Raw genomic sequence first — 71,082 nt, 5'->3', positions numbered from 1 at the left:
TCCTGCCCTCAGATCTTTGCCCTGAGGTCAGGCTTAGGAAGTTATAGTCTAAAAGTAATTTGGGGACAGTGTAAAAGGAAGGCACGATCATTAGAAGGACCTGTTATCTTAAAGTAACCTTAAAGCTGTTTACATTTTGCCACCCCCTATGCTAACTTTAGCAAACATAATATTCAGGGCACGGAGGTGATATTTGCATTACTAATTCAGAAGTGTTCGTGATTAAACACGGAATAACCGGTCCCTGGTGCCAGCTAGTAAGACATCCTGAATTAAAAGCAATAACTAAATGTCAGGCAGACACGGAAACACCTGTGGAACGGAATGGCGAGACCCTCTGATCTTTTTGTTTTGTAATGATTTTTATGTTCAAATTTTACAATCCTAAATTTCAAATAAGCACCCACATTTACTTATCTCACTGGAATTTTGACACATTAGACAGAAGGCCCATGACTGGGAACTGGGAATGGGATTAATGAGATAGAGTGGCCGCCTTTCACTTCGGTGACTTATGTGGTTACTAAACTGAAAGCCTCAGAAGTCAATACATCGTACTTTTTAAATCGTGCACCATTGTGGGCTGCACGATGCAATCTTTTGTGTCATTCCTCCCAACCCCAGCACGTGGCTTATCCCCTTGTCCTGAGCGCCCAGGCTGTAATATGCTCCCCACCTGCCATCACTTAGACGTCTAGCTTCTCAGCTCCGCTGTCTGGGTACTGCAGATTGCAGCACTGTGTGCGGACACGGAGCCGTCCAGCGGTTCCACGGCTTCCAGGTGGATAAGAAGGGATTCCTGTGATTCTTCTTTGTGGCCAGGTTAGACATGGGGAATGTACTCCTTTTCTATAAATTATGCTGTCAAGATTCTCTGATAGGCAGCATTTGCACACACCCCAGATGAATGACCCTTTAAATGGCCTCCGAGTCATCATAGACAGGGAAGTTCCGCTGCACCTGCTTCTACCGTCCAGCTGTTTCCTTGGGCTCACACTGTATACACAGTGCATGACCACGTCTAGTTTACACAGAGACTCAGTGTGGGACTTCCTAGAGCCTCTCCTCTGCGCGCAGCCATGACTCTCTGAGCCCTATGGCGCGGCAAGAGGCCCGTCACTGCATTCTAAGGGCCCCTTGTTCTCCCAGCGAGTGATCGCTTCTGACTTGATGCTTCTTCTTCTTGTACTGTGTGTGGGTTTGCTGAAGACAACTTGGCGATAGCAAAATTCAGTGATGTCTCCGGCCAGATGTCAGTTGATCTTATAGGGAGAAGGAAATGCCACACTGTCGTTGTGTTTTCAGAAAAGTGTGTGGAACTGCTTCCTTTGGGGGCTCCATTGTGCGCGAGTACCAGGTGTTCCTCTAGAGAGCAGTCATCAGACTGCAGACAAGGGAAAGGGAATTGCCATGGGGGAAGGCGGTAAGAACGCTAAATGGGTGGGTGGGTCACAGGTGGCACACACACACGCGTACACACACACACACACACACACACACACAGAGAGAGAGAGAGAGAGAGAGAGAGAGAGAGAGAGAGAGAGAGAGAGAGAGAGAGAGACTGGGCCTGGCATTGGCTTTTGAAACCCGCAGCCAGTGACAAGACTACACAATTCTTAATTCTTCGCTAACAGTTCTACTAAGTGGGGAGCGATCATTCAAGCATATGATTCTACGGAGACCATTCTCATTCAGACTACTACACCCTTGAAGGAAGCCGGTTTGCATTTGGATCTTTTTATTAACCATATAGAGGCATATGAAGGCTGTTTGGAAAAATCGGAGGGTAGCGGAGGAAAGCTAACTCACAAGATGAGAGTCAGGACTGACTCAGAGAGAACTTTCTGGAGTAGAATAACAACATAAAACCAAGGAAGCTACATTTAATGAGGATATGGGCCGAAATCCATTAACAGTTTGGTTTTTGTAATTACACGAACCGAGAATGGAAAAATGTGACTTAGTAATAGTTTGTAGGAAAGATGATTAATGGCATGACCCATGCAGGAGCTTGTGTTTCTCTTGGGATTACCGGGGGAGGGGGGGAACAAGGGGAGAAGTGGGAAAATTCCAGACCTTTTAGGCAGGATGAATCCACTGAAGAAGGGTCAGCGAATTCTACCTCTTCCATTCTGCTCTTTTTGTTCATTTTTATGGTTAAGGGAATGGTTTTTATTGTAGTTATGAGAGAGAGAGAGAGAGAAAATAGCCAGAGGCAGTTATATAACAGTCATGTGGAAGAGTCCAGAGCAGAGAGAGAAAGCAGTAGACTGAACATGGTCGGCAGACTGGACCAGGCCATGAGAGACAGCAGAGAAAGACACACACGCACATACCACACACACACACACACACACACACACACACACACATACCAGGCAGGGAGACATAGAGAGGAAGAGGAGCATAGAGAGAGGGAGAGCATGGGAGAGTGAGAGAGACAGAGAGACGGGGTGGCGTTGTTCATCATTGATCGGGGGAACTCGGGGCTCTGATAGCTTCAGATGAACTTTTTGCTCATGTGATGTAGGGCATTGGTCTCATCAAAGCAACATGTTGATACCAATCCACCCCAAGGACCATAGACCCCTCAGTCACTTAGCAACGACCCGAAGGGGATTTCCTTATGTGTGCAAGATGTGGTCACCTTTATTGGGACACGTTTTTAGAAACATTCCTCAGGGCTGGAGAGATGGCTCAGTGGTTAAGAGCATTGCCTGCTCTTCCAAAGGTCCTGAGTTCAATTACCAGCAACCACATGGTGACTCACAACCATCTGTGATGAGGTCTGGTGCCCTCTTCTGGACAGCAGGCATACACACAGACAGAATATTGTATACATAATAAAAATAAATATATAAAAAAAGGAAACATTCTTCAAAGGCTATGGCTGAGGTAGGCTTACGTCCAGTCAGTACGTCACCTTCCTCATGTGGGAGCGGGTGCTACATCTGCTGTTATTTCTCCTCTTCCCACAGATATGTGGAACTGACCACCTACTCTGATTATAAAGACTACAGGGAAACAATATTGAGCAAGCCCATGCTGTTCTTTGCTAACGTGCAGACCAAGAAGGACACCTCCAAAGGTAGGTGTATGTATAGTCTGCATTTGGTTCGGCCTTGCTGGGTGGCAGGCTAAGATAGGAGCGAGGCCCAAAGAAGGGAGGGTAGACGTCAGCCACGCCAAGGGCAACAGCGAGCAACCTGCTCTGCGCAGCCATTTGGAGCGGTGTACACAAGGCTGGCTCAGCGAACCTTGAATGATGGACACCCCCTCCACACACTTCTCACTTCCTGTTCAGGAAGGAAGTGACCTGACACGGAGCCTTCAGAGGTTTGACTTCCTTTCTAGACAGGAAATGATTTGACATTCTGGTCCTGGGGTTGGAGGGATGGTCGGAGTGGTGAAACCCTCATGTATCAAATATTATGTCTGAGGCGTGTTTTCTCATCACTAGTTGGACTAACAACCTGCAGGGCCTGTGGTCCAAATGGGGCTGCCTCGAGCATGAAAATAGGTACAGCTGATCATTTATCTTTGAGAAAGATTTAAGGTTCTTATTTTTCAATGTATTTTGTGTAGATGGGTGTGTGTTTTGTCTCCACTTGCCTGGTACCCTTAGAGGCCAGAATGGGGACTGGATCTCCTGGAACTGGGGTTACAGATGGTTGTGAGCTGCTGTGTGGGTTCAGAGAATAGAATGTAGGATCTCTGGAAAAACAACCAGTGCTCTTAACCTCCGAGCCATCTCTCCAGTCCTTAAATTTCATTTTAAATTATGTGTGTGTCCAGACTGGTACATGTACCTGTGTGTGTACAGTATCTTTGGGGACCAGGTGGGGGCATTGGATTTCGGGGAGCTGGAGTTACAGGAAGTTGTCACCCACCTGATGTGGGTGCTGGGAACCAAATCCAGGTCGTCTGTAAGAGCAGTTCGTGCTTTTAGCTCAGATTCACCCCTCTGCCCCACAGTTAATGATTTTCCTAGATAAAGGTATAAAGTTCACTGTGGTAGGATGCAGAGCCAGCATCCCTGTGGGATAAATATTCTGTCCTTGTTTTAAAGATGAGGGAAACTAATATATATGTACATATACATAATCTTGAGGGTAGTTGTAGGTACTTTAGGTTTTATGTTTTTGGGTGTTCTAGGACAGTTTCCAAAGCTCCAGAGAAACTTTGTTTTTATAAAAACAAACAAACAAATAAAGACAGGGTTTCACTGGTAGCCCTAGCTGTCCTGGAACTCACTCTGTAAACCAGGCTGGCCTCAAACTCACAGAGATCCACCTGCCTCTACTTCCTGAATGCTAGGGTTAAAAATGTGTGCCACCCACCTGGCCGAAGTAATATTCCTAAAGTGAGTTCAAGGTAATAACTAGTGATGGGCTCATTTCAGGCAGACTCCCTCAACCCCCTTCGGTAACAGGAGCACTCTCTGCCCCCTCGGTTACGGGAGCACTCTCTGCCCCCTCGGTTACGGGAGCACTCTCTGCCCCCTCGGTTACTGGAGCACTCTCTGCCCCCTAGGTGACTGGAGCACTCTCTGCCCTCTCGGTAATCGAGCACTCTCTGCCCCCTCGGTGGCTGGAGCACTCTCTGCCCCCTCGGTGACTGGAGCACTCTCTGCCCTCTCGGTAATCGAGCACTCTCTGCCCCCTCGGTTACTGGAGCACTCTCTGCCCCCTCAGTTACTGGAGCACTCTCTGCCCCCTCGGTTACTGGAGCACTCTCTGCCCCCTCGGTTACTGGAGCACTCTCTGCCCCCTCGGTTACTGGAGCACTCTCTGCCCCCTCGGTTACTGGAGCACTCTCTGCCCCCTCGGTTACTGGAGCACTCTCTGCCACCTAGGTGACTGGAGCACTCTCTGCCCCCTCGGTGACTGGAGCACTCTCTGCCCCCTCGGTTACGGGAGCACTCTCTGCCCCCTCGGTTACTGGAGCACTCTCTGCCCCCTCGGTTACTGGAGCACTCTCTGCCCCCTCGGTTACTGGAGCACTCTCTGCCCTCTCGGTTACTGGAGCACTCTCTGCCCCCTCGGTTACTGGAGCACTCTCTGTTCATCATCCCGACTCAAAGTGAGAATGTTTTGTTTGCTGGAGAGGCCAGAGCACAGCCAGTGGTGACCAGCCACATGTGACTAGCCACATCCTAGTACCGCGTGTGATCTGGTTTGGCGATGTCCTGGAAGCTGGCCAGGTTTCCAGGATTGTAACTCACAGATGTACAAGTGCACCCCCTGACTTGTCCCCCCTGAGAGGGATCTAAAGAAAGAATGAGAACTCTTACTTCAGCATTTTAATCACAGTTCCAAGAGTGGCACAAGAAGGAATCTGCGAGAGGTTCAGAGAGCGTGCGTAATTGCATGGTAACGTCTACGGGTAAAGACATAGGACCACAACAGCTGGCCAGCTGTGAGGAAAGCGAGGGCATGAAAAAGTTCTGTAATATCAAACCCAAAAGATGGCTAAGCTTGCACGAGGATGACTGTAACTAAGGCAACATGTCAGCCCTCCTGCTATTCTAGACCACAGTTTATGCAAATTAGGAGCTCCCTGTCCTCCAGACAAGCACTGCCGTCTTCTAGAAGCCTGTCGTGGTAAACACGCAGACCGACAGATCTGTGAATGTGCAGTGTGCCTCCTGCCTAGCTGCGGCATAGGCCAGACCTGGGCGTTTAATGAGCCTTTGTTCCGGCTTCCGAGTAGCTGTTCGCTTTATCCCTCGTCTCAAATAGCAGATAACGTGGTTTCTATCTAAAGCTCCTTTTAAAAATTCAGGAGGAGGGAAAACGTGGGTCAGAAAACTAAAAATGAGTAAGATTAGTATAAAATGCATTCAGGGCTGGAGAGATGGCTCAGCAGTTAGGAGCACTGGCTGCTCTTCCATGGGACCGGGGTTCTAGTCCCAGCACCCAGGTGGAGCTACCACCAGCTGCAACTCCAGTTCTAGGCATATGGCGTCCTCTTCTGGCCTCTGAGAGCACCAAGCATCCAAGCGGCACACAGATATACGTGCAGGCAAAACACCCATATATGTAAATAGAAAGAAATAAATCTTCAAAAAACGCATTCCTTAAAAATGTAAATGTTTGTCTTTGGCCCACAGAGTTTGCCTCTGAGATATCTCAAAGGCAATAGATATTCTCAAAACCATATAACAGCCGGTCCACGCCTGGAAGCAGAGACTGGCATGCATGCTTTGCCTTGCTTGATAAACTAATTTGGGCTTGGGGCTTGGGCTGGGAAAGAGATAATTGGTTAACAATATTTCAATTTTTTTAAATGAAGAAACAGTCTTCCCTTTGTTTATATTGTGTGTGTTGGGAAAGACTCAGAGACCAGACTCCACCTCCAATACCTTGGTGCTTGGGACTCTAGCCTAGAGCAATGGAGATATCTTAAGCAGTGGTTCTCAAACTTCCTAATGCTGCAACCCTTTAGTGCAATTCCACACATTGTTGTGAGTCTCCAATCATAAAATTATGGCTGCTACTTCATAACTGTAGTTTTGCTACTGTTATGAATCATGATGTAACTATTTGATATGCAGGATATCTGATATCCGACCCCTGTGGGGGTCGTACCCCACAGGTTGAGAACTACTGGCTTACCAGCTTAGGGAGCCTAAATTCCATCCTGGAGACCACAATGTGGAGGCGAGAACCCACTGGAGCAAGCTGTCCCTTGCCTTCTGTGTGTGCGTGCGCATAAACACACACACACAATCAATAAACGAATGTAAAAAAAAATTGCAGAAAGAACCTTTTCCACACTGGAGACACACCGTGGAGGGGAAGTTCTCATAGAAGGAGCTTTCGATTTCCAAGGTAGCTGAAGCCCAAGCCTGCGTTCACAGTAGCCCAGAGCGTGGTTCACATTCATAAGGTTCTGGGGAACATTGCTAGAAGTCTAGCTGGACACCCAAGGAAGCTGTGGGAAAAGAGAACAGATGCATACAATCTTCCGAAGTAGCTCCGGGCGTGCTTCTGCTAACTGGAAGAAGCATGTTCGGGTCACAGAGATGCTTTTTCTGACTTCTGCTTGCCTCTTCTAGAAAGGACCTATGCATTTCTTGTGAACACAAGGCACCCCAAGATAAGGAGGCAGATAGAGCAAGGGATGGACATGGCCATTTCCTCAGTGATCGGAGAAAGCTACCGACTTCAGGTGAGCTGGGCTTTCGGCAGGAGGTCTGCCTCTCCACAAAGCGACCAGCGGCCCTTGCTGGTGGACTGCCTTCTCAGAGCGCAAGGCTGCAGACATTCTGTAATGTCCATGTGGGTTTTTTTGCTTTTTTAAAAAAAATATTTATTTATTTGTTTATTTATTTATTTATTATGTATACAATGTTCTGTCTGTGTGTATCCCTGCAGGCCAGGAGAGGGCACCAGATCTCATTACAGATGGTTGTGAGCCACCATGTGGTTGCTGGGAATTGAACTCAGGACCTTTGGAAGAGCAGGCAATGCTCTTAACCACTGAGCCACCTCTCCAGCCCTGTCCATGTGGTTTTGTACGCATGTCATTTAACTCTTCTCTCTCTCTCTCTCTCTCTCTCTCTCTCTCTCTCTCAGTTTGATTTCCAGGAAGTCGTGCAGAATTTTTTTCCTCCAGGTACTGAAGTGCTGAATGGGCAGAACTTGAACTTCGCCTACGAATTCAAGGCGGATGCCCTGTTTGATTTCCTTTACTGGTTTGGGCTCAGCAATTCGACCGTAAAAGTGCGCGGGAAGGTTCTGAACTTGACGAGCATGAACCCCGAAAAGAAAGAAACAATTAAGTTATTTCTGGAAAAAATGAGCGAACCTCTAATCCGAAGGAGTAGTTTCTCTGACCGGAAGTTCAGTGTCACGTCTAGAGGTATGTCATACACTCTCAGGGGGTGGGAAAGGTGGCTAGTTCAAAGGGTGGAGCCCGGATCGAGAGCCAAGTGGCCACTAACGGAAATGCCAGAGGTCTGCCTCCATCCAAAGAGAACGATGATACCTGGGCACACAGCTTTAATCCCAGCGCTCTGGGAGCTCAGTGCCAGCCTGGACTACATAGCTGGACCAGATCAGCACCTGCTACCTGCAACTTGGGGAGGAAGGAATAAGAGGTGCTTGTTAGCCTAAATGAGAAGCAGGGCACAGTGGTGTGTACCTGTCTACCAGCTCGATATGATGGTGAGACAGGAGGATGACTTGAGCCCAGGAGTTTGAGGCTAGCCTAGGCAACATGGGGGGAAGGGATCCTGCTTCAGACAAAAAGAAAAGAGGAGAAATGGACAAAGAAAGCAAAAGGGAAGAAAGACGCAGCGCGTTTTCTGACATCGGTTATCTGATGCAGCAAGTGCAGAATGCTAATTTAAATGAAAAACTGTTGATTTAAGTATCGGTGCTCACTTCAGCACAGGGTTCAACTATTTTGGAAAGAGTGCTGCCTCCCCCATTTCATCTGTGTGCACTCCCGGTAACAGAGCCATCGGCCAGCTTGCAGGCTCCATGGCCGTGGTCTCTGTCTCAACGGTGTGTTCCGAAGGGCTCTCAGATACTACAAGAATAACTCCTGGGAAGGTTTCCTTTACCAACCCAACATGACATATGGCGGGCTCTTGGTTTTGAAATGCGCCTAGCTCAGGCAGATGGCTCCTTCCTCTGTGAGACACTCTCTGAGGGATAGCTAGCCTGGGCCCCAGAGCGCTTCCAGAATCAGGCAGGTGTTTGCAGCAACCTCAGTGCTCTGCAATGCAGACGTCAACGGTCTAGATTGATTGTATTTAACGGCAGTTCTTTCTTCCTCTGTGTACAGCGGAAGTCCTTACTCAGGGGCTGTTTATCCTGGAAATTGTCTGTCTCTCTCCCTCTTCCCTCTCTCCCCCTCCCTCCCGCCCTCTGTCTCCATCCATGTCCCACTCTTTCCCTCTTTCTCTTGTCTTTCTTTCTCTCCATCTCTGTTCCGCCCCATTTCAGCTTCTGTCTGTTTCATACCCCATCTCCATCCCCAATCCATCTTGTCTTAGCTCTATCTCTCTGCCTGTGCTTTCACGTTACAATCCAAAGCTTTGTGGGTGGTCTCGCCTTGCTTTGGCTGTGCCACCTTTGCCTGGGCCGTAGTCTCGCCCACTGGCCCCAGCATCCTGGGCAGCATTCCTGCGTCATGTGACTCAGCCTCTGGCCCTGTGTAGGGTTTCCACTAGGGCACATGGGGGATGAAAGTGTCGCGCTTCCTAGAAAGTTTCCCCCGAGCCAGGCCTAGGGCCTCCTCAGCCCGAGAGCAATGGAGAGGACTTGCCTGGGAGTTGGCACTGCTCATGGCACAGCTACGGCACACCTGTCGCACTGGCAGGCTGCCGAGCCTGGCACCCAGCTCTCAGACTGACTGGCAGCCCACCAAGGTTGGCAGTCTGTTCTGTTGGTATCAGAAGCTGACCTCTAGCTGGGAATGCGACTCAGTAGTAGAGGGCTTGTTTTCATCTTCCACCAGAATCTGACCCCTGGCCTCTGACCTCTGACCTCTGTCCTAAGCATCTGTTTCCCAGCACCTGCTGTTTACTCCCAAATCTCCAGCCCTCTGGAAAGCAAGCAGTAGTCATAGCAATGGTGTCAATTAACATTTTTTTTTCTTTCTGATGAAGCCTCACTATGTAGCCTTGGCTAGCCTGAAACTCGCTCTGTAGACCAGGCTGGTCATGAACTCACAGAGATCCACCAGCTTCAGCCTCCTGAGTGCTGGGATTAAAGGCACGTGCCATCACACCCAGCCAGCAGAACTAGCACTGATGAGAGAAAATCAGCACATTTTTGTTTAGCTCTTTGAGTGCCCCCGCGGAAGCCAGGACTCATTACTGAAGTGGCTATTTTGGATGGGTTTTGACGGCCCTTTCCTTCCTGTAGTGATGTCATAATGCACACCTTCTTTACTGTGTTTTAGGTTCAATCGATGATGTTTTTAACTGCAACCTGTCACCCAGATCATCGGTTACAGAGCCACTTTTGGCAGGATTATCATTTCCAAGTGTTCTGGAATCTGAAGAGACATCCAGCCAGTTCATCTGATTGGTCTGAAGATTCTAGCTGCCGCCCTTTGACGGCGGCCCTGAAGCAAACAGTGGGTTGAAGGGGTAAGAGGAGAGAGGAAGTGGGCACTTCCATCCCTTTGCCAGCCCCTGGGTCCTCCAAGATCCTGTAAAGGCCCTTTCCCCCATTTCCCTGGGCATGGTGCCCTGGCTGGCCCAGTGCACATGCCTTCCCTCAGGGTTATGATTATGGGATGGAAGGGTTCTGTCCCTATGGCACATGGTGCCATTGACGTTGAACATCTGAAGACTCTGAGGGATTCTCAGGGGACTGCCACCCTGAACTCTCTGGGAGGCACCTGACTGGGACCTTAACCCTGGTGCTTCAGTGGATCACGGATGCCTTCTGCTTGGAACTCACTTTTAGGCTTAGTGCCCAGCAGGCCTGGGGTAAGCTCTTCTCTTGCAAGTGTGTTAGGCAAGGCTGGTACCATATTTCACTTGGAGACAAGCATGGTTTTTATTCCGCCCATGGGAAACCTCGAGGACATTCAAGATCCTGGCTGCTGGTGGATCTGCAGGGTGCCAGGATGAACCCTGCCAGGATGTAAAGCCAGGTGGCATAGCAATCCACCCGTGACAAGACCGTGTCCCCCTCCCTGCAGGCACACCATGCGAGTTGGCGTTTGAAATACACTTTTAGCAGTCTTAACGCGAAAAGGAAAGTAAGCCATTACCAAAGTGGATGGAACAGCAGTGCACGTCCCGCCTTACAGCTAAAACGGGGTTCACTGAGAGGAAAGATATTATCCAGTCTATGTGTAAACGCTTATATGAGTGGCCAGGCCTGGGACACACCTGCAATCCCAGCACTTGGGAGCTGGAGGCAGGAGAATCAGGAGTTCGATCATCCTCGCTGCACAGGCAGCTCCAGGCCTATCTGGGCTATCTATACAGACAATTCTGTCCCATGAAAACAACAAAAGCTTTGCAAATAGTCGCAGGAAGCCAGATGTGTGGACCCCGAGTATCGTTTTTCTCTACCCGTTAATAACATTCCCGTGCTCCGTATTTTGATAACACTACTTGCTGATGGCCTGATGTTTGTAACTGAAATGCTATCTAGTGCATACGCACAATTAAAACTTTCCTTGGCGCTCAACCTGCAAGTGATTAAATTTGTGGCCGAAAGGGTATGGGGTGGGCCCCTTGAGGTCTGTAGGTGGTGGATTTTCTTTGTAGCGCACTAGACGTCAGCACAGGTATGGTTTTCAGAGTTACTTCCTCAAGGAGACACTTCAAGAGTGAGGCCGGGAGTATTTAGAGAGAGAAGATGAAGTTTGTATGGAGAGAAGAGGAGCGAAGTGCTTCATGGGAGGATAAATACGCTATTAGATTCAGGAAAAAGAAAAATAATAAAGAGTTGGAACCAGCTCTCCACCCGTGGAAACAAACCACTGGTGCATGGTGAGAATCAAACTCTCCCCTGAGGAAATAAAAGCTCCATTCATAAGACTGACAATTTGCTTTTGAAACTGAGCTGAGAAAATAGTAACATCCGCAGAAAGGGACTGGAGATCTGGGACTTTAATCTCGTAGTTCAGATTTCTCGGTTGACTCTGAAGTCGCTAACTCCATTGTTCACCCAACTGAGTTTTATCAGTTGCCTGTCCCAAAATGCACAGTGATAGTGTATTTTATTGGCAATTATTTCAGAGAAGTAAGATTGGCAAATCTATAACTTGGTGGTAGCTCCTCCTGGCTGAAGGAAGCCTCGAACCGGGCACACGTGCGGCCTGATGTGGACCAATAGCATGGAAGACTAGGAAAAATCTGAGGCCTGCTCCCACCAAAGCTCATGCTGAAATGGGATCCTCAGAGTCCTCTGTTCCTGCATTTATATCAGCACTTGCTGGCTACACATAACAATGTGTTTTACGATAATTTCATGCATGTCCATAATGTGTTTTGATCACGTTCAAATACCCCAACTTGCTCTTCGGCTAATTTCCTCCCCAGCTTCCACTCCTACTTCCATGACTGTTTTCTGGAAATTTCTGTCTTAGGACAGTGATTAGTCTAGGGCTCCTTAGCTGCCACAGCCTCAGGAAGTTTCAAGGCTCGTGATGGTCAGTCAGTTCCACGTGTCAGCTTGACTGGACCAAGGAGCCTAGATTTGGTGAGGCATCATTCTGGATGTTTCCGTGAGAGATGAAGTTAACCTTAAATTAATGACCTCTGAGTAAGGCCGGAAGTCCTCTCTAATGTGGATGGATCTCAATTAATCAAAGATTCCTCCCCTGCAAGAGGGACTCTGCCAGTGCTGACGGTCTTTGGATGGCAGTGCAGACGCTTTGCTGAGTCTCCACCTACTGGTCCACCCTAGATGGTGCATCTAAGGATGCCCAACCCTTAAGTTCAAGGCTAGCCTGGGATAGATGAGTCTTGTCTAAAACAAGAAAATACCCAAGAGACGGGGGAGAGGCACACACACACACACACACACAGAGAGACAGAGAGACAGAGACAGAGAGACAGAGACAGAGAGACAGACAGAGACAGAGACAGAGAGGGAGAAGAACATAGAGGGGGAGCATGGGAGAGTGTGAGAGAGGGACAGAGGGATGGGGGGACTCGTCTTCATTATTAATCCAGGGGGATTTAGGGCTTTGATAGCTTCAGATGAACTTTTTGCCCACGTGAGAAACAGAGAGAAAGAGAGAGAGAGAGAATGAAAATGAATATGAGTTTTCCTGCTTATTAGTTTCTAGACTCCTAACACAGAATGAATCCACAAATCAAGACAATGTCTTAGTTCACCAATCAGCTAAAAAGAACACAGTGTGCTTTTCACACACTCCTTGATGCAAATAACACACGCTCCATGGTAGTAGTGTCTTGCCTACATCAAAAATCAAAGGCAGAGTAGCTCACTCAGTTTCTGTCGTGGTTAATATAGATTGTCAGTCTCATAGGGTCTAGAGTCACCTAGGAGACACCTTTCCTCTTGCTTGGGAAAGTTTAGCTAGTTAATCAATCTAGTTCATTAAGACAGGAAGCCTCACCCCCCCACCCCCCATGGTTTGGGACCCTGGACTACACAGAAGGAAGAAGGTTAGCTAAGTACAGACACTCATTGCCTCAGCTTGCGACTTCAGATGCAAATGGACCCAGCAGCTGTCTCGTGATTTCCCTGCCATGATGGACAATCAGTCAAAGTAGACTCCACCACCCACTTCCTTCAGCTGCATTTGTCAGGGGCTTCCATACAGAAATAGGAAAAGTAGCTCAGATGATACCTTTGTGCTTAGAGTGGCAGGGGCATGACTGTGAACCGGCTTGACCGGCTCTGCTCTCTTCTGGGCTGCTGGAGAAGCCACCCTGGGGCTCTTCTTCACCCTTGACTAATTCTCTCTGAACTTTCCCACCACTTCTTTCTTCCTCCTAGTCAGGAAGTGAACTCACAGTCTGCTCTGTATTTCTAGAGTGTGGGTCGGTGTGTGTGTGTGCATGCGTGCGTGTGTGTGTGTGCGTGCATGCGTGTGTGAACTTGACACAGGCTATGGTCATTTGGGAAGAGGGAACTTCAACTGAGGAAATTTCTCCATCAGATTGGCCTAGGGGCATTCTACTGATTAATGATTGGTGTGGGAAGGTCCAGCCCACCGTGGGCGGTACCAACCCTGAGCAGGTGGGCCTGGGTTATACAATGAAGCAGGCTGAGTAAGCCCTGGGGAATGGCGTTCTTTTACAGTCCCTTCCTCTAGGTTCCTGCCCTGGTGGGCTGTGATGTGGAAGTGTAAGATGAACTAAACCTTTTCCTCTCCAGATTGCTTTTGGTAATGCTGACAGAAAACAGACTAAACAGACTAGGACCCTGTGAAACTCAGACTCAGAGGCCTCTCGCCAGCAGGCCCCTGTCTCTTTCTGGGCTCCTCTGCTCTCCAGAGGCTCCGAGCTCACGCCCTGATCCTTACTTTTGACCTACAAACTTGGCCAGGTCTCTCTCCTCTTAAGTAATAGTGTCACCTGACTACCATTGGCCTGCGGAGCCGGTTCACAGCTTTCAATAATGCTATCGGTTAACAATAAAGTCACAAGCTATGTAAAGTTTTATTTTTTTACTGGTATATATCAAAAAGTTCTGATTTCCTTTGCTGGCCAGCTCTTGGCAATCACCAGTTCTTTTATTCTGATCTTAATAACTAACATTAACTCAGATTATACATAACACTTCACACAATATATGAAGGCTATAGAATATGTGTGTATGAGTATACATGTATGTGTATATACTGTGTATATATACTGTGTGAGAATATATTGTGTGAGAGAGTATACATGTAAGTGTAGTTATAGAATATGTGTGTGAGAGAGAGTATACATGTAAGTATAGTTATAGAATATATGTGTGTGAGAGAGAGTATACATGTAAGTATAGTTATAGAATATGTGTGTGTGAGTGTATACACATATATGTAGGTATATAGAAAGATATGAGAGATCACAGACTTCAAAGAGCCCTTACTGGAAGTAGAGGCAAAGCCAGTAGAAAGGTAGAGAAAGCCACTGCAGACCATTAGACACTTATGAACTCAGCTAGAGGTGTATGAAGGTGATCAGAGTAGAGCCACAAGATCACGGAGTCCAGCAGAATCAAGGTCACTGGATGGACAGAGCAATGGACAGAGGACCATGATTTCGGTGGCCCGGGGAGGCAGGTAGTGGGACTCGGTGACGTCCTGAAGCCCTGAGGACAATCAGGAGTTTGGTATGCATTGGGGGATGAGATGTGTGCACTGGGGGATGAGATGACAGGCTAGTGGGACCACTGTCATCCATTGCCGGGCATCCTTCTTTATCTGTGGCTCAGGTGAGAGCATTTTATCCTTTGTTGGCCTAGTCTGTTTGATGCGCTCTTCAGCCTGGTTTTTCTGATGTGGTTTTAGTGGGTCCCTGTCCCCACTCTACTTGGTAAGTCTGTAGCGGGCACGTTTAGGTGTGAGTCATTCATCAGTACCTCCTGGGGAGTGCTGCACAGCTCCTGGGGTTCACAGCAGGAATGAGGTGCACACTCATTCTGCCTCGGGATCTGTGCCTTCAGGGAAGCTAAATGCTGCTTGTAAAATGGGGAAAGCGCAGCCTGAAGGTTTCCTACTGTAGGAAGTCATCTAGAGCCAGGAGCAGCCTGCCGCTCCTTTAACCTTCTCCCTCCCTCCCTCCCCACTGGAGATTTACAGCTTGACAGCTGTGATTGCTGTCTGCTCACTTTTACCACCCATTGTCTTTACCGCTTCATACTGTGTGTGCAGAGAGATTTATTACAGTGACGTTTGTTGGAAACAATGGATTAACTATTTTTTTTCAATGTAATTTCTTTACCGATTCTTTGGGAGTTTCACATCATGCACCCCAATTTTGCTCACCTCCTGGTTCTCCCTCCCCTCACCCCTGCTGTGCCCTTCCCCCCACGAAATAAAATTTTTAGGAAAACTCAAAGCAAAGCAAACAAGCAAGCAAAAACAAGAATAAAATAAACCAGAAAAGAAACTCTTTGTTTCTCCCTCTCTCCCGCCTTTCCAACACTCTTCATCTGTCCTGGTGGCGCTGGAATCCTCGGTGCCATATCGTAGACTCTCTTGTCCAATCAGCTTTCCTAGCAAATGTTCACTGCAGTGAGTCACTGCTCTGGTCCAAGGCCTCTGGTTTCTGGCACACTGTCATCCCTGGGTCCTCACCGGAACTTCTCTGGGGTATCCTGAGGAGGCCCAGAGTCATAGAAATCCTGCGGGCATTGTTCCCCAGGACCAATCCCTTCACAAGCGCCGGCAGGTCCTAGATGGGGTAGATGTGAGGGTGGGCCAACCCAAGGCCTGGCTGTGGGCCTGAGTGGTAGCTGAGCAGGTCAGTCTGGGTCCCTGGGGCCACCCGCCTCAGGTGAGGGGGCTGGAGTCAGCTCCCCTATGCCCATACCCTCAGGGTCGGCTCACCCTTGCCTGTGGGGTGGGTTGGGGCCATCTCTCCCAAGTACAGAGGCCCACTCTCCCATAAGAGTCAGCTCTCTTGCTAGAATGTTTAGTGAGAGACAAGGCTAGCTTTTCTTGGACAGAAGAAGCATGGAGCCAGCTCAGCATGGTTCCTATGGGCCCGAGGTGACACAGTCCTCAAACATCAACACAGACACCAGCTACAGCTTGACCATGGACCCAGACATGGCCCTTGGCAGCAATGTGGGCCTGGACAACATCCTGACTTTGGGTGGAAGCGCAAACAGACCATCCTGACTCGGGTTGGGATGATTTTGATAGTAACATGGTCCCTGGACACTATCGAGGCCTCACGTTGTGGCCCTAACCCTGGGCTTCTATGTGACCTTTGGTGGCAATACGGGACTTGACTTAGTGCAGATCCTCCAGGTGGATGCCCCGCCCACCCATTTCAGGATGGCTCTGGCCACAGCATGGGCCCTGGACACCATCAAGGCTATAGTTTGTGGGCCAGACCCACAGGTCCATGTGGCTTTTGATGGCAACTTGGGCCATGGACTTCAACACAGACCTCAAATACAGTAGGATCCTGAACCTAGACATGGTCCTCAGTAGCAGCCCGGGTCTGGTTATCACCATGGACCCAAGTGGTGGCAAAGGTCACCCAGCATTGTCCCTGGACACCAACAGACTCTGGCTGCAGTAGGACTGTAAACCCAAAAGTGGTCCAAGGTGTCTGATCAGACCCCTGGGCAACCACACAGTCTTTGACAACTGGTTAACTTTTAACCTACTGAATCCACATCTCCGTTGCTTGAGATCTATGCAAAACTACCGAGGCAAGTCAGTGACCTAGATGTTTTGTTTCCTGAGTGGCAGTTCTGAGTTCTCCTAAAGTTCAGCTTGGTACCTTCACTCGACTGAACACTGAGCAAGCCACTAATTGAGCCACCGCCTCACTCAGGTGACCTGTAGCTCCGCTGTTGGTCTTGCAGAACCCAGTCCTGTTGCCACAAGCTCTGTGCCCGCACCCTCCCCCATCACTCTTCGCAGCACAGCACCGAGAAAGTGTTCAGCATCTCCGGACTCCACTTCTCTTCTAGGTGTTGCTCCCTCCCCCTTTGCTTGGCTGGCTCCACGCATCCGGACGTCTTGTCTTTGCGCAGGCTGTCTGCAAGCCCCTGTCATATCTAGGGTGCTGCTTTCAGTGTCACCACGCAGCTCATATTCAATACACAAGCAGTGTTTGTTGAGAGGAGAGAGAAGAAAGGAAAGCACACCACAGAACTAACCAAACAGGCAATGGCTTAATCAGTTATAGGCTTGCCTCAGGCAAACAAACTTCAAAGTCAGGAACCTGGCCATGCCACTCACAGTAATGTAGACCCAGACCAAAATATATATGCTGAGTAGAGATGAGGAACTATAATAAGAATGGAGACATAGAGTAGAAATGAGGAAAAAGAAATACCTACGCTTGTGTGGGTTACCGCTGATAAACTGTGGTCAGGGTTATGCCTTTGTAAGCCCAGTGTTTACAGACAAGAGACCTGGAGCTCAGAAAAGGATCCACTTTCCCCCAGAGGGAAAGTGACAAAGATGGCTTCTGGATTAGCATTCAGTGCACACCCCAATTTTAGCTCGCCTAAGAGGAGACAAATCTAAGATATTAATAAGAACTCACTTTAAAAATTCTATATGCTCATTGCTCTGCTTTAAAAATATATTTATCTTAAATTATGCTATGCTAATCAGCCCTACCATTTCCAGACAGCTAATCTGTTATTGGGTGTCACTTTCTTAATTTAGATGCCACTACTAAACCCTAATTTAGACTCATTCCTTTTTAAATACCATTGACAGACGTCTGTGCCTCTTAACTTCTTCTGCTGTTTACTGCATTAAAATGTGCTACATTCCTGACATTGTGTGTATGAGGCTCCCCTAACAGAACGTTCTGAATTAGTTCTTAATTTTAAAGATGATGCTCTGTGGTTTTTGCAGAGGACCAGAGTCCAGTTCCCAGCACCTACATCCAGACGCCCCCATCCACATCCAGTGACTCATAGCTTCCTGTAACTCCAGTTCCAAGGGATCTAATGTCCTCTTCAGCTCTCCTCGGGTACCTGCCCACCTCTCTCTCTCTCTCTCTCTCTCTCTCTCTCTCTCTCTCTCTCTCTCTCTCTCTCACACACACACACACACACACACCTAAAAATGATAAAAATAAATCATAAAAATGTCGCTTGCAGACAGCAGACACATTTGTGATCTTTGATGCCTACTCAATGTTTCTTAATAAAATAAAGTCCTCTTTGGGAGGCCTTATTTTCCTCTAAGATCTTATGTTACAATTATTCCTTTTAGGGTAAATTTGTTATTTTTATTTCCTTTTTAAAAAAAACAGGATTTCCTTACCCAGCCCTGGGTGGGCTAGACTCATTATGTTGACCAGGTTTGTCTCAGATTCTCAGAGTGCTGGGATGAAAGGCCAGACTGTCAATCACCTACTAAACATGTTTCCAGAAATCTCCATTGCGTATTTCCTGAGCCCTCTTCCCAAGAGTGAATGGTAGCTGTCTTCTTTTCTGGAACCGTTCAGTAGTTACTAAGCACCTACTATGTGACTTATAATCAGCAGTTGCCAGGAATATGAACACAAGATATTGTCTTCACCCAGTGATGAACACGCAGCTTCTTGTGCTATGAGGGAATGATATGCCCAGATCACAGAGTCCCCCCAAAACCAACTAGGAGACCGAGTTCTGTATGTAAAAGCAAAGAGCCTTTATTCCTACACAAGTTCGCAAACTCAGACTCTCCATGTATCCATAGTATTGGAGTGATCAGAGAGTCCTGAGCTCAGTTAGGGTTGGCTTTTATGGTAGCAAAGGTGGGGCTGGCTGACATTTGTCTAGGGGTGTCCTGGTGAAAAGGATGGGTGAGTGCTGGCAGGTGATCCTTTCTACACCGGTTGGAATTTTAGGAATTTCCTTTGGATTTTCTGTTCCTGGCTGGTGCCTAGGTGGTCTCAGTTTGTGATCTTTCTTGGAACCAGGTAAACTACTGAGAGTCAGGCCTCTATTGAGCGTGCCATGGCTGGTCCTACAGAGGGGTCCTTTGAGTGAACGAGGGGCTGCAAACAGCACTAAGTTTCCTGCGTGTACAGTGTTAAATGTTAGTTCAAAATCAATCATGTAACCCCAGGACCCTGGAAGCTTAGGGTGTTTATCATATAGAGTTGAATAGAGAGCTGGGTTATTACATAGATCTGAGCAAGGAGACCAGGTTATTACATGGTGATAAACAGGGAGTCAGGGTTTATGGTATCCATGGAGACAGTTATAGATCGTAATGATCTCTGGGAAGAAGTTATGATGCACATTTTCTGCACACGCTGTACACACCCACACTCAGACCACCGAGGAAGGTTTTGCTATTTTCCTCTAAGCCTCAATCAGGAATGCTCCATTTTAAAAAAGGGCTATTTGATTTGCTGACTTGAGTTTCATAAAGATCTGGTAATGAGTTTTGGCTTAGGGGTTGGGGCAGAACTTCCGTTTTTGAAATGGGACTAAGCATACTTCTGGCACTTTGTACTTGGTATTTATGCAAAATGGTCTTCCGGTGTTGGTGATTACAGAAACCAAAGTACTGGCCAACGCTGAGAAGAGCTGAAGACAGTGAACCCGGTAGCATCTAATATTCAGCCAAGATTTAATTCTTTATATAAAACAAACAAGCAAAACCATCTCATTAGTATGAAAATTTGCTTTTATCTTTCATAGATGGTAAAATTATATGCACAGCAATGAATTGTTTTAAAATAAAGTTCCCTGTGGTTATTAATAAATGTTTGACCTGTGTATCTGTTTTGTAAACCTTATACACCTAGCTTGCATAAAAATTTCTCTGGCACAGAGTGGTCACAAATGGAGAATAAAAAGTCAGACTCTAGCATGCATACACAGGTGGGCAGGTGGGTGGGCCAGCATATAGTGAGTATTGGCCCTCACTGCATCCGATGGTTGGTACTGGAAATGAAGTTTTTACATTTTTATACTTTTTAAAAACAGGGTCAGGAGCAGAAGGAGAGAGAGCATGAGCAAAGAACTCAGGACCGCGAGGGGTGCACCCACACACTGAGACAATGGGGATGTTCTATCAGGAACTCACCAAGGCCAGCTGGTCTGGGTCTGAAAAAGCCTGGGATAAAACAGGACTTGCTGAACATAGCTGACAATGAGGACTACTGAGAACTCAAGAACAATGGCACTGGGTTTTTGATTCTACTGCACATACTGGCTTTGTGGGAGCCTAGGAAGTTGGGATGCTCATCTTACTAGACCTGGATGGAGGTGGGAGGTCCTTGGACTTCCCACAGGTCAGGGAACCCTGATTGCTATTTGGGCTGATGAGGGAGGGGGACTTGATTGGGGGAGAGGGAGGGAAATGGGAGGCGGTGGCGGGGAGGAGGCAGAAATCTTTAATAAATAAATAAATTTAAAAAATGTAAAAAAAAAAACAAAATAAATAAATGTTTAAAAAAAAACAGGGTTTCCTGTAACCCAGGCTGCCCTTGAACACACTATGTAGTAGAGGGTGATTTTGAACTCTTGGTCTGCTGCCTCTGTAATGGAAAAATAAAAATTGCTGCGGATCCCTGAGTAGCTTGCTGTGGGCTCCCCAGCAGGGGCAGGCAGTGGGCAGGGGGTCCCAAGAGCAGTCAGTCCTAGGCAGAGACTGCACATGAGACCATGCTGCAGGTCTCCGAGGTGAGCCATGTGGCAGTGGCGGCGGGTGAGAGACAGATAGGCATACCATGCAGAGTGAGGTTGGATATTTATTCAGGGGGTTATGGAGGGGAAGCGAGAAGGGGAGAAGAGCAGAGAGGCAGAGGGGGGGGAGGTTGAAGCTGCCTCTCCGAGAGGAAGATGGAAAAGAGAGAGAACTCAGGCTGGAAGCTGAAGATCAGCTTGCCTCAGAATGGGGGAGGGAGTGGGCATGGCTTGTTTGTTAAAGAGACAGATCATTATATTCCCATCTCTTTTTTATAATAAAAAGGCAGGAGGTTAGGCACCACAGGTTAAAGGAATTGGGACGGTAGATTCTTCAGACTTCTTCCTGCTTATTTGTGGGCGTTGTCTTTGGGGGGGGAGGGGGACCTTTGCTGGGTACTGGTCACATCCTGGCATAGTTGGGCTCTTTGCTCCTGTCTGGTGTTTGTGGTGTGGAAATGTCTGGTGTCTCTTACACCTGTTTAAGGTATCGGCAGAACAGAGGACAAAGTTAAGGAAAAACAATTTTAGGACCAGGGAATTGAGGGGGATGTATCTGACCTGTTTAAGGTGGCTCCTTCATTTCATCTCCCTGGAGCTCACAAGAATTGTTTGGGTTTGTGAAAACAGAAGTTTTAGACATATACATTGTATAAACAGTAGCATATTTATGTCAGAATGATTGTGACAGATATTTTTGCACAATGAAAAGTATTTTTAAAACTATGGAAAGCAGCATGAGAGAGAAGTTTGATAACTTGTATTTGTCCTCATACCTTTATAACTTGCAGGTCTTGTATTTTACTGAAATTTGTTTGGTGAGGTTGTCCTTTTAAACTGACAAAACCTCTCAGCTGTCAAACTGCATCAGAGATCTTTGAGAAAGATAAAATTTTACTTGAGTTACTGATTAAAAAGTAACAGAGAACTTACTTGGTCAATACCTAGAGCTACTCCTCAGGGTCCTCCATGGTTGCTGAAGGTCACATTTGCCTTTTGCTGTTTAGTGCAGGGCCTGCCAGACTCCAGAAGATCCTGTGGGCTAAGAAATCTGTAGGAAGACAAGCCTACCTTGACCTGAGTAGCTAGGCTGTCGATTCCAGCGATTCTGTCCACATCTGGAGATCTTTAATTTAAATGAAAGGCAGTTTGCCCAGTGATCAGCACTTGGCAGTTGCAGCGAATTGCAGATGGACGTTGTTATGTGCCCATTTGTCTTCTGTCTTCTTTGGAGGAAGTAGAGTGTTGCTACTAGGAGCCAAACTGTCCCTTTGTTATGAAAAGCTTTTTAATAATTAAATATTTAAATGTCATATTCCCCAGATCTCTGAGCAGTTGAGGGCTGTTTATTAGGTGTAACTACAGTATAGAATCTGCCTGGAAAGCTAGGTCTGAGCTTGACTGTACTGACTCTCAACTTAACAGGTAAGACTCACATTCATAGAAAGAAGAAAAAACTGCTTGCAATAGGTTAACGGCAGAACTGACAACAGTAGAGAACATCTTAATATATTTTAAATGAGGAATGGATTAAATATAAAGTATTTTTGTAAGGAACTTAAAAGTACATACCAGTTTAAAACATGAGACTTACTGTTTTTGTAGTCTGGAATGAGATGCAATAAACAGACAATTATAACATATAACAGTAAACATGGGTGTATTTAAGTTGAACACACATACATAGAATAAACAGGAATTGGGCGAAGTGGATGCTCTTGGTGGGCCCTACCAAAGGCATGCCACTTCTCAAAACACACATGTAACAGAGTCAGCAAGAAGAATTTAGAGACAAAAACATAAGTAAAGCAGGGGACAAGGCAGGGTATACCTCAGTAAAGATGGGAGAACTTGGTCACCTGACCTGGCTCTCGGTTAGTCTGAAATCAACACAGTATTTTTAATGTTTTAGTATCTCTACTAAACCACACAGATCACCAAACTTGCAGAAGAGATTAAAAACAGCTAACCTGCCAATCACACACACACACACACACACACTTCCAAAACTAAGCTATTGTATAAGCATATCCAGTATTTTTGGGCTACTCTTAGTTAAAACCTTCCCTCCTGTCTCAGAGATATTTACATCAGATTAAGACATTTACAAATAGTTCATAGTGAATAACAGCTGAACTAGGATTTATCTGTCCTGTGCAAGGAACTCAAGCATTTGAAAGCTTCTAAGAAACCCAGTGCATTCTCCAACATGAAACAGACAACTACTCTAAATGGTTTATATTTCCTTCAGTGCATATTTCTAAACGTATTAAATGGAATGAAATTATGTTATTCCATGGCTATATCAACAATATTTGAACATCTATGGAATCTACATCACAATTCAATTGTGTTAACACTATAAACCACTCTAAGGAAACAACAGGCACACACAAAATAGAGAACAAAATGCATGTTTTCTTTAAAATAAATTTAAGGTATACCATCTACTTTAAACCATACTAAAAGATATACTTTAACAGAACAGCCAATTCCCAAAACCTGTTATCTAAGTGCAGCGTAAGGAAAACTCAATCCATCCGAATCTTCTGGTTTGTCATCCTGTAAATGATGCTATCATATCCAGGACCCATATTCCAAATGTTGTAAGAGGTGATGATCACAGCCAAGGCCAAGCCGATCATAATCCACAGTACCAAGTTGAAAACCACTGAATACTCCAATTTATACTTATATGCAAGGTTATAGGGATTTGGGGCGGTCTCTTGTTTTGCCTCAAGGATGGTCCTTGACTTCCTCACAAGCGATGTGTCAAATGATTTGACAGTCACTAACTCTACCACTGCGTTCCCATCGTAGAGACTGGACATGTCATCTGCAAACTTCTGGAGAGCATCCACAAGGATCCTAGAGGCATCTCTGAATTGTTCAGAGTCTTCCCCATAGCGCCTCCCAAGTTCATCCAATCCCGCCAGCTCCAATGAATACAAGTCGGGAGAATGATCCTTGGCTAGATGCTTATGACGAGCCAACAAGCTCGAAATATCATGCAGCGCTTGCAGTTCAGAAAGGAAGAGCAGGTCAGCTTCATTATTCCTGCTCAGAGAACTGAGGGGAAGAGAGTTGAGGACCGAGTTTTCTTGAAACAGACGATTACGTAGTTGCCGTAATGTGACGGAAAGGTCTTCAAAAACAGAGTTTGCTTTCCCCACCATATCTACTCTTTCCTCACTGGGAGCCCACTGCAAAACCACAGGAGTTTCTTCAGAAAATAAGGAGCGGATGGAATTCGCAACACTGTCGAGACTGAAAGGAAATGCATTCTCCAAAGGGTAGGAGAGGACACTGCCCGCGGGGAGAGCCAGTTTGTCCACTCCCTTCACCACCACCATAATGGTAGCCAGTGGCCGGTGGAACAGGTTACCCACTGCAAGCCCTGGCCAAGATAGGTCTTCTTTTACTGAGAAGCCCATGGACAATGCAGCCACGTCTGGGATTCGATCTCCTGGTATGGGCCAGTTTCCATTTCGGAAAACAACAGACCCTGGCGACCTTAATATGCTAAATTCATTCCCTAAGGCTAAATTCATCACCTGCAAGGCCAGGAGAGCAACGACAAACACAGCCATGATGACACCGGGCAGTAGCGGAGACAGGCTACACGAAAAAGGACGCTTGGACTCGAGGGAGCACCGCAGCCCGACCGAGCGATGAGAGAGAGGAGAGAAGAGGGAGCTGGAAACTGCCTCTCAGAGAGGGAGCTAGAAAAAAGAGAGAACTCAGGCAGGAAGCTGAAGATCAGCTTGCCTCAGCGGATGGGGGAGGAAGTGGGCGTGGCTTGTCTCTTAAAGAGACAGAGACCATTACAGCCTCCACCTCCCAAATGCTGGAAATGCAGTCCTGTGCCACCATGCCTGAACACCCCTTTGGACTTGTACACCCCCCCCCAAAAAAAAACCCCTCAAGGCAAAATAAGCTTTTCTTTGTAATTAGCCCGTCCCTAGTGTTTCCTGGCTTAGGCTCTGGGTTGACCCTAGCAGGGACCTGTTAGAGAACCTCTGAGCGCCTTTCCACTCATACTAGATCCTGCGCCTGCAAATTTCCAGGCCCTCCTTGCCTACAATTGCTTGCACTGAAATTTATGAGTGGACACAAATGTGTCGTTGGGAATCTGGCAGTCCACTTTGGTGTTTTTAATATTTGGGGTATTCAATATTTTGAGGCAAGGCATCTCTTTCCGGGTCTGGCCTCCTTTCTACCTTAGCCTTCTAATTCTGGGGTCACACTCACACGTGTGCACCAGTACACAAGGTCTGAAACTAGCTTTCAGTTTGCTCCTGTTTGCCAGTACACAAAACAATGGCGTGGAAAGTATTGCTAGGACTAGAGAAGCCGGTGAAGGCCAGGGATACAACCCCAACCCACCCCTGTGAAGTATCTACCCTCTGGGCCCTGGGGCCGGAGCCTCATTGGAAAGGAAGGCTGCCGGGTATTTCCATAGCGACGCGTCACAAAGGCTCAGCTCAGAGGGTGGGGCTCCGAGCGGAGTATTTCTTCTGCCTTGTCGGGGCGGGCGGGAGACGGCCTTTTGGGACAAGATGGCCCAATGTAGTGACAAGGCTCCGTGCCCCACTGAATGTGACCCCAAGCTCCAGTCAAGTAAGACTGCCCACGCTGCGGGACTGCGGGGCAGGGTGTGCCGTGTGTGCGGTGGGGGTGTCTGAAGTAGGTGGGGGTGTCTGAAGTGCTCTTTAGGGGCGTTGCCTCGCTTTTAGAGGCGAGTCTAACCCAAGGAGGCACAAGTGAGTCAAAAGGACCAGTAAAAAACAAAACAGTGTCCTTGCAGAGATAACAGGGTCGAAGACCAGTGAACAGAACCAGGGAAGCTTGGGAGGGAGAGAAGGAGCCAAGCTGGTTCTTCAGTCATGGTCTGGCAAACAGCAACTACAGTGGGCCGGGGAGGGGAGAGGGAGGGCGAGGGGCGGAGTCTGTGGGCGGGGCGGCGGGAGGGGTGGGGGTCAGCGGCTCGGGGCTACTCTGGCTGCAGACAGCGCTGCGAGCGAGCTGGGCCTGTTTCAAAGGCGCTCTGCCAGGTGACAGATGGAGAGCTTTTCTCTGCGGTTCTTGCTTGCGGAGGCAGCGGGAGTTTACCAGCTCAGCGTTTTGCGTTCGCGGAAAGACAACCTCCCCGACTGTTAGCTGTGACACCAGCATCATGATTACTAACTGCACCGTCAGCTCCTCCACCCCTTCCGAGCCATAAAGGCCAGCTTCTGCCGTCTAGCCTAGTTGGTTATAGGGCTGTGCAGATTCTTTAGAATTATGCTTCTAAGAGAACAATGAAGTGTGTGTTTACATTCCAGTCTTGTTCTCTGTAAAACTAAGAATGGAAAGTGAAAGCCAAAAAAAAAAAAAAAACAGTTCAAAAACATCAAATGTTCTCAGATTCTATGGGAGAGATGAGAGATGGAGGGGGGAAATCTCCCAGGATTCCCAAGGGGACTCCTTAATTCCCCTTTCCCTTTCTAAGTGCTCCATCAGGGTTCACTGCCCGTATCTGCCCTCCTTGTCTGGAATAGGTGAAATTAGGAGTCCCCCTCTTACCTGGGTGATCATCCTCCACAGGACTTCCCCTGCTGCACACACTGCCAGGGACGCTCCTCTTTGTCCCCAGCTCCAGATGTTCAGATGGAACTATCCAGCTGTTGACCAGGCCGTTTCATGTGTGTCCCAGAAGGGCCTCTACCTCAGCCTGAACAAAATCCCGTTCCTGTTCTCCTCGGAACCTTCCAGACACTGAGGGTGTAATGCCGAGGGCCCAGGCTGTTAGAGAAGGCGGCTTCGTTGGTACCTTAATTTGTTTACAGAGCTCTTTGGTTCAGCCTCCACTTTTTTCTCCCGGGTCATCTTGACTCTGACCCTTCAGTCTGTCACAGCCCCCACCAGCCCCATCTTCTGTTGCTTATAAAGTCACGCTCCTAAAGGAGTCACCATGAGCCACTCTTTAGTCTTTGGTCCCCAAATAGATAGATGGTGCCTGTTTTTTAGTCACTCCCGTGACTGAGTGAGCAATTCTGGGGGTACTGTACTCTTTTTCCATGGTTGCTATGCAAAACCACAGACTTAAAATAAACTTCAATTTAGGAGCCCGCTGGCCAGATATAGATTCTAAGTGCAGGCAGGGCCTTGTGCCTCTGGAATCTCCCGGGCAGGAATCTTCCTTCTCTCCTTCAGTTTCTGCTGGCTGTCAGTAGTTGTTTTGTTTTTATCTATTTATTTTTGAGAAGAGTCTCACTAACTAGTCCAGCCTGTCCTTGAACTCATGATCCTCCCTCGTCTGCCTCTGAAGTGCTCTGAACACTGGCACGTGCCACCACCTCTGCTCCTGTGAGCATTCATAACCGTGCACATGTCATTAAGTCTCGCTGCTGAGGTCCCAGGGTCTGTCACAGGGATACTCGCCTTGGCATTTAAGGTCCCCGAGAACAATCAGGATGATCTCCCCGTTTCCAGATTCGTGACTGCATGCTTAAGGATGTCCTCGTCTGAACACCGTCAGTTTCCAGGTTCCAGGATTTCGGACATAGGCCTCATCAGCACATGGGAAGTACTTATTACTTAGTGCGTTTGGCCATCTGTCGAAAACCGTGCCATGTTGGGCTGCCGTATGTCAAAAGCCAACTTCAACATAACTCACATGTTCCAGGGTAGGAGCATAAGGATTGGAAATGTTAGGAACAGAGATATAGAAGAACTAAGACAGAAACATAGAACAGCATTGGGACATTCAGCGAATATTAAATTCCTCTCGTTTATTCTTCCATATGCTTAAATACTTCACTCCAAAAGGGGAGGGGGGGCAACAGACTTCATTAGCATGACACAAGGAATAGACTTGAATTCTCCAACCTTTGGTCCAGGTAGAGCAGATCTCCTTCAACACTCAAAATACTAATTAACCACACCCTAGGCCAGACTCTCTCATTTATTTACTTTGAAAGAGCAAAAGTAATCTCAAACTCTCTGATCTTCAGACAAGGTGGAATAGGCTCATATTTCCAGGTCTCTACAGTCATCAAACAGAGTGAGAACTGACAGGTGCAGGGCTGGAGGAATAGTTGAGCAGCTAAGAGCACTGACTGCTCCTACAGAGGACCTGGGTTCAGGTCTCAGCACCCGTGTGATGGCTCACAACCAACTACTGCTTTGATTCCAGGGAATGCAACAGCCTCCTGGCCTCTGTGGGCCCCTGCAGGCACCTGGTGCACACAAACTCACACAGGCACACATATACACATAACAAAAGAATCATCTGTTAAAAAGAACTATTAGATGTTGTTAGTACCTGTGTAGTCAGACTTTGGGCTGCCCCTCCCAAATAATGACACAGAGACTTCTTATTAATTATGAAAGCTTGACATTAGCTTAGGCTTGTTCCCAACTAGCTCTTATAACTTAAATTAACCCAATTATTAATTATATAATTTCCAGATGATTACATATATATTATAGAGTATGTATAATCTATAGATTATTTATATAATCTACATTCTGCCGTGTGGCTCATTACCTCTCCTTCATACTGTGTGTCTGACTTGCTGTGCTCACTGGCAAATCTCACATGCCTCAGATTCTTCCCAGAGTTCCTATCTCTGTCTGGAAGTCCCATCTACCCTCTTCTGACTAGCTATTGGTCGTTCAGCTCTTTATTAAGCCAATCAGAAGGTGCCTTGGCAGAGACACATCTTCACAGTGTACAAAAATATCATTCTACAACATACCTGCCTTATAAGCCTATATAAACATACTAGGCAGTTTCATGGGTGTCCCAGAAGAGCCTCTACCTCAGCATATGCAAAAACTTATATCAACATATCAGATTGTTGTGAAAACAAAATAGTATACACAGAAAACTTTGTATGGTCTAGTACAATACACACATTAGTCACTATTTAATAATATAATAATAACATATCATTTATCTCACTGTGTAACCTGGGCTAGCCTAGAACTCTTTGTATAGATTAGGAAGCTTTCAAATTCAATAGAGATAAGGGTGTCTCTGCCTCCTGAGGGCTAGGATGCAAGGCCTCTGCCTCTGCACTCTGACTAACACTATTAACACAACCATGAACACCTTGGGTAAGTCACCATGGTCACCAGTCAGGGTAAGGCTTTCTGAGATAGGCAATCAGCAGCTGGACTGTTTCTCCTCAGTTTCACTCACAATGGGCCTTTCAGTGCTTCAAATTCTAGCTCCTTCTACACATCAGAGAAATGCCTTCTTCACATCTGTTTCCCTGTCAGAGCCCTATCAAACTAAACCACAACTCAAATAGTCTCCCTCCCCCATTTGATAAAATCCCTCTGGGATCTGACCTTGCCCCTCCTCCACATCTGAGCAAAAGGATGGCAACCTTCTCAGGGTGCCAGGGGAGCCTAGGATGTCAGCCCCCTGATGAATCTGTGCTCCTGTGACTCAACACATCTCCACCATGTGCTTTTCCAAGCTGGGAAGGGGCTCTGTGTCCCAGTGTTGAGCACCACGTTGTCCCACACGGGGGGGCGGGGGGGGGTTGGATGAACTAGAACTAGAGAAGAAAGAACCAACCAGGAGGACAAGGGCACCACAGGAGAGATGGGCTTGGGGCCACTGAGAAAGCCTTGGGGATTCCACCGACCTCTGAGAGTGCAGAAGAAACCAGTGACCTGCAAAGATTTCCCCGGAAACCAGTTTGTGGATGTTGTCACTATGGATCATAGGATTCTCAAGTGAGGTAGAGGAGTAGCACCGTTTCCAGAACCTTTGTCAATGCGGATCAAGGCATACATGTACAAAACTGACAGACAGGATTGCAGTAAGAAGAGCATTGAACAGGAAACGGAGGTACGCTGGGAATCAGATGGTATCCAAGAGCGCTGGGCTGTGCTCAGTTGGCACGGAAAGGAGACCTTCTTGGCCTCGGGCCCTCGAGGCAGCCAGGCATGATGTTCCCATCCCTCTCGACTCCTAGAGCCAGGCGTTCAGTAATCCATGTTGCCAGCTGCCGGTCCCCAGCTGTCCTCGGCAGAGGAAAGACCCCTGTAACAGGAACATGTGTCTGTGCGATTGACTGGAAGGCACTGCCTGGAGCGGTTTCCCTGGGGTGTTCAAGGCGTATCTGGGTCTGATGAAAGCAGTCTTGCCTCTATACGAATGGACACACACATACACAAGAAATTCCAAGCCATATTCTTACGAAGTAAAAAAAAAAAAAGCAACCAATAATAACCCAGAACTGCAAAATGAGACCATGACTGAATTTTGACTTTACAGTGAACACCTCTGGAGGCACTATGCTTTGACATCATGTTTGGTACTGGCCCTACATACAACCCATTGTGAACTGCCAGAAAGGGGCTGGGTTACTACTGGGCAGGCAGTGTATGCAGTGTGGATACGATGGACCGCGAGTGGTACGCAGCCAAAGCTGGAGGGATCTGGATGGCCCGAGATTTTTATCACTGAACTCAAAATGGCATGCGGTTTTAAACTTACAAGTCAATTTCTAGAATTTTGCCTTCGAAGTTTTGGATGGTGGTTGACTAAAATACCCTTCATTAAAATTGTACATCAGGAAGACTGCTGTATTCTTAACAAATTTTGGGGCACTCTGCTGATGTAGGGAGCTGGTCCGATGACACAGAGAGCTGGTCTGTTGATGGAGAGGGCAGGTCTGATGATGTGGAGAGCTGGTCTGTGGATTTCCAGAGGGTTAGGGTCCAAGACTACCATGTCATGGACCACGGCAGCAGTTTCTCTGCTGACACAGGAAGTTGGGCAGGTAAGCTCTGCTACTGCAGATGCTCAGTGATAGGTCTCAGCATCCTTCAGGAGTCATTGGCTGATACAGGAAGTTGGGCAGGTAAGCTCTGCTACTGCGGATGCTCACTGATAGGTCTCAGCATCCTTCTGGAGTCATTGGCTGATACAGGAAGTTGGGCAGGTAAGCTCTGCTACTGCGGATGCTCACTGATAGGTCTCAGCATCCTTCAGGAGTCATTGGCTGACACAGGAAGTTGGGCAGGTAGCTCTGCTACTGCGGATGCTCACTGATAGGTCTCAGCATCCTTCAGGAGTCATTGGCTGATACAGGAAGTTGGGCAGGTAAGCTCTGCTACTGCGGATGCTCACTGATAGGTCTCAGCATCCTTCTGGAGTCATTGGCTGATACAGGAAGTTGGGCAGGTAAGCTCTGCTACTGCGGATGCTCAGTGATAGGTCTCAGCATCCTTCTGGAGTCATTGGCTGATACAGGAAGTTGGGCAGGTAAGCTCTGCTACTGCGGATGCTCACTGACAATCTCAGCATCCTTCTGGTATCATTGGCACTGTTTCCTGTTGTTTAAGGTGGTTCTGTGTGTGTAGACTTAGGGATGGGTGAGGAGATCTCATACGGTAAACTTCTGGCCCTAAGCTCTTGTTGTCTTTAACACCCTTGTTTGAAATCGCTTTGGTAAACCATGCCTGTTCTCTGCAGGCAAAAGTCCCTGTTTCCTCTTAATTTTCTTTGTACTCGGCCTCATACAGATGTGGAACACAGTAGGTAGGACTGCTAACATGGGCTGGCAGGAAGGAAGACTGGGGAGAGGGTGGCTGTGGACATGAGATGAAGAAGCAAGAGGAGATGCCAACTTGTGTCCGTATTTTCCTAACATGGCAAAGTTGGTCACTAAAATGTAATAGGGGCCACTTGAAGGTAGAACTCACGTCAACTTCCTTCACACTGTTGAACACCTTAGAGTTGTTAAGATAGCGTGTATGTGGGGATGGAGGCCCCCTCAGTGGTTAAGAACACTGACAGCTCTCACTGTCAGAGGACCCAAGCTCTGTTCCTCATTGGGTTGGTAGAACTCACGTCAACTTCCTTCACACTGTTGAACACCTTAGAGTTGTTAAGATAGCGTGTATGTGGGGATGGAGGCCCCCTCAGTGGTTAAGAACACTGACAGCTCTCACTGTCAGAGGACCCAAGCTCGGTTCCTCATTGGGTTGTTCAGAATCATCTGGCCCTCTTCTGGCCTCTTCAGTCACTAGCGCATGTGACATATGTTCACACGTGCGTGCATTCACACACACCTAAATTGAGAAATAGTACATACGAATGCTTAGGAGAAGCGACTAGCCTGTTATAATGTCGGCACAAACCCGATAAATAAGTCCACCTTCCCCTTCCTACTGAGACCATCAATTGACCCTTACGGTTCATTGGACCCTAAGATGGAATTACTGTACAGATTTTCTTTTTTTGCTGTCTAATTTTAGTTATGAAAACAACATCTGGTTGAGGTATTCTGCTTTGCCACATTTCAAATCACCCTGGTGTCCTTTTAGCAGGTGACACCAACTGGGATTCCTATGCTACCACCATGAAGACAGCATTCACACCTAAAGCAAGAGCAGTGGCCAATTTAATACGGTAAGTGTCCGCTTGTGTCACATCCACAGACCCTTTGCAGCTTGACTTTGTCTTTTATTAATCAGAACCCAAAACGAGTAGAAATAGCAACTGGAGACACAGGTAGAGTAGGGCCTACCATCCACTCTGCGGTCATCTGCTTATCTTGAGAATCCACCTTTTAAAATTCAGCCAGACTTTTTTTTTAAGAAAGCCAGAAAAATCCTCCACTTGTTCTTCCCAATGTCGCTGAACACTGTGGGCTGCTGTAGACCCGTGTTGACAGACATTAGAAATGACTGGAGCACCTCCCATAGACTACAATGGCAGGCAATGCCGTGGCTGCTGAGTGCATGGATGAGTGCATGGGAGGACATTTGTCACCGCTATCACCTGTGCTGTCTTCTGCCTCCGCTCTCCCAGTTACTGCAGTGTGGGCTTGCAGAGCTTCTCCTCTAGATGCATGTGAGCTGACGGCTGTGGGTGTTTTTGACCACTTCTGAGTTCAACGGTGTGTGTGCGTGTGTGCGTGCATGTGCGTGCATGTGTGCATGCGTGTGTGTGCATGTTTGTATGTGCCTGTGTGTGTGTTACTTTTCTGTAGCCATGATGGAAGTAAGAGCTTAGTTAGGCGGATGGTTCCAGAATGTTAAGGAGGTGAGAGCAGGCAGCAGGAGCAGGAAGCTGAGAGAGCATGTCTTCACCGCAAACCAGATAGAGAGCAGTCTGCAAGTGGCTAAGCGATGAGCCCACCTTCCCACCGAAGTGCATTTCCTCCAGCAAGCATGTGCCACCTAAGGGTTCCATAACCTACCCAAACAGTGCCACCGAGTGCTGAAATACCCTGAAATACCCGAGCTTATGGAAGACATTTCTCATTTAAACCACCACGGTGACTGAGCGGGAGGGGGGCAGTCCTGTCTTTCACTGCATGACCCTCGATGGGTCTCCATGGCCTGTGCTCACTCTGGGAACCGATTCTATGAACAAGAATCAGCCCTTTAGAGTTGATCCTGGGAAGTCAGGTGGATTATGAGCAAACTTCCGGCTTGCACTTCTTATCTCTGCCGTCCAGGAAGGCATCACACTACTCATGCCTCCGTTTACCTGTCTGTACAAAGGGTACGATGATCCTCCTCGCCCAGCGATGGAGGGAATTCTCAAGCTACTCACAGAGCAATTAATTCAAAGATGTTAGTCATTTTCATTTATAGACAAATAAAATAACGGGTAGATCTGCAGCAGCCCAAGACTGCAGGACTCCTAAGGTCTGAGCTGCCGGATGTCCCGCTGAGCTGGGGAAGTCATCGCTGTCCTCTCCTGAGGAGTATGCCAGGTCCACGGGCTCTGACGGTTGTCTAAAGAGGGAGCGTTTGGGATGAAAGCCAGAACCAGAGGCATCTGGTGATTTTTCAAATTCACATATTTTTAAAGTTTTCATAGCTGCAAAGGATGATACTTCCAGCCCGATCGAAACATTGATATTTCAAAATAAGCTTTTAACCATCCTCAGTGGGTACTTCAAATGCCTTAGCACACTAATATTAACTGGAGCTATCTAAATAGCTCAGGTTACCCTCAGGTCCACCCCCCTTTCTTTATCTCTCAAGGGTTGCCTTTTTCCTTCTTAAGTGCTCTACTTTTCCACGATGCTCCTCCTGTTGTGACATGTTTATTTCTCTCTTATTGTTTCCCCTCTTCCTTTCCTCCCCACAACCCTTTCCATGTAACGTCCCCCTGTGCTCTCTCTCAAATTTATGGCCCCTATTTATTTAATTATTGTTGCATATATATGTGTGTGTACATGTATATATATTTCTAAATATGTAACTACAACCTGCTTAGTCCATATAATATTGCTTGTGTGGACATGATTTCATGGTTGACCACCAGACGTTGGGTAACCAACTGGTGTGTGCTTCCCTGGAGAAGACTATTTCTCCCGTTCTCAGAGTTCTGTAGCTGTCTGTAGCCCTTTGTCTAGGGTTGAGGCCCTGTCGGGTTTCTCTTCCACGTTGGCATATCTATTGGTGTCATCCTTGTTCCGGTCTTGTTTAGGCAGCCATGTTGGTGAGACTTCACAACTGTAGCTTCGCTGATGTTTTTAGGAGACGCAGACTCACAGCGAACGTACCGTTCCTCTGGCTCTTCCAATCGTTCCATTCCCTCTTCCACAGTTACTCCTGAGCCTCAGGTGCAGGGGTTGCGGTGAGGATGCGTCAGCTGGGGCAGTTACCCCTGAGCCTCAGGTGCAGGGGTTGCATTGCAGATAGGTCAGCTGGGACAGTTACCCCTGAGCCTCAGGTGCAGGGGTTGCATTGCAGATGCATCAGCTGGGACGGTTACCCCTGAGCCTCAGGTGCAGGGGTTGCATTGCAGATGGGTCAGCTGGAACGGTTATCCCTGAGCCTCAGGTGCAGGGGTTGCATTGCAGATGGATCAGCTGGGACGGTTATCCCTGAGCCTTAGGTGCAGGGGTTGAGGTGAAGATGCCTCAGCTGGGGCGGGGCACCACACAGCTACTTGCTCTTTGCATTTTGATAGGCTATAGTTTTATGTAATGGTCTCTGTCCATTGCAAATGTTTTCTCTCATGAGAAGTGAGACATATACTTGTATATGAAAATTTGGAGTTAGGAACCACAGAAAGAGAGAGAGAGAAACAGGCAATGTTTGTCTTTTGGGGTTGGAGTCACCTCACCCAATACAATCTTTTCTATTTCCACCCATTTACTTGCAAAGTTCATGATCTCATTTTTCTTTACACGCTGAATAGTATTCCACAGTGTATATATACCACATTTTCCTCTATCCATTCTCCAGCGGAAGGACATTTAGGTTGGGGAAGCAATTTATCGATCACCCTATTATACTTCTTTGTAACTGAGTATATTAATTGGAAATGTTTTAAACATTATCTATGACCTAAAGATTTGAGTTACCACAGTTATTTTAAGCACATAATTGCTCAAAGCAATACATATGAAGCTTATAATAAATATATTATTTATAAGACAATTTATGTATTATATATGAAGTTAATAATTAATAAATTAAAAGTACTTTTAGAGGAACTGTGTGCCGAGATAATTGAGCTTATGCATCCAGCCTCCTGTGTCGATTTTAGGGTGATAGGGCACCTGGCGTCCGCGTCTTTCCAACGTACAGATGCTAGTGCCCAGAAAAATGGTCCATCTATAAATGAACAGATTGTGTGTGTGTGTGTGTGTGTGTGTGTGTGTGTGTGTGAGAGAGAGAGAGAGAGAGAGAGAGAGAGAGAGAGAGAGAGAGAGAGAGATCCAGTGCCAGAGTGTCATCTAGATGCCCGAAGTCCCAAGGAGACTGATACTGACTGATCTTTTGATGACTTGGCGGGGAACACCTCCCATTTTACTGAAAGCCAATGACATGGCCTCTCATCCATTCACTGAGATAGCCCTGTTGTCAAAGTCTGGGAAACAAACAGTTCCCCCGAATCAAAGAGCGACTGAATTATGCCTATTCTTCTACTCTGATGTAACTTTAAAAATGTTATCTAATGCAAGACGGACTTGGAAAACAGAAGCAGGAGTTTTGACAAATGTGTTTGGGTAGATTTAAATTTTTTTAATTCATTTTTATTTTATGTGTATGGATGTTTTGCCTGTGTTTATGTCTGTGCCCCATGTGCTTGCCTGATGCCTGAGGAGGCCAGAAGGGGGCTCTGGAGCCCCCGGAACTGGAGTTACGGGTGGATGTTAGTGTCATGCAGGTACTGGGAACTGAACCCAGGTCCTCTGCAAGAGCAGCCAGTACTCTAGCTATCTCTCCAGCCTTTGGCAGAATTTTTACAAGAGAGGCTTACAACTATCTCCTACTTTAAATATATTTTTGTCTAAATCTTGGAACCAAAACTTTAGCTTGTGTGGGTTATGCAATCTTTGTGTACCTGGTCCAATCAGTTTTTATTGCCAAAGATACAAAACTATATTATTTCCTGTTAAGACAAGATCTACCTACACTTATTATTCACATCAATGCTAATATGTATCTTAAGGAATATTAAGAGTAGTATTAAAAAATAAATTATGGAATAAATTTGTGTAGACAAGAGAAGTATAAAACAATATAAGTTTCACATGATTAACTATAGTTAAGTAACCAAAAGAAAGAACCAAACCATGTAAGTTTCCCTTAAACTGAGGAGTATTGGAGAAAACAATGCTGGCTGGATGTGGTGTCACGCGCCTTTTAATCTCTGTGAGTTCAAGGCCAGCCTGGTCTACAGCGCGAGTTCCAGTCTGTACAGGGCTGTGTAATGGGACCCTGTCTCAAAACAAACAAACAAACAGGTGATAGTCCCTAGTTAAGTGTGTTGGTGTATAGAACACCATGCTAAACTTCTGAGAATAAATAACAAAGTCAGAGTAAGCCAGGCAAAGTGTCCAGTGCCTGGAATCCCAGCACTCAGGAGGCTGAGAAAGATGGCTGGTTTGAGGACCAGGCTGTCTGTCTGTCTCTGTATCAGAAACAACTTCACTGATTTATAACACAAAAGAATTGACTACAGCACAGTGAATATTTCAAACTGTGATTAGATTAAAAATAAGGTGAAAATACCTTGCTGAGCGATGAGCACAAAACCTGAAAGATATCAAATAACATGAGATTCTGAAGAACCAGTTTTGTGTGGTAATCTTGAGAAGTACCATGGCCCAGAAAAGTCTAGTTCTATTTAAAGTCGGCAGCAGCAGCTTGTGCAGCTTCCTGCCTTCAGTCTCGTCTTCCTCTCCAGCTAATGACATTTCCCAGGGATTTTTTTGGTGCAGTTGAAAAACAAATCTGCTTATCTTTAAATATGTGAGGGGGAGAGCCATTTAAAGTACCCTGTATGCGCTGTCGTCTTCGCAGAAGCCCTCCTCCCCCTCAAGACTGATGGACATTTTATAGCCGTTAGAACACGAGGATCCAGATGTCGTTCAGCCAGGCTGCCTCTCGTTTGAAAATCTGTAGCATCCGGTTCTGCCTGTGGTACCCAGGCCCCAGCGCCACCCTTTACTCTATAGAAACACCTGCCACAGAGGATGAGTTCTGGCCAAGCGTGGAGGCCGAGTGATAAGCAGACTTCCTTGAAAGCTCTCTGACCAGGATTCTCCTAGTGACTGCCTTTCTCTCCCTTTCATGTATTTCCTGTAATTCCATAACTAAAGGTTTCAGCTGATTATTATTTTGTATTCTGGCAAAAAAGAAAAAAATACTTTATGGGTGGTGGTATAAAATGTCCAGGAGCACACAGTATCTGGCGGTGATATCTCATGATAATATCACGTGGGGGTGATTCCTGGAGATGGTGCCATGGGTGGTACCAGCTGATGATGATATTTGGTGTCCTCTCTTTGAGCTGAGTTACAGTGCTGGCAGCATGCATTTCACTGGGGACTTGCACATGGAAGAATATCCAGCCTGGAGGGATGGCTCAGCAGTTATAGCACTGGCTGCTCTTCCAGGGCACCTGTGTTTAGTGCCCAGCACCCACATGTGGCCTCACAACCATCTGTCACTCCAGTTCTAGGGGATCGATGCCCTCTGCTGGTCTCCTTAGGTGCCATGTGTGCCATACAGGCAGGCCAAACACCCATGCACATAAATGAACAGGAATATTTAAAAAATAGCAACATCCCAATTCCTACATCTTTCCCTTTAGCCTGTAAGAATATTTCTCTAGAGAGATGTTTCTCTTTACCAGTTATCCAGATGCATCAATAATCTTTGTACACAAGTACCTGGGACTCTTTTAAAACACTAAGATAGATTTTAGACTTATTCTTCATTTCCTTTTATGTCACTCTCTTTTTTTGTTGTTGTTTAGTATCAGCCCAACTTAGAGAATTGATTTTATTAAGGGACTCTGAATAATATTAAATAATATCTGGCAAGTCTTAAGCCAGCGAATCTTTAAGAAAATTGTAAAATGCATACAATAATTTGACATGCGTGTCACTGTAGGATGTGGTACTTAGTCTCTTTGATGGTTAATGTTGTCATCTTGATAAAACCTAGCATCACCTGGGAAACAGGTTTCGGGGGAATGCCTGAAGGGGATGACGCTGGTTGCACTGACTGAGGTGGGAAGGCTCACCACTGTGGGCGGCACCATTGCTACGTGGCTGGCTGCTTCCAGCCCCTGCCACCTTGACCACCCTGCCATGGTGGACTGTGCTCTCGGACTGTGGGGCAGAAGAGATTCTTTCCCCCCGGGGTTTTTGTCACCACAACAAAAAAGGACACCAAGACAGTCCCTTACTCTAATCTCTACTTCTTGTTTTTATAGTCCAAAGAGCACCCGAAGATTGGGATACACCTACTCACTTAGTGATCCTATTCTGAATCAGACACTTTACAATGATGAATATTCTTGGAAAACATATGAGAAAGAAAAAATGATAAAAAGTGGGACTTCAAGAGGAATAAGGACCCACAAAGCGCATCTTGGTCAAGTAAGACACCAGCTACTCATCTGTTGGGTTTAACACTGTCTTAAACCTGTAAGAGCCCTCCAAAGACTGTCTGTCTGTCTGCAGTGGTGAGCGCCATGCTTCTCTTTGGACTGCCTTTACAGTCTCACGTCCCCCCTATTTCTAGTCCCTAGAGTTCAGAGATCTAAAAACTGAAGTGCTATATTCATGTAACATGAAATTAGCCACGACAATGGACAGTGAGTACATTCATGTCGCGGTGTACCTAGCATGGCTATCTTATAAAGCGTCTTCTTCATCCCAGAAGGAAACTCCATGCCCATTAAACAACCACTTTCGTTCCCTATTCCCTTACCCTGGCACCCTCCAATATGCCCCAAGAGAGACTTACCATTTTATGTGTATGTGTTTTCTTCATGTATTGCCTTCATGTATGTGTACCACGTGCATGCCTGGTACCTGCAGGGGTCAGAAGAGGACACCACATGCTCTGGAAAGTGGAGTCACAAATGATTGTGAGCCTCCGTGTATGAATAGGGAATTAAACCGCAAGAACAACAAGTGCCTCTAACTACTGAGCCATCTTCCCAGCCCCTCTCCCATCCACTCTGAGCCCTATGTGTTACCTATTCCTGGATAATTTTTAGGAGCGATCATGTAGCGTGGGTTTTGTTTCTGGTTTCTTCAACTTAGTATCTCTTTCTGGGGCTCCCCGTGTGAGAGCAGCATCAGGAGCATCCATGTTTGACTAATATGCTGTGTGTGTGCCGTGGTTTTCCCATCTGTCTATCCGGCGATCTATCTTTGGATTGGTTTCCCCTCTTGGTTATCATGGCGTAGCACTGTATGAACAGGTATGCACCGGAGTGCCTGTGGTCCAAGTTATGTTCTGAACACTCAGTCCATCCTGCCCTTTATCACTGCTGCTTCTCTTTAGAATCCCCTCTTCTGTCCAAAGGGAGCCTCCCTTCCATCTCTTCCTGGCTCAGCCCAAAAATCTACCCCTCACTTCCCCACCAGACAGAGGTCACTGATCCTCCGGCTGTGTTTCCTTGGCACCACCCATTCTCCCATCACAAAAGGCTCTGTTGTAAACGGTTTCATTACCCGGACGGCTGCCTGGGTTGGAGCTATCTGTGGGTGTCCGGCAGATGACAAGGTGGGAGAACGGATGATGCTGATGGCTAAGAGGGAGGAGAGGAAGGCCCCGTTCCCATTCCTGACTTGTCTAATGCTGAAGCAGCAGACTGGACTGGATGGACTCCGTGCGGTGGTTAAAGAACAGGAGATGGGAAGACACACTGGTCCGAGGTCTGTCCGGCAGGTAGATGAGCTGAAAATGTAGACTTGAGGCTCAGAAGAACAGGCATCATGCCACATTTGATTTGTCTTCTCTCGGCTTCCATTGACTCAGCCATTAAGAGCACTTGATGCTCTTGCAGAAGGTCCAGACTCAGTTCCCAGAACCCACATGACAGTTCATAACCATAATTCATAATTCCAGTTCCAGGAGACCTGGCACTCTCTTCCGGTCTCTAAAGTACCAGGTGTGTACATATATACATATAGACAGACACTCATGCACAGAAAATAGAAGTAAATAAACATTTTTTTCCAAGCAGATTTTCTCTGTGTAGTCCTGGTGGTCCTGAAACTTGCTATATACACCAGGCTGGCCTCAAACTCAGTGATCTGCCCACCTCTGCCTCCTGAGTGCTGGGATTAAAGATGTATGCCACTCTGCATAGCCTTAATAAATCTTAAAAATTAAAAACAATGCAAAATAATTTGTTATATTTACTTAAAATGTATATACATACACAGTCATAAATCTTTAAAGTACTACTAAAGACTTCAGATATTTTTTTTGTGTGTATAGGTATTTGCTTGGATGTCCATCTGTGCACCATGGTGTATTTGGTGCCCAGGGAGCCCAGAAGAAGGCATTAGATCCCTGGAAACTGGATTTTCAGATGTTTGTGAGCTTCCATGTGAGTGCTGGGAATTGAACCTGGGTCCTCTTAATTGCTGAGTCACCTCTCTCGCTCCCTATTAAAGACCTTTAGTGAGAGTTATTGTGGCGTTCCTGAGAGCTCTCAGCCAACAACAAGAGCTAGCATGTTAGATGCGTGTGTGCTTCCAGACAGTGAGAGTTGGTGTGTCAAACGTCCTCTGTGCTCTCAACCAACGAGGGTTAGTGCCAGATTCTGGACACTATTAATCACTGAGTCCCAACAGCTGCTGCCATGACACATAGAGAAACAGCATCTATCATGCGGCTCATTCTGCCTTGCCCAGACATCGCTGACAGTCTGTGCTAAGGACTCTGCCTTCAGTCTATGACCTGGGGACAGACACTCGCTAAATAACACTCTGAGTATGCAATCAACAAAATCCAGACAGAGGACCTGTGCACCCAGTGGCGTCTTGAATACATACATTATGTTTGTAATTGTTCTCTACAGAGGACAAATAACAAAGGGACGAACGGGTACTGCAAAGCACAGGTGCCCATAACTATCTTGCAGAATTTTGATGCAATTCTGAAAAACACTTTCCTCGCTGCAGGGGGAAGGGAGATGGAGGTAGGGCTTTCTCTGAAAGGCAGGGAAGTGGGCCTCTTTTTGGTTGGTGGCAGCCACCCAGCAGAAAGGGAGAAACTGAAGTTTCTTTTTTTATGGTTTTTTTTTTTATTTTTTTAAATTTATTTATTTATTAAAGATTTCTGTCTCTTTCCCACCACCGCTTCCCATTTCCCTCCCCCTCCCCCAATCAATTCCCCCTCCCTAGTCAGTCCAAAAAGCGATCAGGGTTCCCTGGCCTGTGGGAAGTCCAAGGACCACCCACCTCCATCCAGGTCTAGTAAGGTGAGCATCCAAACTGCCTAGGCTCCCCCAAAGCCAGTACGTGCAGTAGGATCAAAAACCCATTGCCATTGATCTTGAGTTCTTAGTAGTCCCCATTGTCCACTATGTTCAGCGAGTCCGGTTTTATCCCAGGCTTTTTCAGACCCAGGCCAGCTGGCTTTGGTGAGTTCCTGATAGAACATCCCCATTGTCTCAGTGTGTGGGTGCACCCCTCGTGGTCCTGAGAGGCCTTATCATACAACAAAAGTATATGCTCTACTATGTTCATAGCAGCATTGTTTGTAATAGCCAGAACCTGGAAACAACCTAGATGCCCTTCAATGGAAGAATGGATGAAGAAAGTATGGAATATATACATATTAGAGTATTACTCAGCAGTAAAAAACAAGGACTTTGTGAATTTTGCATGCAAATGGATGGAAATAGAAAACACTATCCTGAGTGAGGTAAGCCAAACCAAAAAAGAGGAACATGGGATGTACTCACTCATATTTGGTTTCTAGCCATAAACAAAGGACACTGAGCCTTAATTAGTGATCCTAGAGAACCCAAAGAAAAACATATAGGCATCCTCCTGAATATTAACCTTCATCAGGCGATAAAAGGAGACAGAGACAGAGACCCATATTGGAGCACCGGACAGAAATCTCAAGGTCCAAATCAGGAGCAGAAGGAGAGAGAGCACGAGCAAGAAACTGAAGTTTCAAGGCCGAAGTAAGAACGTTGGAGAGTGCTGGCCTTGGACCCTGCTGGGAACACCTCTGGTGCCTGCGGCCTGACATGGTGGATCCGGGAACTCTCTGGCTGGCAGTACCATCTTCTAAGGGAGCAGGAAACATGGTTGCTTTTGTGTCACTGAGATGAAGCACCAGGCAGGGACAGGCTGAGGAAAGAAGGGGTAACTTAGGTGACTCGGGCTTTCACTGTTCAACCCATGATTTCCTGGCTGCATTTAGCTAACATCCCGACAGCAGGGTGGGGTTGGCTCTCACCCCTACATGTAACTCTCTCTGGAAATGCCTCCTGGACATGTAGGAAGCATCTCTTTGATGATGCAAAATCCAACCAAGCTAACAATGAAGATTACCTGTAACACACAGTCATGAGAGGGGGAAGGTGAGAGGAGAGACCGGGAGGCGATTTCAGCATGTGCTTCACTGACTGTCTGTGGAGGTGAACAGAGGAGAGTGCCTCCCTCCTTAAATCCTTCACCACCATACTGCGGCTCTTTAAAGGAGGGAGGTTCTTCCTCTAAGACTCAAAGGGACACCAGACACTATCTCTGCTCTTTACAGATGTGTCACCAGGACCAGAACTCACATGCCTTCTGTTCACACAAGAGTTCTGCTCTCAACACGTGAAGCTGACAGTCTTCTTGTCTTGTCAGTGTCAAAGGTCAAAGCAAGCACACAGAGGTTATCTGTGATGGTTGAATCTTCATTGTTAACTTGACCGGATTTAGAATCCCAGCAGAGACATCCTGCCCTGTGTGTCTTGGAGTTTGCAGAGAGATTTAACCGAGGAGAGATACACCCTAAATACGAGAGGTTGTCATCCCTGGTGGCTCTGGTCCTGTACTGAATAAAAAGGGGCGGGGAGGAAGCTGGCTGAGCTCAGACATTTATCTGCCGATACGTCCCAACTAAGGATGCAACAGGACCAGCCGCCTCTCAATCTTGCATTCTCCACCACAATGAATTATAACCTTCAAACCATGGCCTAAAGAAACCCGTCCTTCCTTTAATTGCTTTGGTCAGCTATTTGTAGCCGAGCCAGGACTTGTGCTATGGCTAGTAACTGCCAGGCCCTCTTGCCATACTCTCTGTATAGGCAGCCGCAGCGTGGCTGCTAATTATAAGGCTTCCAAAGACTACGGACTCACAAACGCTCACGGGTATTCTCGACTCCATGAGGCGAGCCTTCCTGGATTCTTACTAAAACCATGCTTGCATTGATTGACAGGAATTCTTTCAGTGGACCCTCCCCAAAGGGAAACCAACCCACACCCTCCCCTGGATAGTCCCTCCATCCATGGAAAAAGTCCGGGAGGCGATAGCAAATCAGTTTGTTTCCCATACCAAGAGGGACTTCGTGGATTTGACTCAAGGTAAGCAGGTGCTCCCTCTTTCCCTGGGCATGGGCCTGGGTACTGCTACAGTGGTGGTAAATGGCAAGGAGGTAGTCTTTCTCTTACAGGAACTCCCAAGCTAGTGTGGGACAAGAAATTTTACCAACAAGGTACACATTGTAAGAAGCATGGGGATGTGAGGAGGGGGCTGGAGCATGGCTCACTGGTAGCAGTTTTGATCCTTAGCACTGAAAAGCAAACAAGCAGATAAACGTGCATTGCTACGGATGTCTATGCCAATGCAATTGAGAGTCTGGAAAAGACTCCCACTAGTCAGGGATGGTGGTGAATGCCTCTAACCACATCTTTGGAGGCCAAGGCAAGAGGACTTGGAAGTTCAGCTTGGCATATATAACAAGACCCTGTCTCAAAACACAAAGAAAGGAGAAAAGAAAAGTGAAGAGAAACAGGGGAAAGAGGGGAGAAGAAGTAAGAAGGGATGAAAAAGGGAAAAAGAATAACAGACGCCCCTTCCCATTCCCAGAGGGTGATCCGGAACTAGTTGTGGAGAGTCACGCCCAGAGATGCCTTCCCAGTTGGCAGGTTGTTTAAATGAGTGACAGGGTGATCGTGTTTAGAAGAGGGTGCTTGTAGAACTAGGAGGCGAAGCACGTGACGGCTGGGCTAGACTGAGGCTGGGGAGGGAGGTGTTGAGGTCTTCTTGGCTGGCGAGCAGTCCTTAGCCTCCCCTCCCCACCATCGTTCCACCCGTCCTCTTCTGAGTCCTAAGCACACAGCTCTGAAAGAATCAAGTGTTTTGAGACTGAACAAATCATTGAGTCACTACATCAACCCATCTTGTGATGGTTTTACCTTTGAGCTCATTACCATAAAGTGATTTTTGTATTAATTCCTTTTCCTATAAAGGGGAATGTCTGTGTTTTCTCCTGTAGCAGAACACTGCTGTCTGGGCACATGTGAGCATCTACACAGCTCATGTGTTGAAGGCTTGGTCCCCAGCAGATGGCACTATTTTAAGAAATGATTGAAACTTAGGAGGTAGGAGCTTCTCTGGAGGAAGAAGGGTTGATGGGGATGGGTCTTTGAAGGCAGATCTTGTCCAGACCCTTCTCCATCTGTCTGTGTTTCCTGGCTGCTGTGGGGAGAATCTTGTCCTTTCCACCATGATGCTCTGGCTCACCAAGGCCCGGCAACAAGGGAGCCAGCTTGACCATAAACAAAAATCCCTGAAACTGTGACCTCCAAATAAATTCATTCTCTGCAAATTGTTGCCACTGTGGATTGGGTCACAGATCTGATGACTGACTAGGAATTTATAAACCATAGTTTGGTTCATGGCGCTGCAGGTTAGTAGGTCGCAGATACAGGGATTATATCTGCTGAGGGTCTTGGTGTCCTTAGAGGCTGGAGATGTTGGATCCCCCAAAGCTGGCGTTACAGGTGGTTTGAGTCCGCTGACATGATGCTAGGAACCAACTTGGGTCTTCTGCAAGAACAGGAAGAACTCTTAACAGCTGAGCCATCTTCCCAGCCCCTCTTATCAAGGGTTCTTTTTGTGGTTGTTTTTGTTTATTTTAATCTTTCATATTTGGTTTAAGACCCCTCTCCAGAGGCCCTAGTTCACTCGTGGCCAGTGAAGGGCTTGGTAGCTAGAAAGAGCTGGGGAAATACTTGCTGAATGGCAGAATGTATGAAAAACACTATTTTGGAGCTAGACAGGTATAAGATCAAAGGACAATGCTATCTGTAGATAGACATCGGGATCACTGAGAAGCATTCAGGTCTCTGTTCTTATGAAAATCATGTTTCTATTCTGCTCAGTGTAAGCCAATTACTGCTGCCTCATGTGTAGGCAAACTCCTGTCAAGACTCCTCCTTTGTCTCTTACTCTGTCCGATTCTCGCCTTCCTCACAGCCCTGGCTTGGTTCTGGGTGCCAGTGTCTTTGGATGGCTTCTTATCCAGCTCTCTTCCTTGGTATGTCACAGTGGGTTCTTTGATGTGCAAGCTGACGTCAGCTCTGACTTACAACTTTCTGTGAACTCTTGTTGACCTCAAGACGAAAGCTAAACGCCTCAATTGACACGATTTATGTCATCTGGTCCTTGCCCCCTCTCCGTTGTTCTCCCCAGCTGCCCACTCCACAGATTCCTCAGGCCCCTGATGCTGCCTCCTGTCTACAATGCTACTTCTGTCTTCCACAATGTTCCACGTTTGACCTTCCATCTAAGTCTAGGCTTTGGAGATCTCTCTCCTTCTCTCTCCCTCTCTGTCTCTCTCGCTCTTGTGTGTGTATGCGTGTTTCCATTGTAACAACTTTTACAGGATCCACCGCATAATGCTATTATATTGAGTTCACGTCTTTAACACTTTACGCTTCTGAAGCAGAGAGCCGTGCTGTGGTTTTGAGTGTTCCTTGAGGAATTAAAGCGGATGAAGAGGCGGAGCACTGAAAAGTGGCTGTTTTCACGTTCAGGCTTGGAGAACTCAGCTTTGAAGAATGAGAGTCGCATGTGAAGACCGCAAAGCCAATTTCCCTTGTTACAGTTCATGTTTCTGGGGCTAATGGTCTTGAATGGTCTTCTACTTTTACCTTTAGGTTGTGCCTTTCTGCAGAGTCTTAGTTTGATTTTGAGACAAGACTGCACTATGAAACCCTGGCTAGCAAGCCTATAACTCACCGCATAGACCAGGCTGGCCTCACACCTGGCCAAGAAACCCTTTTCATCGTGGTTCTATTGGGGTTTGAACTTAGGACTGTCAGCATGAAAACAGATATGATCACCATTACACTATGACATTCAGATTTAATTGAGAATCCTGCTTGACCCAGCAACTCTGGTCTTACCCCAAGCTCTCTCTCTGGTTTGACTTAAAAAGGCCTAGGAAAACCCCAGCAGACTCACTGCTGGTTTCTGTTCCCAGCAGCATGTTCCTAAGAACTCCTCATGGCCGTGAGTATCTAGCGGTTCAAAAACGAATTAAGGTCTGTTGTGGAATGAATATTACTTGAAGATGTGTTACATTTGTTTATGCTGTGGAACATTTGTTTAATGATGCAAAGATATGTTACATTCTTTTATGTTGTGTTTGTTTAACTCTGTGAAACTGTGTTACTTTGTCTGTCTAAAACACCTGATTGGGCCGGGCAGTGGTAGCGCATGCCTTTAATCCCAGCACTTGGGAGGTAGAGGCAGATCTCTGTGAGTTAGAGACCAGCCTGGTCTACAAGAGCTAGTTCCAGGACAGGTTCCAAAACCACAGAGAAACCCTGTCTCGAAAAACAAAAACAAAAACAAAAAAACAAAAACACCTGATTGGTCTAATAAAGAGCTGAACAGCCAATAGCTAGGCAGGAGAAAGGATAGGTGGGGTTGTCGGGCAGACAGAATAAATGGGAGGAGAAATCTGGGGAGAGAGAGATCTAGGAGTGAAAGGAGACAGGGAGGAGGACTCCGGGGGGGGGGGGGGGGGGCAGTCACCCATCTACACAGCAAGCCACAGGGTAAGAAGTAAAGAAGGGTGTAGAAAAAGGTAAAAACCCAGAGGCAAAAGCGAGGTGGGATAACTGAAGTTAAGAAAAGCTGGCCAGAAACAAGCCAAGCTAAGACTGGATACTCATAAGTAAGACTCAATATGTTTATTTGGGAGCTGGGTGGCAGGCCTCCAAAAGAACAAAGAGTAAAAATAAAACAAAACAAAACAAACAAACAAAAAAACAGAACAAACCTACCATGGCCAGTTGAACATATACTCCATGTTCTAGAGCAGAAATAGTTTCTCAACTGAAGCAGTCATAGAGTACACAGACTAATCCTCTAAACTCGAGGAGAGTCAGTTTAATGGTATGCATTGGAAGCTGCTGGCCGAAACGGTGCAGTGACAAGCCACTCAGACATTGACAAGGGGTAATCATTGTCTTCCCGTTTCACCCCAGCTAAGAAGACCATGAAATCTTTTCCCATGTCCCGGGACTGGAAAGAACTCCTTCCCCGACCTCTGGACACCGAATTCCGGCACCATTACCAAATTCCAGCTAAGATTCCTGAACTGCAGGATTTTAGTTTCAAATATGGATGCTACTCGAGCCTGCCTGTGGCTTCCCAGGGTCTAGGTAAGGAAGCCTTTAGGGATTACAAATGCAAAGTGACCCCCTAGGGCTCTCGACCTGACAGAGAGGCCAACACTGTGGCGCTGACTTCTGGGGAAAAAAAAGTTTTATTGTTATTAACTGACAAGTAGAGGAATGGGGTCTGTCTCTCTTGTTGTCCACTAGCAGGGAGACCAAAGTGCAGGGTGCGAGGGAAGGAGGAACTGGAACTTTAAAAAAAATATGTATGGCTGTTTTACCTGCGTGTGTCTGTGCAGCTCATTTGTGCCTAGGGAGACTGATAGAGGGCATCGGACCCCCTGGCACTGGAGTTGCAGACGGTTGTGAGGCACCATGGGGGTCCTGGAGATTGAACCCAGGTCCTCTGCAAGAGCTCAGTTCTTAACCACTGAGCCGTCTCTCCAGCCCCTGCATCTGGGATTTTTGGTCTGCTCTGGTAACCAGTGTTTAGATTGTACATGCATTGTGATTGGCCTCTTCTTAGTCTGACCCACTGTGCCTGGTCCCTCACTACTGCTTCTCCATCTTCAGGTTCCCACCTCTGGGTCCTACCAAAGCCTGAGCCCTGGAAAAGTTTGCCCAGCAGATGTCTTTTTTTTTTTTGAAGCAGCCGGTAGCTAGGCCTTACCAGTTCCCTGCCCCAATGCCGATGTTGCTGAAGGTCGTGGCAGCCAGTTTTGATAATGGCCACACACAGAGTCTGTGCCACTGTAGTGCCCAGTCTCATGGCAAGGGAACTGTGAATCTCAGAAGACTGCCAGCTTGTGCCTTAAGTTGATAGCACTCTGCCTGGGTAGAGCAGTGGTTGGAGTCGGGAGATGCCCTAAAGTGACCAAGCTGAGAGGGAATCACTTTAGACTCGTCAATCCGTCAATCACTCAGCCTTTGCTTGTGGCGTGCTCCTTAAGCATTTGCAGAATTAGTTCCCATCCCGTCCCAGCGATCTGTCATGATCCGGATCCCTATCACTTTTGATAGGAATGTCTCACGAGTTTTATCACCGTGCACCCACTAAGCCACTCGTTAAGTGGGTTGGTGAAATGGCCTTGCCGGTGAAGGTGCTTGTAGCCAAGCCTGATGACCTAAGTTCAAGATTCCAGACCTACATGATGGAAGGGGTACACGGACTCCTAGTCTAAAGCCTTGAGTCACGAGTGAGTTCCAAGTGGTAACAATGAGGGGTGACCCACCTTTGCTCAGGGCTGACCCTGTCCCTGTGTGTACACCCAGGGCAGTGCTCCACACTCCAAGGTGGTACCCCCGTTATCTGATATTCCATCTGCCTGAATCTTCTCACAGCTGGGACAGTCCTTACTAAGCTGGTAGCTGCTGATTCTGTTTCTTCCCAGGAGGTTAAGGAGTAGAAATTTTCTATCCCGTGAAGCCACAGGGTAAACGAACCCTGAGAACCATGGGAGAGAGGGATGTCAGTGCGCTTTCTCAGTTTTCAGACCCTGGCGCCCTTCTCCTGGGGGAGGACGGACGTCCCTCGTCCAGCCTGTTCCTCACACTTATTCCTTTAGAGGGGGATGCTTGGGACTGGGGACAGTATTTAGGGTGCTTGTGTTTTACAAAAGTTGGGCCACTTATTTTAAAAAATCACTTATTAAAACATCATATCTCCATTATTGAAAATTACAACTCCACAAATCTCAGAATCCAGATTAATCTCATCATCATTTATATCAAATGTGAGTGGCTGGAGTTTCTTGCCCCTCTGAATGGGCAGCACATGCTTGCTGTAAATGTCACCCTCCTTCCAAAGTGCTCATACTAAGGCTTTCCAGGTCCCTGGAAATGGGTCTCTTCACATGCCCCTCTGAGAATGCAGGGAGAGGCCCTGAGAGAAAATGGGATGTTTACAAAGTCCGTTTAGCATTAAGCAAGTGGTAAACATTATCCACAGTGTTGAGAACAGAACTCTTGAAGAGCCCAGTTTCTGGAAACAGTGCTCACACTCAACCTTTGGGCCATGTCTCCCATTCCTCTGCATCCAGCATCACCAACCACAGCCACTCAGTACAGCCCCTGGTCATTGGTGGAATGACTAGGTGGCATCCGGTAAGGATGCGGAGTAGATTCCAGACTGAACTCGGGTGTGAGGGTGTTTTCAGACAAGGACAGACATTTTGGTTTACTGACAGCCTGTCCTGCTGCCCCTGTGTCCCTGTAGTGCCCTCTGTGCTGCGTAGCTACATGCGGAACCAGGAACGCACGAAGAATCAGACCACGTACGAGACTGACTATGGGAAAGACTGCCTGGACTTCTTGATGATCTTAGACTCGTTCTCCCCCTCCCAAATCCACAAGTATCTGCAAAGTGTTTCCTACAAAGGTAAGAGGCCTCAAGTCACCGCTTCTTCCATTTACCAACATAGTGAATGCCTTCCTTAGCATGCCTGATGAGCTGTTCCATTTTAACCACTGGAATTGAATATAAAAACCAACCAACCAAACACCCCCCCTCAAGAACAAACAAACAAAAAGACAAAGACTTGTCTTAGTGTTTTATTGCTGTGCAGAGACACCATGACCACAGCAACTCTTAAAAGGAAAACATTTAAAGTTCAGAAATTTAGTCCTTTATCATCATGGTGGGAAGCAAGGCAGCGCGCAGGCAGGCTGGTGCCGGAAGGGAATCTCAGAGTTCTACATCTGGATCCTCAGGCAGCGGGAAGAGACACTGAGCTACCCTGGGCCTGGCTTGAGCATCTGAAACCTCAAAGTCTTTCCTTAGAGACAGACTTCCTCTAACAAGGTCACACCTACTCCAGCAAGGCCACACCTCCTAATAGTGCCACTCCTTGTCAGCCTATGGAGGCCATTTTCTTTTAAACCACCACAACTGCTTTTTTAAAAAGGAAATCCACAGTGCCATGCAAACCTTGATCATTGAAAACTTTTCCTAAGAGGCTCACCAGAGTCCACAGCTCACACAGAGTCCTGTCTAATGTGTCTGCTCCCACCTCACAGGTGCTTGAGTGGCGCACGTGCGCTGGTGTAACTTCCCTTTCCTCCAGTTGGCTTTTTTTTTTTTTTTTTTTTTTGGTTTTTCGAGACAGGGTTTCTCTGTGGCTTTGGAGCCTGTCCTGGAACTAGCTCTGTAGACCAGGCTGGTCTCGAACTCACAGAGATCCGCCTGCCTCTGCCTCCCGAGTGCTGGGATTAAAGGCGTGCGCCACCATCGTCCAGTTGGCTTTTGTGCTGTCTCACAGTTTCCTTGTATTTTGTTTACGTTTGACTTCCTGTTTGCACTTGTTTATTGATGGGCTATTTACACACAAGAATATTCATATTTCACACTCCCAAATAGCAAATGCCATCTCAGAATGGGGTGGAGTTAGTCCATGTAGCAAGCTTATCAGACCAGCTCTGGGAAAATATAACATGTCAACAAGGGAACAAAGAAGTTTCAGGACAGGAATCAATCCTTCCCAGAGCTGCTGTCAGCAGCCTTGGTTGTGTGTGTGTGTGTGTGTGTGCTCACAACCCAGTGTAGGTGAGTAGTCTTATAAGGTATAAGTTTTTTTTTCCTTTTTTTTTGGTTCCCCCCCCCCCTTTGTTTGTTTTTTTAGTACCTGGAATGGCAGCCATGGGTGCTGGGAACCAAACTCTTGTATTTTTGGTTGTGAGCCTAGCCTTTAACAGCTGAGCCATCCCTCCAGGCCAAGGTATAAGTTTTTATGCCACAGATGTGCTGTGTCCACCAGAAAACACACTAGTTTCAAGAAGGAAGTAAAAGAAACATAGGAAGAAGATCTAATATTTTCACATTCCTAAGATACCTCCTACACCCAACTTTGTGCACAAGGCAATGCGGGGCCACCAGCTTCTTCCTTTTCTGTAATCAGGCTTTTGCTGCAGATGGCTCCCAGTTGCTCACTCTTCGGTGGCACCCTTCCTCCTCACACCTCTCTGTGTCCCCTCCATCCCTAATCACCACTCCTCACCAGTCCCAGCCTTCACCCCTCCCCTGGCAAAGACTACCCCCTGCACCGAGACCTCCTGCTCCAAACAAGACTGAAACCCTACGGTGTGTGCATACATAGAAGCCTGAGGAAGCCTTGGGAGTCTTTCTCCTTTGCTTCCTATCTTGCTCTTTCCCTCTTGAATCAGAAGCTCACAGGATGGGTTGACTGACCAGCAAGCTCCTTGAGAGCCATTTATCCTTGCTTCCCAGTGCTGGGATTATAGGCACTTGAAACCATGGGTGGCTCATGGGTGTACAATAGGAACTCAAACTCAGGTCCTTAGGCTTGCAAATAAGCGGTTTTACCCACGGAACCATTGCTCTAGCCTTTCAGATGCTTTTAAGGATGGAGTGTACACACACACACACACACACACACACACACACGCATAAGAAGAAGAAACAAGTGCCTGACTGGCTGCTGGGTGTCAGGGAAATAGGTTAAGCAGCTGCTGTGCCTCCTATGGAAGCAGAAGTGTGTTTTCTTCTGGAAGCCTCATTCCTCTCGACACCTCAAGGCCAGACTGTCTCTTCAGAAGGGACTGAGAGCCTTCTGGAAACCTGCTGAGCAAGTCCCTGAAGACTCAGGGGAGTCCACCAGCAAAGCCAGGCTGCCTGCCTGCTCTCAGTTTCCCTGCAAATGGTGTAAAACCACCCTCTGCATTTACAGAAAGCTGGCTTTACCTTTAAGAACCACATCCCTTGGGCCCACAGAAAGGGGGATTCTGCTTCCTTCAGAAGGTGCTGACATCTGCCCAGGGATCAGGGACCGGCCACACCAGATGCGACCATCACAAAGGCCAGACACCTGGTTTCCCGCTCTCTGTATGTGTGCAAGCTGAGGCTTGTGTGGCCTTGTTCCCTAGGAGTGAGCAGAGGTGCAGGAGTTGGGGGGTGGGGGAGGCTCCTCTGCTATGTGGTGTTAACAATCGGCGACATTTGTCCATCCAGTCACCAGCCAGGTTAGCTTTGAGACAAGTTAGGCTTTTGTTTCTTCTTGGTTGTCCAGGGCAGCACTGGGGGCAGATCCCAGAACTGTGCCACGAAGCCCTGGGCTGCTGGAGAAGCCGCTCTGTCCCAACTCTACTCTAATGCCCTCGCTCCTCATTGCAGCTGTTAGGGGGCAGCGAACCTCTTGTCATCTCCTAGTGCCAGGGACGATGGCAAGGCCTGCCAGCTGTGGCCATCCCAGCAGCGCCTTCACAGCGGGGCTCAGCTGGATGTCAGGATGGAGGAGCCTAAGATGTCGTAGGCTCACTTATTAGTGGCTCAGCTTAAGTCATGTAGTAAGCTTTTGTGGACTAGGAGACCACGGCAGTGGTATTTTGATGGAAAGAGAAAGAGAGGGAAGGAGAGAGGGAGAGAGACAGAGATACCCACAGAGGACAGAGAGAAAGAGACAGAGAGAGGTGTGTGTGGGGGAGACACTAGTCTTCCCCCCAAGTGATATCCCAGGCTGGGGAGAAGAGCGGACAGGCTGAGCAAGGGTAGAGGAAAGAGCAGAACTGGGGAGGAAGAGGAGGACACTGAAGGCAGGCTGCCGTTGAGTACAAACATCTCTCCCGTGAAAGCTGAAGCCCTGCGTGTACCCATGGGACCACAGGGGACAATTCCCACACCTCACTTCACACCACATGTCACCATTAAAGCACAGGCACGCTAAAAATGTGCCACACGATTCTCCCAGGCTCGTGTCTGCAAGGCGCATAGGAAACAGAAGCAATTTTTGTGTTTAGACTTGGAGCCAATCTCCCAAGGACCTCACCATGTATATGCCCATATTTCCAAATCCAAGAAAATCGGAACCATTTTGAGTTCTGAGCATTTTGGAAGGGGGACGTTGAAGTCCATATTGAGTTTGTTTCTAACTTGAGAAGCTCGGACTGTGTTCGTTAGTGGCTGGTCTAGGTTCTGAGTTATTTTATTCCCTGAGTTGGATTCCGACAAGTTGGAAGCTAGCTGTTCCTGCATATGTTATCTGCTAGTAAAACCCTGTCATCTGCCCACTGTCTTCCCACTTGAGTGGTAAAATTATCTGAAAGCTGGTTTTCTCGATATCTTTTTAAGCTATGGCTCCCTCCCCATTTTTTCCACTGACATACAATTTGTAAGGTGTTTCTCTCAAGCCCATAATTCAGATTTCAGAATTGCATGGACTGGGACTGGAAAGATGGCTCGGTGGTTGAGAGCATTGGCTGCTCTTGGAGGATCCGGGTTAAATTCCCAGCATCTATCTAGCAGCCCATAACCATCAACAACTCCAGATCCAGGGAATCTGACACCCTATTCTGACCTCTATGGGTACGGCAAGCATATGATACACAGACAGACAGACATGCAGACAGAATACCCATAAATATAAATAATTTTTAAAAGAATACATGTATTCACTCATTCAGCAAATGTCAATGGTTGTGTGTCTATCACGTTAACTTAATACAAAGATAAATAAAAACAAATCCATCCTAGTAGGGAACCCACCTTCTGGTGTGGAAGACAGAGGTATAGGCATAGTGACATTTATCACCATTAAAGAAATAAGGCTGTGTGAGGTGCTGTTAGCCTTGGGTCCACAACAGAATCAGTAGGATATTTGTATAAAAGGGGACTCATTAGCTCGCCATATAGGGCAGGGGCTGGGTGGTCCAACTACGGCCACCTGGAGATAAAGAGAACAAGATGACTGTCCAATGCAGGAAGTACCCGATCGGCACTCCCAATAGGAAGCCGCATTAAGTCCAGACAGTTTTTGGAGAGTCTTGAGTTTATGCTGGAAGGACAAGGAAGCCAGCACGGGATACCAGCAACAATACAGACACATTGGCCCAGGAAGAGGCATTTATCAACACCTGCTGGCTGCTTCTTCTTCTAGACTCTTTTCATCCAAGCCATCCTCTGGAAGATACCACCCACATTGTGGGCAGCCTCCCCTGCTCACCCATCCATGAGTCGATCTTCTCTGGAAGTGCCCCAACAAACCCACAGCCGTGCCCTAGGCATGGCTGAACGCAGTCAAGTTGTCAATCAATGTCAACTACCGCAAACAGAACAGCCAAAGCCCAGTTAGCCTTTGAGCAGCCTGACTGACATGAAGTTTGATGGACACTGGGCCATCTTGTTTTGGCTAATATGTGCCCAGTTTGATTTACGCTCTATGCATGTCTTTATTATAAGAAGGGCACTTTGTTCCTTCTATATTTCAATATAAACTTCAAAACTACAGACAAGCTGAAAAGGGAACAGATTGGGTGGCAGCAGTTGGGGGTAACACAGAGCACCCAGAATTCCCACATGCAGGGGAGTATCCAGTAGTGGGATCACTCTGGGGAATGAATGCTCCATGGCATCTTACAGAGTTAAACATATGCCTACGTCCTGGCTTAGAAGTTCCACTTCTGGGTATTGGCCTGAGGGAAAAGGAGGCGGACAGCTACAAAAGGACTTGCATAAAAATACAACAGTTTCATCCTCGATACCCCAGAAATGGAAATAGTCTCCACCTCCAGCAGCAGAAGAAAATGGATGAGGTGTGATACTTTAACAACTTGGCAATAAAAGGGAGCACGTTCCTGATACAAAAGACAAAATGTGGACGCTCAAAAGACGCTGAGCCACAACAAAATCCAAACGCTAAACAGGCGCTCCTGTAGGATTCCGTTTATCTGAAAGTCCACAGAGGTAAATCTCATCCACGGTGAAAGAAGTGGGACCAGAGGCTGTCTTAGGGTCAACAGTATTGCCTGGGAGCATCGGGAAGGACTTCCTGGGTGGTGGAAACAAACGGGTGTGGCTCATCAGCGGTCAGACGTCAACTGGCAAACATTGCACGTAAGGTCAGCACATTTCATTCCACGGGAGACACAGCTGAGTGGAAAAGTTCTTGGGCCAAGGGAGGGGGAGGATAGAGCAGGAATAGCTCACAAACAGAGGCAGCTGTGACTGGACAGAACACAGGCTACATTTCCACACTGTGGGAAAAGACTAACCTTGTTGGTATCACACAAAGAGACACAAGAGAAAATGAAAGTAACCTGGCAAGGCAATTCGTTTTTGTAAAATAATAATAATAATAATAATAAATGTAGGCTGTGACCCAGACTGGGCTAGCAGGCACACAGGACCAAGGTGGCCTCTGTCTTCCGTCTCTAATGCAAGGAAACTTGATGCCTCCTCCCTGACTGTGGTTTGACCTCATAGTCTACTTTTGATTGGAAAGCAGCATGAAAAAAAGGGAGGGAGGAGTGAGCGCTCCCAGCCGTCAAGTCTGGGAATGAGCCAGGGCTTTCCACGAACAAAGTTTTACCGGGTAGGAGAGTTAAAAATTTTGAATTCTTTTGCATAAAAGTTTGCAAGGTGTGAGAAATATGTGATAGATTGGTCCTTGGTGGGCTAGTTATGTTTGATAGGCTATTTTTTTCTTACTACACGTGCGTGCGCGTATGCATGCACACACACACACACACAGACACACACACACACACACACATGGAGCTTTCAACTACTGGTCTCAGTTGGCATTGTGACACCGAGGAAGAGGATGAGTGGCCGATGACCCTTCTGGGAATGAGGAGTTTTATAGTTCCACCCTATGTGAATGCTGGAATCAAGACTGGGGAGTTACAGATGTTCAGAATCAGACAAGACCACATCACTGCCCAGGGCTTCCCAAAGGCAGACAGGTACGACTCAAGGACAGCAAAGGCCACCAAAAGTCTACCATTTTCTTCACCACCGTTTACTACTGTGCACCCTATAAAGGTATATACGGCTGCTAATTAATTAATGATACATTAATTTATTATGTGACATCGCCCATAGTGTGCTTATCCCTTCCCACAGTGTGAGGTAGGCATGTGATCTCCATTAAGGGATGAGGGACAAAGAAGGGGGTTAAATGGCGCTTGCTGGCACAGAATCCTACTGGGTTCTGTTTCTTCGCAAACCCACACCCTTTCTGGGATGCTCAAAACAAGTAGGGCCCCGGGGCACTCTACACCATTACACAGTACCCTCCAATTATTCTCTCATAGCAAACTTGTGCAAACATAGTATACTCCTACCAGACGCTCGCTTACTCCTAAGATCTTGCTGCTTCATATTGAAGTCAGAAACTTCTGCTTTTCTTCCTTGGCAGACAGACAAATTCTCGATCGCTTCATCCATTCTCACTGTGACATTGGTGCGGGGAAAAATGGGAAAGGGAAACGGAGCCGCGCCAAGAAACCCTGAGATCAACGGACCGGCGCCCGCCTCAGCCCAGCCCACCTCAGCCTGGTCGCTTTCTATGATCAAGGACAAATGGGTGAAATTGCTCCAAATAGATTGTGGTAGTGTGGAAATGTACGCGCTGCTGTGTTCCAGTTCTAAGTGAAATCAGCTAACATTACAAATTATGCTCCGCACACAGCCTTAGCTGTGTCTCGTAGAGTTTTGATGGCACATGCTTTCTTCTTTTTATTTATTCATTTCTATCATTTTTGGTTTCAATTTTTGAGTTCCTCTCCAGAGAAGTTTCAACTTCCCAGTAATGAAAATATTTTAAAGATGTTTCCAATGTTGATCTTTGTTTTGGATGCTGTAAAAAAAAAAAACCAATCTCCACTTTGGGGACTTCTTCAAAGGTTCTCTGTATGTTTTAATCCAGAATATGATTATACCTTATAACAATTTATGGGAAAAATTCATTTATGTACTTCTGAAGTCCTTCTTACTGTTGCCTTACTGTATTTTGAACTGTCAAGTTCTGAAAAAAAATGTTAAAGACATGAGATAATAAACATGACCTTGTCAATCTCTCCCTGCATTTTGGGGATTTATTTTCATTTATAAAAAATATTTGGCCTGGTGATGGTGCCACACACCCTTAATCCAAGCCCTCAGCACTTGGGACGCAGAGGCAGACGGATCTCTGTGAATTCAAGGTCAGCCTGGTCTACAGTGTGAGTTCCAGGACAGCCAGAACTATTACATAGAGAAACCCTGTCTCAAAAATAAATAGATAAATGATTCATTTTTAGTTTACGTGCATGGGTGTTTTACCTGCAGGAATATACAAACTCCACATACAAGCAGTACTCGGGAAGGCCAGAAGAGGGCGTCTGACCCTGTACCCTTCCAGCAGGTCCAGTTATTCCAGGGTCTGAAGAGGCACTACCTGAAAGAACATGGGCGAGAGAGAGGAACGAGACCAAGCAAGATCTATTGTCAAAGTCTCAGTTTATTAGCCTTGTGGCTTATATAGCCCTTGGATGAGGAATTTGGGTTGGGGTGGGGATTTTGCTGGGGTAGCAAAGATCACTAGTCAGCACACCTAGTCAAACAGCTCTCAAGGTGATTGGGATATGGGGGCTCTTTGCAAACATTCTTAGGACAATGGTCCCTGCTATCATCTTTAGGACAAGGGTCCCTGACGTGTCTCCTGGAACTAGGCTTAACAGATGATTAGCTAGCTGCTTAGTGGGTGCCAGGTACTCCATCCGGGTCCTCTGGAAGAACAGCCAATGCTTTTAACCGCTGAGCCCCCTCTCCAGCCCCCTCTGCCTTATTTTTGACCCTGGAATTACGCAAAGTGCTGCTGCTGACTAACTTTCTCTCTACACTGTCCTTTTTAAAAACTCGGTTCTTTTTAAAAACTTGCTTTCAAACCTAATTGCATTTAAATTGCTATTACGTAGCGTTCATCTCTTTCTTTTCTCCTTGTCTCTACTCAGTGCCCTCCCCTGCTACACGCACTCTCCAGTCTTAACCTCCAGTCTGGTTTTTTACTTTTTCCTTATAAATTTTGTGTGTTGGGGGTGTTTTGTCTGCACAATGAATGTGACCACGTGCATAATTGGTAACCTCAGACACCAGAAGAGGGCACTGGATCTCCTGGAAGTGGAGTTGCAGACGGTTGTGAGCCACGCTGAGGTTGCTGGGAACCTGGGTCCTCTGCAAGAGCCTCCAGGGTTCTAACCACCGAGCCATCTCTCCTACCTTCAGTCTGATTTTGCAAGCTGTGTCTTTTGATGCTAGAACTTGCTTAGCCCCACAATGACAGTGATGTTTTGTTCACTTGCGTCTGCATTTTCTGTACCATTATTGCCATTTCTATTCTTATTCTTCCAGTTTTCTAATTTTCTCCGCCTTTCAAGTATGCAACTTTTTGTTTTCATCCTTTCATTGCACATTATTACTAAATTTAAATTTGAATTCCTCCACCCAGATGTGTACGTCAATCATATCATCTCTATATTCTCGCTACCGTTAGCTCCTTACCTCTCCCCATTTACTAAGGAAAATACATGTCATTTTTCCCTTTTGTCTTTTGCCTCTAATTCCATCCCCTGCACACATAGCAGGAGCTCATCATCCCCTCCTGTTTAGATACTGAAGTAGTTCAGAATTTGTTTTAGAAGAGATTTTCCCTGTTTAACATTAACGTCATGGGCATTTTATGTATTGTCAATCACTGACCAATATGATCTGTAATACCCTGCGCCTCTTACTTTTCTATGCCGTGAGCTCCACTCACGGATTTACACTCATTCGGAGGAAAAATCTCCTCTATTCTCCTAATCTTTACTTGTTCAAGCACAACCTAGAACTCAGAGATCCATCTTCCTCTGCCTCCGGAGTCTGGGATTAAAGGTGTGTGCCAACCATGCCCAGTTTATATTTTAATTTTGATGTTTCCCTTTTTCCCCCTGTATGTTTCTTTAGGTTAACTCATGTTATTTTTTATTATATCACCTTCACTATCAATTTATTATGTTGTTTATCCAGTTATTGGTTGTCCCAGTTTTTCCAGTATACATCTCGAATTAATCAGATTTTGTACCAAACGACATTTCCCCAAAAGTATTGCAAGGTCCTTTACCTGTATGTACCCAGTAGCACCATCCTTGGCCTTTTGCTAATGTTACGTGCATTTTACTTTTCACATGGGGTATAAGCACACGTTTCTGTGGATTTTAGACAGATAATCTAAGCAGAGTTAGGTATTTTATGTCTTTACAGTGCTTACGTTTGCCACCCTTCCAGCCCTCTCCCTTCTGTCTGCAGATCTGAGTTTGTCTGTGGAAAGATGCTGTACCATTTTCATAGCTTCTCTTCCTGATAGACCCCGCCTGCGGTGATATTAACCTAGTCTGAATACGGGGTGAGTCTAAGGTTAGTTGTTGGGGTTCGCAGAGCACCAAAGGCTTCACACTTTCCTCTCCCACTTTGTGTTTGCCTAAAAACGTCATTTCTCCTTGGCTCATGAACGGTAATTCTTCCAGGTACAGGATCCTTTTCTAACAGGTGTTTCAGCCACTGATTGCTCTATTGCTTGTGTCATTTTTTAAAGCAGAATGTTCTGGAATTCTTGATTCCTCCGTGTGTCTGTCTTCTCTTGTTGCCCTTCTACATTTCCATCTTTGCTCCCAGAATTTTGAATATGCCATAAAGTGATTTCTCTCTTTGGCCAGCTTTGGTATGTAGCCTTCTAGTTTCCCGAGCTTCCTAAACAATAGTTCCTGTCATTAACTTTGGAAAGCTCTCAGCCACTGTGTCTTCAAATATATCTCCTACCTGTTTCATTTGATGCCGTTACACAACTCTGAAGTTCTTTTCCCCTGAGTGATTTTTACCAGCTGGCTTCTGTTGAAGCGGCAACCACAGGATGTCTACCGTGGTCACTGGTCCTCCTCTTACCTGAATCAAGTCTGCTGTTCAGCCTTCAGAGGGGTTCTCCATCTCTCTTGTTATATTTTCATGACGAACATTTCTGTGCCTGTCTTGCTGTGAGTTCCAGCTCTACTGAAATTCATTAGGTATTGTGTGTTGTCTGTGTTTTCATTGGTGATGTCAGCATTTTAACCAGAATTAATTAAAAATTTAACCAACTGGGGCTGAAGAGATGGCTCAGGGTTTAGTGGCACTGACTGCTCTGGCAGAGGACCAAAGTTCAGTTCCCAGCACCCACAGGGCAGATCACAGTCATCTGTAAGCTCCCTCCTCTGGCCTCCTCTGGCACTGCGTTCATATTATACACATACACACATGCAAGCAAAACACCCATACATGGAAAATAGAAAGCAATCTAAAATGTTGAAAGTGAAATTTGATTAACTGTGCCGTGTCTGTCTGTTTCTGTGTCCGTTTCTTTGTGCCTCAGTGTGCTGTTCGTCTTCGGTCACACCCACAGCCTGCTGCTTTCACACAGGGGAAGTGCTGCACACAGACAACAGTGCCCTCACACCATGGGGTTTCCTTATCTAAAACCCCCACACCCCCACACAACAAACCTTCATATGAGCCTTCAGAACAGATACCCACCCAGCAGCCCAATTGCCTGAGTCCCGATTGCTCAAGTCCTCAGAAAGAAGTCAGTGCGGCTTCGTGTTTAGCCTCCTAACACTAAACCGAGGAAGCTGTTCAAGCTCCCATCCAAGCCATTCCTTATGTCTGGAGAAAGAGCTCTCCTGTTGTGCCAATGGCCTTCTGGCCTTGCAGAAACTTCAGTGGGAAGCTAAGCTCCAGGCTTCTGTCACCCCTTTCAAGGGAAAACACAAAGACAGGAATGGGCTTTGCTCCCCTCCCAACTGCCTTTCCCCCCACCCCAGCCTTCCCTGGAGGTTTGCAGACCACAGCTGTCTGTGTTGTTTCACGGACACTTTCCTTCCCAACTCAGTGATCAGGGGCTGATGGAATGTGCCCCTGGGTGGTTAGCCATGTTAATCAGCGCTGGGACAATTTATCTTAAGGCTCCATGAAGTCGTTTCTCTTTCCCCGGGAAAATCCTTCTTGCCTTCCCTTTGGCTGAGCAAACAAGAAAAATTCCAAGTCTTGAGTAAGGGGAAAATCCAGGCTTTATTCTTGCTACCATGCATTATTGGACCATGGCAAAGAACAGTTAAAGACAGGGTTCCCAAACTGTGAGACTCCGGAGATGGAACGGATTTTCCTGGGTATCTGTGGAGTCTGAAGCAGTCAAAAGGGTGCCAGGCAGAGGGGTCCCATCTTTCTTGGACTTGATCACGAATTTAATGAACCGCTTTTCCAGTGACCGTCATTTCTCGTCCCCGACAGCAAGTGATGCGGGAAGCCAGGCTGGTCTGCCAAACGCCTGCAGATGGAATTCTTTGGGTAAAAGGAATGCTAGCTATGCTAGCTTCAATCTCCTCAGGAAAGAGTGTCGGCATTTTGGTGCCCGAACTGACTGAATCTGTGCAGACTGTGCGTTTCAGTGCCGCAACACCCAGCCACAGGTGGCGCTGCCTCTTGGCTCTGCCATCACTGGGCTGCAAAGCACAGCCCGATCCTGGCTCCTGAGCCAGGGACAACCACCAGAACCCCTCTCAGTGTTCACGGTTTCCACTGCCAGAAGAAAAAAATGCTGCTGATTTTTACATGCAGCTAATTATTGCAGTGTAGGATGGTAAAGGCTGCAGTAGTCTGTGTGCCTGAGAGTGGGCATGTCGACACAGGCTAGCATCAGAAGTTAAACTGACTGGACGTTTGCTATGGCTATGTGTCTTGGACTATTGAGACTATTATAACCATCTGCCCTGCTCACAGTGGCTTGTGAACAGCCTAGGAGATATACCAAGATGACGCACAAGCTGGTTTGGAATTGGGTGACGGCTGGCTCCTGACTCACCCATGACACCTTGCTGTGTGGTTGAAAGGTTCCTTGTTCCCTTGGACATAAAGACACCAAAACCATTTGTAACCTCCTCCTAAGGGCCCCACCACCTAATGCTGCACCTGGGGCAAGGATTTCAACAATGGAAGGAGAGCACACACTTTCAGATGGGAGCACTCCCTCAGTGAACTCACCTAGCAAAGGTATTCTTTACGGAATGACTGGCTTTCAGAGGGTTTCTCTTTATTTTTAAAAAATCATGCAAAATTATTTTTTAACTATTTGTAAATTTTGGATTGCATTCTCACTACCCACTTCATTCTCCATCCTCCTTCCCTTCTCAAATACCCTTCCCTGCTTGGTCTTTTTCAAGTTTTTTTTATTATTTTAAACAATATTTAAATTTAGATATATTTTGATTATATTCTTCCCCTCCCCACCAGTCCATCCAGATCCTCTTCTCCTCCCTAGTCATCCAGCTTTTAACTATTGTTTTAAACAACCCCAAAACCCACTGCAAGAATAAAAATCTAGAAAACAAAATATAGTAACACCCAAAAAGAAAAAAAACTCCCAAATTCTAGTTAAACAATGACAGTTATTTGTAACTAGAACAAACATCAGTTCTGTGTTAACCTTTACCCTAGTGTCTAGGTTTAAATTCATTCAGTCATTCATTTTTTTTAATTTAACAAAATAAAATACCATAAGATAAAACTAAAACTAGCACATCGAAGGTAGACCAGAAGAACCTACAGAAGGACAGAGCCCACGCGAAGGCACAGGAGTCAGAGACCCGCTTGCTCTCTTACTCGGAAATCCCATAAAGACACTAAATGGAAGCCACAACACACATGCAGTGCAGGCTCCAGGCATGCGGTTTCAGTCTCCGTGAGTTCTTATGAGCTTTGCTCACGTTGGCCTAGAAGGCCTTGCTCACCTTCATCCCTTCTGGTTCTTACACTCTTTCTGCCTCCTCTATCTTGGGATTTCCTGAACTCTGAGCAGAAGACTCCTATGGAGGCATGGAGACATCCTGTTTAAAAATGAGTGTGCCAATGTCTCTCACTCTGTGCAATGCCTGCCTGTGGGTCCCTCTACACCAGTTCCCATCTGCTGCAGGAGGAGGCTTCTCAGATGATGGTTGATCTATGAGTCTAGCAGACTATCATTAGGAGCCAATCTATCACCACACTTCCTTTTTTTTCCTTTTTGAGACAAATATTGTTTGGCTTTGCCCTAGTCTCTGGGCTATCTAATCTCAGGTCCTTGGTCACCCACGCAGTGTTGGATGTGGACTCCATCTTGTGAACAAGTCTTACGTCTGATTAGTTGTTGGTTGGTTACTCCCACAAGCTCTGTGCCATTGCATTAGCATAATCTTGCCAATGGGACACCACTGTAGATAAAGGGTTTGTGGCTACAAGTGGTATTATCTCTTTCGATAGCAGGCAGAACACCTTCCCATAACAAAGACACTGGGATGTAGGGCTGAGGGCTCTATGTAGCCACTAGCTCAACACTTCCATGCTCAATGAGCTGTGTAGGTGTTGTCTTCCGCAATGGGACCTGTAAAGAATCAGCCATACAACATGGCTGACACTTCCGGATTCCAGGGCCATGCATGTAAGGATAAGCTCTCAGGCAGAAGGGCCTAATGGCCCCGGGAATCTTAAAGGACCCTGGTACCCCACGTGCAGCATGGTTGCATCATCTACGGATGATGCAGCTGCATGAGCCCTTGTGCGTATGCGTGAGCTCCATCATCTGCCTATGAGGTAACCATGCCATCCCCTGTGCGCATGCGCTAGGCAGCCCTTAAAAGATGGAGGCGCCATCTTCAGCCCCCCACCCTTCCTCTCTCTGCACACCGACCTTCACCAGGCCTGTTTACCGCCCCCTGCCCGCCAATAAACTCCTAAGCGGGTTTGTTGCGTGTTCCATGTTTCCTTCTCACTCACGCCAGGTAATTTCAGGACCTCTCTGAAATTAGAGCAACCTATAGTCTTTTGTTTGGGTTTTTTTTGGGGGGGGGGTTAATGATTTATTTAACTTTATTTTTTATGTGCATTGGTGTGAAGGTGTCAGAACTCGTGGAACTGCATTTTCAGACAGTTGTGAGCTGCCATGTGGGTGCTGGGAATTGAACCCAGGTCCTCTGGAAGAGCAGTCAGTGCTCTTAACCGCTGAGCCATCTCTCCTATATAGTCTTAATAGCTTTGGGCTTTGGTCGTTTGGGGATTCCCATGGGATCCCTTTGGACAATAACTCAATTAGATGTAACCCTAGCCCAGTACTGGAAACTTCATTTGGTGACAGGAGGTGGCAAGTGGGGCCTCTGTCACCCCCATTATTTGGCAATTTCCTTTAGAGTGCATATATATATGGGTTCTACTATGTCAGGTTTCCATACTAACCCACAAATGCCCTTTGATTTTTACTGTCTCTCCCCATATTCCCTCCTTTCCTCCCTCCCACATCCCCTCCTTCTTACCTTGATCAATTCCAGAACCCACCAGATCTATCCATAAATATTCTATTTCCCTTTCCTAATGAGATCTACCTGTTACCTCTAGTCCCTTACTCTATACATACCCTCTGAGGTATTGTATTCTGTGGATTGTAGTTTGGTTATCATTGACTTAAGAGCAAATATCCACTTATAAGCAAGTATAGATCATATTTGTCTTTCTGGGTCTGGGACACCTCATTTAGAATGACTCTTTTTCTAATTCTATCCATTTGTCTGCGAATTTCATGATGTTCTTTTTAAAAAAAACAGTTGAATAATACTCTTTTGTATAAACGTACGTTTTCTCTATCCATCCTTCTGTTGACGGACATCTAGGCTGTTTCCAAGTTTTGAGTAATTCCAGCAATGAGCGTGGTTGAGCGCGTGTCTCTGTGGGAGGATAAAGCATCCTTTGCAATTCAGAGGTTTAGACCTGTCACGGCAGGAACTCTGGCAGCAGGCAGACAGGCATGGACCTGGAGAAGAAGCTGGGAGTTCTCCATCTGGATCAGCAGGCAGCAGGAAGAGAGTGAGCCACTGGACTTGAACAACTGGAATCTGAAAGCCCACCCCCAGTGACACGCTTCTTCCAACAAAGCCACACCCACTCCACCAAGGCCACACCTCCTACTAGCGCCCCTCCTTTTGAGCCAATGGGGGCCATTTTTATTTAAATTTCTGCAGATCCCAATATTCTAAGGTGGGAAAAGAAGCCAGTTTTGGGGTAAAGCCCACAGTCATTCTTTTGCTGGATTCTTTGTAGAGTCTCTGGCTTCTCTCCTAGGTCAGTTAACAAGCATCTTCCTTCTCCCCACGGATGTCTGCCATATCTCCTTAGCTCTGCTTGCCTTGGGAAGGGAATTCAGCTTTCTGAGTGACTTAGAATGACAGCGTGAAAATAAAAAGGAGAACCCAAAGAAAAACATATAGGCATCCTCCTGAATATTAACCTTCAGCAAGCGATGAAAGGAGACAGAGACAGAGACCCGCATTGGAGCACAGGACAGAAATCTCAAGGTCCAAATCAGGAGCAGAAGGAGAGAGAGCACGAGCAAGGAACTCAGAACCGCGAGGGGTACACCCACACACTAAGACAATGGGGATGTTCTACTGGGAACTCACCAAGACCAGCTGGCCTGGGTCTGGAAAAGCCTGGGATAAAACCGGACTCTCTGAACATAGGGGACAATGAGGACTGCTGAGAACTCAAGAACAATGGCAATGGGTTTCTGATCCTACTGCACGCACTGGCTTTGTAGGAGCCTAGGCAGTTTGGATGCTCAACTTACTAGACCTGGATGGAGGTGGGGGTTCCTTGGACTTCCCACAGGACAGGGAACCCTGATTGCTTTTCAGGCTGGGGGGGGACTTAATTGGGGGAGGGGGAGGGAAATGGGAGGCGGTGGCGGGGAAGAGACAGAAATCTTCAATAAATAAATAAATTTAAAAAAAAAGAAAAGAATGACAGCGTGAACTTGACACTTGTCCTTGTTTTCTGCTGTTCCTGAAAGTATGGAAGTGACATTATTCCCAGCTCTCTAGCTATCCAAGCAGGAACGGCGACAGGCGTGATAGAGGACTTTAGGCCTTTTATTTTGCATTTTCAACAAAGTCTGGAACGGAAACGGCCCTTGGGTGTCCTCTGAGATTTCTGTAGGTTCCTGAAGCCGAACTGCAGGTGACCCTGTGGCAGCACAGCCTCCTTTGTTTGTTTCCTTAGTTGATGGGAAGAATCTGTTATTCAATAATTCATCATGAAGGGATTTTTATTCTTTTTCAGTTTTTATTTAACTTTTATTGCAGATACATAAGTGTGAAAGCCCATAAGATATATAACATTTCTCTGAAAGTGTGTGGAACCTACATGAGGAAGCTTCCTGAGACTCACTTGGTTCACAAAGCCGGCCTTGAGGAACTGCTAGGCCACTGGCATCTCCGGCAGGAAGAGAAGAGGTCACAGGAGCCAGGGCTTCCTGAATTGACCTCCGTATTTCAACACATTTCCAAGGATAGTCATTGCATGGTTGCTGCATGGCTGTGCACAGAATTCAAAGTGAAAACATTGAAAACGCATTTGAACAGAGTACGTCTCTAGAAAGGTCAGAGGATTTATGATGGAAAGCCGGGTAAAACCTCAGCATCTCCCTCATAAACACGAAAATGTGTTGAAAGTCATTCAGAATTGTGCTACAGGTGCAAGGCGAGACGAGGCTAATGACACAAAAACAGTCTAGAAAAAGACATAAATTATATATATATTAATATATAAATTATATGTATGTGAGAGCTTGATATTTAATAAAGGTGCCAATAAAAAGCTGCATAGAAACTGGCTTATTGAATACATTACCACAAAAGGTAACCTTTTCAGGGAAAATATGTACTTATTATATATTACTCATCAATAAAAACAAATGCCAGATAGGTGAATAATAATATATAATAAATATACTTATTCTTTATATTGACATAGTGTCAGTTTTCCCTAGCAAATGTCTTATTAATTATTTGGTTATTTCATACAATGCACCCCATCACACTCACTTCCCATTCCTCCCAAATCCAACCTCCCACCCTTGCACCCCCCAACCCCCCCAAAAAAATAGAAAAGGAAACACCCAACAAGTCCAAGATGTATTGCATGGTTAAACTCCCAGTGTTCAGCCCCTTAAAGAAAACTGAGTGTGCCCCACACACGCACTGGTGAGAAGCCATCAACTGTGAAGAGCTATCCTTCAGCATCTTGTAGGACTTCATATCTGGACTATTGTCGCCTTTAACGTCTCTCATTCTCAGTTATGAGTCTGCAGTCGTCAATACCACTGCCAAAGACACTTCCTTGTCCATAGCAGCTAACAGCAGCATGGATCATGGACATGAACGTGGTTTCTCGCGGCAGCAGGACCCACAGACACCCACATGACTTCCAACAGCATCTCAGACCACGGAAGTCTTCGGAGGGCCTTAATTCAGAAAATGAACTATTCTTTATCTTGGATATCGAGTCAGGGTGATCCTATGGTTGGGCAGCATGTCGGGGTGGGGGATGGGGGGGCAGAACCTGAGCAAACTCCAGAGTGCAGGACACCATGCCTCCCTGGGTACTAGCCTAACCAGCCTCCCTGCTGGCTCGACCAGCATGACCATTGTATTTGCAGTCTTGGGGCAGAGCGGCAGTCCCCTGCTCTTCTCATGGCAGCAGGAGTGGCCACAGCTGCAGGGGCCCCAGGCCTGTGGGGGGGGGGAGCAGGCCTTGGTCAGGGCCCGCGGGGAGGGGGGGGCAGCAGTAAAGGACCAGGTCTACTTAGCACCGTGATCCCGTACCTGTTGGCACCAAGTCTCTAGTTCTGTTCCTTTCAGCCCTCGCCACTCTATTCTGCCATCTTCTTTGTTCAAATGTCACTTTTTTTTAAAAGAAAGGAAAAATAATTCAGCTTCTCGAAATTTCTTTTTTGTTGGCTTGTTTTTTTTTTTTAAGTCTGTGACTAAGGAAGTCTTTTCTAACTAAGCATGTAAAATTCAAAAACTTAGAGAGAGACTGTTAAATCTGTCTTTCTAAGACATAAAACTTTCACTATGGTCAAAAGAAATTTAAAACAGTGTTTAGTCTCAAAAAAATTCTCTGTCATATAAATATTTAAGAGACAAAGGGACAATGAGCTATTTACATCAACTATAGCAAAATCCAATGGACTATTTTTAAATACTTCTTCTAAATAAGAATTTAAATCATCGCCAAGGAAACTCAGGCAAGGATTTGCCATATTGGCAGAGATGAACCGAACAGTATTGGGGAGGGGACCTCATGATGGTTGGAGTATGTCTCTTAGGGTAATAACCATGTACCATGAGCTAAATGGCTTTAAGCAAAATAAAAAATGTAGTCTTGTTATACTGGGTACTAGAGGTAAAAATCAAGGTGTTAGCTGGGTGTCTTAGTTAGGGTTTCTCTTGCTGTGAAGAGACACCAAGACCACAGTAACTCTTATAAAGGAAACCATTTAATTGGGGCTGACTTACAGCTCAGAGGTTCAGTCCCTGCTCTTCATGGCGGTGTGCAGACAAACATGGTGCCGGAGGAGAGTTCTATGTCTTGATCTGCAGGCAGCAGAAGCAACTGTGTGTAGCTTAGTATATGAGACCTCAAAGCCCACCCCCACAGTGACACACTTCCTCCGACAAGGCCACACCTACTCCAACAAGGCCACACCTCCTAATAGTGTCCCTCGCTCTGGACCAAGCATGCAAACCCGTGAGTCCATAGGGCCATACCTATTTAAGCCACCACACCTGACAATGTCCTTCCCAAGCCTGTCAGGCACCATCCCTGCAGCTTTCGGCTTCTAGTGATCTCAGATTCATCACTCTGATCTCAACTCCAGCATTACAGGTGTACCCGTGTGTCTGCGTCTTCCCGCAGCCATCTTTCTTTGTGTCAGTCTATATCATTTCCTCCCATGCTCAACTGTTGAAGACAGTCCTTCTATGATGCTACTTTGTTTAATTTCTTGTTAACGAGATCCTCATATAGATGGTAATTTTACATTTAAAGTTTACCATCTGCATTTATCATATAGACAGGTAAGATGAAAGAAAGTGTCAGAAAGCTTTCTGTCCATCAAGCAAGGGCCTGTAGTGTGGCAGTTTAAATGAGAATGGTCCTCGTAGGACATTTGAGGGATAGGTCCCCAGTTAGTGGCACTGTTTGGGGGAGGTGTAGGAGGTGGCCTTGCTGGAGGAAGTATGCCATGTGGGATGGGCTTTGAGAATTCAAATATTGCCTTTTCCAGCCTCTCCCCCCCCCTCCAGTGCCCTCTGTCCTCTGTCTGTGTATGTGGCTGTTCCAGCTGCTATGCCTACCTGCTGCTAGCCTTCTGGAACCGTAAGTCAGAAGAAACTCTTCTGTAAGCTGCCGTGGTTGTGGCATTTGGATCGCAGCCACAGGGAAGGAATTGATGGAGGCAGTGACCTCAGAATGGAAAGTCACGCGCACGTTTCCGTTGGCACTGACTTAGAAACAGTCCCGCTACCTTGCTAAGTGAAAGAGTAGGCTACAAAATCTCAATACAAAACGCTAGTAGACAACTTCAAAGCGGTCCTGGTTACTATGGGGACGGGGAAGCAGAGGCTCCACCACTGTTAGCTAATTTGTCAAACGTTGCTTATAAATGGGATCTCGCCATTTTCTAACCTACTTTCTTGTTGCTTGGCCGTCTGGCAGTCTGCTCAAGATAACACTTTTATAAGCTCACGCTAAGGAGCTCTTTAAATGGGAGAGATATAAAACTAGTTTATTGGCACTGCTAATCGAAGCACTATTACAGAAACACACACAAGCACACACGCGCACACACACACACACACATACACACACAGAATCAGTAAAGCTCATGCTCCTCTTCCTACCTGGAATGGAATGGACTTTGGAAAGGAGAACGTTCCTCTGAGGCACAGGGAAAACACAGCTAACCCAAAACAGAAGTCACCACAGCAAACCTGACCTTAACATCAGAGCTCTATACTGGGTAAGAACGCATGGATCGCACCTAAGATTTAAAAGAGAGCAGAAGAGGGGGCAGAAGGATTGTAAGAGCCAGAGGGCTGGGACCACGGCAGCTACGGTGGCTTCCAGACCTGACAGGAAAACTATACCCATGAAATCTCAAAATTATGGTTGCCTAAAACAATAGCTGCACAATGGCAACACCAGTTGACATGGGAGTGTGGGTGGAGTGGGGAAAATCTCACGAGGACCCACCTGTACGTGGAGAGCTACAGGCGCTCAACAGCTGAGGGAGAATGTGCGTCCTCCAGGGCCGAGCTCCCTGATAGGTTATCCAACCTCAAATGATCAGTCCTAAACACATGTACATATGACCAACACTGAACAGAAGTGTGCTGTGTGTGTGCATGTGTGTGTGCGTGTGTGTGTGTGTGCATGTGTGTGTGTGTATGTGTGTGCGCGCGCATGCGTGCATGTGAAACAATAAGAGATCATGAATTTGAGAGGTCATGAATTTGAGAGGTCATGAATTTGAGAGAGAGTGGTGATGGGGAGGGCTGGAAATGATGTAACTACAGCACTCAGGCATGAAACTCAAGATCTTAAAATTTTAAATAAAAACGTTTAGTGCATCCCTACCCTTTCTATAGAAGTTTATGGGAGGCCAGAGGTGACACAGGTGTGGGAACAGGTCAAAGGAACCCACAGTCAGGACAGAGCTCAGCCAGCCCATCCCCAAACAGAAAGGATCCTACCACGGGGACCACTGAAGCTGAAGTGAGCCACGCCCCCTCTGGGCTTC

The 71,082-nt window shown here is 46.7% G+C and overlaps 2 protein-coding genes, 1 long non-coding RNA gene and 1 pseudogene across 4 annotated transcripts in view; 2 read left to right on the top strand and 2 right to left on the bottom strand.

Annotated features, from left to right (window-relative positions):
* Medag (mesenteric estrogen dependent adipogenesis) overlaps window positions 1-11,165 on the top strand; it is a 17,888-nt gene extending 6,723 nt beyond the window's left edge. The window contains exons 2-5 of the mRNA XM_075971729.1: window positions 2,979-3,088; window positions 7,061-7,173; window positions 7,581-7,866; window positions 9,919-11,165. Of these exons, the coding sequence (XP_075827844.1) occupies window positions 2,979-3,088; window positions 7,061-7,173; window positions 7,581-7,866; window positions 9,919-10,043 (634 nt within the window). The 3' untranslated portion in view covers window positions 10,044-11,165. The remainder of the gene's footprint in view (window positions 1-2,978; window positions 3,089-7,060; window positions 7,174-7,580; window positions 7,867-9,918) is intronic.
* Window positions 11,166-22,531: 11,366 nt separating this feature from the next.
* Window positions 22,532-26,658, bottom strand: LOC142849476 (renin receptor pseudogene; annotated as a pseudogene).
* Tex26 (testis expressed 26) lies at window positions 25,303-57,451 on the top strand. 2 transcript variants are annotated; one of them, XM_075971718.1, is made up of 7 exons: window positions 25,303-25,388; window positions 32,106-32,187; window positions 38,476-38,641; window positions 43,450-43,594; window positions 47,513-47,689; window positions 49,860-50,021; window positions 56,791-57,451. In XM_075971718.1, exons 1-7 carry the CDS (start codon window positions 25,328-25,330, stop codon window positions 56,883-56,885), a joined length of 888 nt encoding a protein of 295 aa, XP_075827833.1. In that variant the 5' UTR covers window positions 25,303-25,327; the 3' UTR covers window positions 56,886-57,451. The 2 variants fall into 2 exon arrangements, with proteins under 2 accessions (XP_075827833.1, XP_075827824.1); XM_075971709.1 differs by having other exon boundaries at window positions 32,103-32,187.
* A 9,959-nt stretch (window positions 57,452-67,410) lies between these two features.
* LOC142840156 (uncharacterized) lies at window positions 67,411-69,652 on the bottom strand. The gene is made up of 4 exons (XR_012908904.1): window positions 69,638-69,652; window positions 68,798-68,875; window positions 68,102-68,179; window positions 67,411-67,740 (listed from the first exon to the last, which is right to left on the bottom strand). It is a non-coding gene; the product is annotated as an uncharacterized LOC142840156 (long non-coding RNA).
* Window positions 69,653-71,082: the final 1,430 nt, after the last annotated feature.

This window comes from Microtus pennsylvanicus, chromosome 1, assembly GCF_037038515.1.
Source record: "Microtus pennsylvanicus isolate mMicPen1 chromosome 1, mMicPen1.hap1, whole genome shotgun sequence".
NCBI classification, from domain to species: domain Eukaryota; kingdom Metazoa; phylum Chordata; class Mammalia; order Rodentia; family Cricetidae; genus Microtus; species Microtus pennsylvanicus.
This window is presented reverse-complemented; position numbering and strand designations above follow the sequence as displayed.

What these genes read in the sequence shown, in the direction of transcription:
- Tex26 (XM_075971709.1), top strand. Translation starts at nt 25,328, where the DNA reads ATGGCCCAATGTAGTGACAAGGCTCCGTGCCCCACTGAATGTGACCCC. An exon ending in CTTCGTGGATTTGACTCAAG is followed by an intron (nt 43,595 to 47,512) that starts GTAAGCAGGTGC and finishes GTTTCACCCCAG; the next exon opens with CTAAGAAGACCATGAAATCT. An exon ending in TGTGGCTTCCCAGGGTCTAG is followed by an intron (nt 47,690 to 49,859) that starts GTAAGGAAGCCT and finishes GTGTCCCTGTAG; the next exon opens with TGCCCTCTGTGCTGCGTAGC.